This window comes from Vicugna pacos, chromosome 17 (genome assembly GCF_048564905.1).
Source record: "Vicugna pacos chromosome 17, VicPac4, whole genome shotgun sequence".
NCBI classification, from domain to species: Eukaryota; Metazoa; Chordata; class Mammalia; order Artiodactyla; family Camelidae; genus Vicugna; species Vicugna pacos.
In genome coordinates, this window is record NC_133003.1 from 1,819,773 (window position 1) to 1,891,621 (window position 71,849).

Here is a 71,849-nt window from a genome sequence, read left to right on the forward strand (position 1 = left end):
TAATCGCAGAGACACAGAGAGATTGCAAAAAGCCTCTCCCAGGGAGGTAGCTGATGAAACACAGAACTGACATAATGGTTCACTGGTACCCTCCCTCTCAGCCCCGGACACACTTCCCCCCTATCCCAGCACTCCCACTGAGCTGGGTGACAGCTGAGTGTGAGAAAGAAACAGAAGGCGGAAGGAGAAGTGACACTGGTGTGTTCACTCTCAAAGAACCTGTTACACAACTAGTGTGTGTGTGTGTGTGTGTGTGTGTGTGTGTGTGTGTGTGTAGGAGTTAGAATAAAGCCAAACGGAGAGTTAAAAAAATAAAAATAAGCAAGAGGACTCGTTTCAGTCCCCACAAATCCCTTCAGTGTCTGTATCTGTGATTTCAACAACTCATGCACAGTTGGATAGATTTCTTAATCATTCTTCTAGTAAATTTATATGCAGAACCATCTCAGTAGACAAAAATAAATAAGTCTATGTGCATGTAGAATTGGTGGTAAGCTTCCATGTGTACATTCAAAACACAAAAAAGTATGTATGTATTTTTTTTAACATTTTCACTTAGCAAATTTTGTTCTGAATTTATTTCAAACTAAAATAGACCCTAGCAAAATACTGCGTAATGTTTTTTTCATAACCTAAACAACAGTTTAGTTATTTAAACTCTCTCTTATAAACATTATTTCCTGACACGTTATACATGTCACTAAGTCTCCAAGCCCGGAATTAGAACAGCCCTCTGACGTGCCACGCTGACATGGCACCATGAGCCTTTCCTTGACAGCGACTTAGCAGAACCAGTTTTCGACAGATGTTTTCATTTTTTAATTCCAGTTAAAGATGGTAAGTTACCCGTGTTGACCTTCTCTCCTAAGATCCAGCTAACACTATAGTTAAGACAAAAGATCCAAATTCACGAGAGCAAAGAATAAAAGCGGAGATATCAGCACGTGAGAAACATTTAATAGTGTTTCGGGAGATGGAAAGCAGGTGGGTTAGGAGTGACTGACTGAGAAGGCAGAGGTGGGTGAAGGAGACTGATTGACTTCCAAGGACCGCAATGGGTCCTTCAAGGCAGGGGCCTGAAAGCAGGAGGCCCGGCTGACCCCAGTATACTCGAAATCAAATTGCACTGGTCCCCAAGTCCCATACATATGCAGAGATTCCATTCTTCCATAAGGAGGTACAGCACTTAGAGGAAGTCTCCAATAGGAAAAAGACCAAAATAAGCAAATAAGAGAAATAAAACTAGAGGGCACAGAGTTAATGCAAGGAATAGACAAAGACCTAAGATTACTAACAGCAGCAGTATGACTCCAAAAGATGAGAAGGAAGAGATGATTAACATTTACTATGTGCTCAATATTCTAAGTGTTAATTCATATTTAATATATATTATAATAAACACATATAATACACCCCTACTAGTTTTATGTATAATTATATTATACATGAAATCTCATAGTTACAGAACTCTCTTTAATTCTTCCACAATAGGGAAGAGAAGGGAATAAGACAGGTTTTACAAGGCCATCCATCAAATAATCAAAAAAAGAACAAGCCATATCTCAAATGCAGGGAATCTGGGAATGAAGAATGCCATGGTAACAAAATCCATCTGATAATAAAACAGCACTCTTGAGAATTTTTTAATAGCTGAATTCAATTTTCCCGAAGAAAATCCTCAGAAAATTAGAAGAAAAAAAAAGATAAAGAGACAAATTGCAAATGCAAACAGGAAGTAAATACAGAAACAACCCCTATGGCTCCATACCCTATTCTAAAGGTAAAGAAGAACAACAGCAACAAAGTGTAGTCAGGATATTATCAAAGAAATACTTGTTCAAGATCAAAAGGACCTGAATCCAGTTGGTGCCCAGAAGTGCAGAATGCAGAGTCACCTACACCAAGACACATCCACGTGGAAATTTAAACTTCTCAGAATAACAACAAAAATAAAAGAAAAACAAAAGGGTAAGAGCTTTGAGAAGCCAAAGGGAAAATATCAACATGTGGAAAATGAAATAAAACAATGTCATTAGACTTCTTGAAAGCAAGACTGTGCTAAAACACAACTGAGCCATGCTTTCAAAATTCTAAAGGAAAAGACTGCTATATTCAACAAAAATACCAATAAAGTGTGAAATTAAAAAATGTTCAGACATTGTCTCAAATGTTTTCTTTTCATGAACCCAGCTGTTTAGGACTTTAATGGAGGATGTGCTGTAGCAAAATAAAGGAGTAATGTAAGAAAGAGAGAGATGTGGGAAAAGAAGGAACCCGATCCAAAAGACGGGGAAAACAAAGCCATGGGTCGGGGTTGCAGCTAGCCAGAACAGGAGCGCCCAGAACGCACAAGCTCTATGAAATGAAAGGGAATCTGATCTGAGGCATAAGCTAAAAACATCTAGACATGCAAATAAACAAAGCAGCGGGAAACAATAGAACCATACCTGAAAGGAAATGTAACCTTTATGTAGCATAACAGAAGGTCGGAGCATAAGATCTACAGTTGCTGAATCAATCAATCACAGCATAAGCATATTATTTAGAAATATGGGGCTAAAAGAAAATCAAAGATATAAAAAAAGAAAACAGTATTTGCAGCGGGACAATGGGACGAAGGACAGAGAGGTGATGCTGTTGTGGATTTTTCAAATATATACCAGTATCATTTTGATACATTTAATCTTATTTTGAAATTCTAACCAGCTGGAGGATTTCCAAAGCCACAATATCTTACATTCATAGCTAAGACCTTACAATACATACATACACCCACAGGCACACACATGTGTATGCGTACATGCACATGGATTGACTCCTATGCATTTGATAATTATGCCTAAATAAGTTTTCTATTTTTGGTAAATTTTTCCTATAATACTAAAGTCATTTTTAGGAAAAAAAAATATATATTACATCTTTATGTGCTGTATTTTTTTCAGATCTACTTAAGCAAACACCGCATACACACACAATACCTTACATGAACTAAAAACTCTTCTTAAAACCTCTAGGACAGGAGAGAAAATCCCACTGAGTATATAATAATGTTTAATTGACATTAATCTTTTCCTGACACACCATCTCTTAGACTATAAGCTTCATCAGGGCAGGGAACGCAGCTCCCTTCTGCATGACTGGATCCCTGTAGTAAGAAATAATTAAGAAGATAATCCTTTTAAGTCTCTTCTTCACACGTGGCTTACCCTAATACTAGAAGAAGATTGCTACATCTAGAAGGAAAAAGCTTCATCAGTGTCCTACAAACCTGAACCAGCAGTATCTTTGCATCATGAAAATCCTGGGAGGATTTCCCTGCATGAAACTGTGTGCCTGTCCTCTAGGTTACAGTTACGGATTCCAACTCAGTTTTTAAAAATCCAAAGATAATCACATTCAGATGCCAATCCTTTTATATCCTGGATTTTAATTTGTTACTTCATTTGGGATCTTTCTTTTATTTCATTTGTTTTTAATGAAACTCTAGGTAAAAACACTTTGTCAAAAATGCCTCCCTCCTAAAAAGATGATGGCTTTAGGAATGATGCCCTGATAGGGGTAAAATGTAGGGTTAACTTCTGGTGGGTAAACATTTTAAACGCTGTAAGGGTAGAAGAAAAGTTTGTGACCAGTCAGGAAAAGTTGCTAACATGTTTTGAAATTACCAGAAAAAAATCTAGTGTACAATAAACTACTGCTGGTAACAACGATTATCTCTGAGGAATGAGACCAGGGACAACAGGTTTTGGAACAGGCAAGGGATGATTATGATGATAAAAGAAAATAAAAGCAATGATAGCAATGGAAGTTAAAAAAGCAGATGCTCTCTTAACCAATGTTCTGAAATAGCAGTTTTCAAATGAGGGTATGTGAACCCTTAGACATACACAAAGGCTTTCCATGGGGTACACCCATATACAGCTTTACGGGAGTCAATTTCTAGACTACTCTCCAAATATTTTTTAGCCTAAAAATACACGATGTGCCTATGGTAAAGGCTCTCCAGACACACCTCAACTTCTCTTAACTTAATAAAGAAAGTAGAAGTTTTGGGCAACCCATTTCTCACTACAGTATCAGGAGTAAACCTTTCTGGATGAACACCCAACAAAAGGAGAGTCTGCAGTTTGGTGTTGTCCAACGTTCATTTCATTAAGCAACAAAATGCCAATAAAATTTTACTAACGAGGAGGAACTTTAGTTGCCAACCTAAAATATGCAGGAAAGTTCCAAGATGTTTTAAGTGTGAAGGTCACGACACTACTCAATGACTTTCTAGAATATTCTGATGGCTTGCCAGGGCACACTGAATGCTCATACACAGGGTGAGCAAAAGCTGAGTTGCACACTTATCAAAATTTAGTGTGTATTACCAAACACATTTACACCATTTGTAGTGCAACTGGAATTATGTGACCTAATTGAATATTCTGTAAAATGAAAGAGTTGTTACCTCTCCAAAAAGTCAGCCAAATGCTTGGAAACCCAGGCTCGAAGGCAAGCTGGGAAAATGCAACCAAATGAGATACGGGCAAGTCAAATTTAAGAGAGAGGAACACAGATATTTTTTTTTATTTTGTAACTGCATCCTCTGTACTCTCAAGCAACAACATGAGAAAGTAAGTAAAGACAATGTGAGTAAGTAGAGTATCAGTAAAGGTTAAACACACAACCCGAATCCTACCTTTTACTCCCTAATAGCACATACATGGGAAGCAGCAGATCAAAGATGAATTCATCAACAAGTGGTATAAGCTCAACCAGATAGCCACTTGGAAACAAATCAATCAAATTAATATATATAATGCTATAAACACCAATATACACTCCAGGTGGGTGAAAAATTTGAACAGAAAATAGTAAAACATAAATGCACTATGAGAAAACATGAGAGATTTGTTTGTTTTTTTAATGTTGTAGTAAGGATATTCTTTCTATTCAAAACACAATCTCGGAGGCCTAAGGGAGAAAAATCATATACTTGACTGTGTAAAAAGGAAATTATGTGGCAAACCCCCAAAAAACAGAGTGAAACCCAGGAGGGGGCTCCGCTTGTGAAAATGGCAAAAGCAAGCCACTCCCACCATAACAAACAAAAACCCAACCTACAGAAGCATAACTTCTCTGATCCTACCAGAGAGTCATAAAGAACTTGGGTGAACTGAATTCCAAAGGATGGCCCATGCCTCTGAAGATGTGAATTGTTTGCCTTCTGTCAAAAGGGGAGAAAAAAAGGTGGCTGTCATCAAAACAGATACTGGGAAAACAAATGAAACTGTACCCATTTCTTAAAGGCCAATGTAAGCAGGGAGCCCCACGCACAAGGGAAATTTACACTCTCCTTCAAGGTCCTGCACTGGGAGCTCAGGACAAAGGCTGGGACAGAGAGAAACTCCCCAGGCGGTACAGGTGTGAGACTGGGGGTCATCTGTCACTGGGGAACACTCATGACTCACTGGGTTAGAACCTTCTCACATATTATGCGTAAGTCAGAGCAGGGAGTGGAGAAAGCAGGCAACTGCCCCCTCCCACATCACTTTCCCCTCCAGATACGAGAGAAAGTTCAGCCACCACTAAGGAGCAAGAGATCTGAGAGAGCCCAACCCTTGAAGCTCAGGCACACAGGGCCGGCCTACGACTGATGCTGGAGTAGAAGAGACCAGAAACTCTGCTCCTCACAAGATGTACCATGAATAATGACAACATCAGTCTACCAGTGGAGAGGGGACAAGGGCAGGGAGGGAGGTCCCCTCATGTCATGGTGTATGGGACCTGCTGCGAGGAAGCAGGGACAATGGAGAAAAGATGCTCTGGTAACACAGGCCCCACACTATGCACAAGGGGGCATGAATCCACTGCTGAAGGGACGGGAAGGCTAAGAGACACTGAGGGTAGTGAGACCAACAGCAAAGAACCAATCCGGCTCAACTTACAAATGAGACAGAGCCGACCCCTGGCCTAAGCGAAGAAGGGAGGGCCTATTTCCAGTCATAGGTAACGTTTATCTCAGTCTCCTGCTCTGCACACACTGTCTCACATTCAGTGAAACAAAACTGAGAGATTCACACAAGAAATGAAGGAAAAAGGACCCAGACAACAGAGCACCATCCTTAAAGTACCAAGAGGAAAAGTGTCTACCCGGAATTTCATGTTCCAAATTGAAGGCAAAACACAACAGAAAAATTAAAATAGAATTCTTAAAAAAAATCATTCAGAAATGGCAGGAAGGAGGAAAGGGAGGGACAGAGAAAGAGAAGTCCCAAGCAGAAAACCAAAATAATCAAACTGGTAGACTCAAACCCAAACATTAATCAATCTATAACCCATTATAGAATTCAGTTAAGAAGCAGAGATCGTCAGAATGAACAAAACAAAAACAAACCCCAAACGTACACTGTCTACAAGAGACACATGCCAAGAAACAGGTGGAAAGTAACTGAATTTTTAAAAAGATACCCCATGCAAAAAGTAAGAATAAAAAAATTGAAATCACTCTATTAATAGTAGATAGAATATATTTCTAAACAATATGCATTGCCATGAATAAAGAGGGATATTTTATTATAATAAAAATGTAAATTTAACAGAAGATACAGAAATCATTCAAATGTATACTATACAATACAGCTTAAAAAATACATGAAGCAAAATTATGGAATAAAAGGAAAAATAGATAATTCTGCATTCATAGTGGAAAGTTTCACCTCCTTCTCTCGACAACTATTAAAGCAGCAAGAAGAAATCAAGAAAGACACAGAAAATCAGCACAGCACCATCAAGCAACTCAACTTAATATTTAAAGAACACTCTTGCCAACAACAGGAAATACATTATTTTGGACACATTTGGTAAGTTTATCAGAAGAGACCATATTGTGTGCCATATAATAAGACTCTTAATTTAGAACTATTAAAATCATAAAAGTGTGATAAGTGAACATGACATAATTAAAATGGAAAACCAGTAATACTAAGATAACCAAGAAAACTGTTTGGATATTAAGCAGCAAAGTTCTAAATAATCATTGGGTCAAGAAAAAATCATGAAAGAAATTGGAAGATACTCTGACCTGAATGATAATTAAAAGAGAAGGCAGAATAAAACCTTCCTTAGACAAACAAAAGCCAAGAGAAGTTAGTGCCAGCAGATCAACAAAAGAGACTAATAAAAGAATTTTTTCAGGGAGACGAAATTTCTTCAGGGAGAAGGAATTTAACCCCAGATAGAAATTTGGAACCATACAGATAAATAAAGTATGTTGGAAATGGTAGTAATGTAAGTAAATATGAAGGATATTTTTCTTACTTTTAATCTCTAAAAACTATAACTGACCATCTAAAGCAAAAATGGTCATGTATTAAAAGGGTTTAAATCGTAACGGATGGATGAAATGAAATCACTCTACTGTAAGGTTCTTACACTGTACATGCAGTGGTATCTTATGTGAAGTTAGACTGTAAGAAGTTAAAGTTATGTATGTTAAACTCCAGAGCATTACCATCCAAGACAATCGTTGATGATGGAAATGTTCCATATCTCCCTTATCCAATACAATAGCCACTAGCCACATGTGAATACTGCACACTTGAAATGTGGTCAGTTCACCTAACGATATGAAATTTTGGGTGTATTTAACTTTAATTAAAAAAAATTAAATTTAACTGGTCATATATGAGTAGTGCCTACCATTTTGGACAGTGCAGGCCAGGTCAAGAATAATCACCAAAAAATTGTGTTTAAAGAAAAGTATAAATAATTAACAATAATGGTGGGAAAATATACAATCAGGAAAAACACTCAATTCAAAAAAGGCAGGTAAACAGAAAAAAGAAAGTAAAGATATATGAAAGAAGTAGAAAGCAATTAGTAATGTAATGGATTTAAACCCAAACATGTCTGTGCATCTGCTCTGTTTTGTAGGTGAGCTCATCAGTGTCCTCTTTTTTCTTTTTAATGTTAGCCACTATATATAAAAATAGATAAAAAACAAATTTCTTCTGTATAGCACAGGGAACTGCACTATCTTATAGTAACCTTTAATGAGAAAGACTATGAAAACAAATATACGTATGTATATGCATGACTGCGACATGGTGCTCTGCACCAGAAATTGACACACTGTAACTGACTATATTTCAATTAAAAAGAAAAACCCAACCATGTATATAAGTATGTTAAACATATATCATTAAATACACAATGAAAAGGAAGAGATTGTTAGAATGTATAAATAACAAAACCTAGCTATATGCTATCTACTTTAAATATAAAGATATAGTTTGCTTTAAAAGAAAAGGATGGAAAAAATATACCAACCAAATACACCAGACATACCAAAGGATGCAAAAATATGCAAACACTAATGAAAGGAAAGTGGGAGTAGCCGTATCATTACCTATGTAAATTTCAGAAAAAGCGGTATTACTAGAAGTAAAAATTGGAACTTCATGATCATAAAACAGTCAATGTATGTCAAGAGGACATAATAATCCTAAATATGTATACACCCAATACCAAGGTTTCAAAATATACAAAGCAAACACCCATGCAACTAAGAGAAGAAATAGAAAAATTCACAATTAAAAGTAGAAGCTTCAAAACTCTACTCTTCGTAATGAATAAATCAGTAAACAAATAATTAGCAACTACCTGACATTTATGGAGCAACTCTAGCAACATCAGAATACACATATTTTTAGTACACATGGCATATTCTCCAAGATAAATTATATTCTACGCCATAACAAGAAATCTCTAAAAATTTAAAAGGACAGAAAACATGCAAAGTATGTTCTCTTAGTGCAAATGAATTGAACTAGAAATAAGTAACAGAAAAATATTTGGAAAAATCTCAACTATTGAAATTAAACTACGATTTTTTAAATTGGTCAAATAAGAAATCACAAGAGTAATTCAAAAACTTTGAATTGAACGAAAATGAAAATACAACATGTCAAAAAGGTTGCCAAGGGGGTGGGGGTAGGAAAGAGATACACTGGGATTTCAAAATTGTAGAATAGATAAACAAGATTATACTGTATAGCACAGGGAAATACACACAAGATCTTATGGTAGCTCACAGAGAAAAACATGTGACAATGAATATATATGTATGTTTATGTATAACTGAAAAATTGTGCTCTTCACTGGAATTTGACACAACATTGTAAAATGGTTATAAATCAATAAAAAATGTTTAAACATTAAAATAAAATAAAATGGAACTCAAAAAAAAGAGAAGTTGCCAGAAGCAAAAAAAAAGAGATACGCAAATATTATGAACAACTATATGCCAATAAATTTGATAACTTATTAGAAAAATTCCCTGAAAAAATACAAACTTACCAAAGCTCATTCAAAAAGATACAGACAACCTGAGTATCCTTATTCCTAATTATGAGATTCAAGTTTTATTTTAAAACCTTCCCAGAAAGAAAGCCAGATGCTAGATTACTTTACTGCTCAATTTATAGAAACAACTAAGGAAGAATTAATACCCATTCTATGTAAACCCTTCCAGGAAACAGAAGAGGAGGGAACACTTACTTCCTCATTTTTTGTGGCCAGCATTATCCCAATTCCAAAACCAAATAAAAACATTCCAGTCAAAGAAAATTATGGACCAGTATCTCTCATAAACATAGATGTAAATGTGCATTTAAAATTAAGCAAATTTATAAGAGCCAAAACTGTAAAACTTTTATAAGAAAACACAAGGGCTGGATTGTGACCTTGGATTTAGCAATGGCTTATTCAATATGTATACAACACCAAAACAATAAGCCAGAAAACAAAAAAATACATAAAATGGACTTCATAATAATTAATAACTTTTGCTCATCAAAAGACATTTAAACATTAAATTATAGGACACACTGGGGAAAATAACTTGAAAACTGTAATAAAGGGCTCTTATCCAGAATATGTGAAGAATTCTTACAACTCAGTAAGATTTTTATCATGGAAAAATAGGGACAATATTTGAACAGACACTTCAACAAAGAACATTTCTGAGTGGACAATAAACATATGGAAGTGTGCACAACACCCATGCTTATCAGAGGAATGCAATTTAAAACTGTGGTAAGATACCACTAGGTATCTGCTAGAATGGCTAAAATTATAAGTGACAAAACCAACTGCTGGCGAGAATGAGGACCAGCCAGGATTCTCATTCATCATTGGTGGGAATGCAGCATAACTTATTTCAAAGTTAACAATACAACTACCATACAACCCAGGAATCCATGTCCCAGGTACTTCCCCAAGAGAAATGCAAACATACTTCTATACAAAGACTTATATATGAATGGCTACAGCAGCTTTTTTCCCTAATAGTCAAAACATGTCAAGATCCCGAATGCCCATCACCTGGTGAACAGACAAGCAAGTTGTGGTACATGCATACAATGAAATACTATTACTGAACAATAAAAATGAATGAATTAATGACACACATCACAACACGGATAAATCTTAAATGCATTATTACATGAGTGAAAGGAGCCACACTCAGAAGTCTACATACTGTATGATTCTGTCTGTATGTTAATCTAGAAATAGCAATATTACAAGGACAGAAATCAGAGCTGAGTGTTGGGGGAAAGGGTAGATTGCCTGAGTGCTCGGGGAAACTTCTGAGGTTGATGGAAATTCTCTGTATCTTAATTATGATGATTCTACCTCCCGTATATATGTATCAAAACTCATCAAATTGTATGTTCAAAAGGGGTAACTGTGTACATATAAATCATGCCTTAATAAAGCTGACTATATAACTACAGGTTGAGAGGCAGAGGCTGACCCTCAGGTACAATAATTGCATCCTCAGTAACAAACCAAAACAAAGGCAGACAGATTCAGAATCAGAGAGACAAATACAGACAAAGGAGCTCCACCCAGCTTGGGAACTTCAGCTACATGAGCAAAGACCAAACAGGGCAAGGCCCATTTAACCCCTCCCAGGAGTAACCTTAGAAAAGCAAGAAAAGGACCCTTGTAAGCACTGAGGAGTTTCCTTCTTAAAGAAAATGGAAAGAGGGAGGTGATACAAAACATGTTGGTGGATCTGCTGCAGACTTCCTTGTCTAGTTCTTTTTAACACTCCAAGGTGGCTCTAGAAATTGAAGATAAAATAAGCTTTGAGAAACAATTATCACACATGCTCACGCATACCAGAAATAGAAGAAAAGAACTTACAACAAAATAACAAAAGTGGTTCTCACGAAATAACAGAATTATGGGGACTATCATTTTCTTCTTTTTGCTTTTCAGATTTTCCCAACTTCCATCTTAAAATGACCATGTTTCCTCTTGCAATAAAAATTGGTTTTTTAAATGAAAAAAGGTGAAGACATACATGATAAATTGGGGGAAATATGTGTGACAAGACAGAGACATGTTCTTCAATACATAGAGTTTTTAAAATCAGTAAGATTATGGAGAATCCACAGCAACATGAAGAACAGAGAACTGGAAATGAAATACAAACTGCTTATAACAATATGAAAAGATGTTCAATGTCATTAATTAAAGAAATGCAAATTAAAATAACTCAGATTGGCAATAAAAAAAGCTTTATGACTTAAGGTATTAGATTGGTCATAGGGAAAGGCATAATCTTTTGTGTAAATTGTTATACTGTGTAAATACTGTAACGAAGTATTAGAACACCTTTAGAAATCTGCATTAAAATTTTTCATGCATCTACCTGATAACTCAGCAATTCTACTCCTAGGAATCTCTCTATTTATCTAGGATCAGGCATATTTGTTATGTACATGCCAAGGTCATGTGCAAGGCTCTTCAGAGCAGTCCTCTTTCATAGTTCCAAAAAACTGGAAGCAATGTAAATGTCCATCAATAGGGGATGAGTTAAATAAATTATGCCAAGTCCCACAAGGTAGGAGAGAGAGCTGCAGGACCTGCTATCACATAAGTTCAATTTCCTCCTACACAATTTACTAAATAAAGCAATTTGCAGACACTATGGAGAATATTATCTTCCCGTGTTAAAAAAAAAAAACAAACGACAAGTTTGAACATGCATAGAAAACTACTGGAAGAAACACAAGAAAATGGTTAACTACGGTTACCTCCAGCTAGGGAAACTTTTGGATATCCTTTGTACTGTTTCAAATTTTATCATTGATATGTCTTAGATTTTATAACCGTTTTACCTTGACTAATAATGGACTATCCCTTGGTTTCCTACTCTGTATAAGTAGTAATACTTGTCCAGCTCACCTCAGAAGATAATCGTGAATACTAAATGAGAAAATGCAGATATACAGAAAGTGATTTGGAGGTTTTATATAGTGGTGCATAAACTGCATAAAAATTAGATGTTATTGCTAATCATAATTTTTTTAGCTATAGGAAATCATTTTATGACCCAGGATTTACAACAGATAGACATGAGGATAATTTAATTTAGGTGGAAAGATAAATGAGAAAAAAACGGCTAAGAACACTGCTATAAAATACATTCGTGGAAAAAGCCTTTTGTCTTGTTTGCCTTTAAGGCCAGCGTAGAAAAAAATCAAAAGGGTCAAAAAATATATATACAAACGCTCATTGAATCCTTTTTAAAATAGTCTCTGCTACATAAAAACTTAATCCTATATAACATTTTTGAGGTCCTTAAAAATGAAGATAAAAACCTTATGGGGAGTTCCACAGGGGCCTTATAATTAAAGGAAAGTCAGTTGAGGCCAAGGTGATCCAAAGAGAACTATGTTCCCTCCATGCTGAGTGAATTTTAAAGAGGCATTTGCAGGTGTCAATAAAGCTAATGTTAAGGAGAAGCAGAAAAACAATGAGACCTCAGAGAACTCGATGGGGACCGAAATTGCAAAAAACTAACCCCCTACACGCTCTATTAAAAGCTCATTAACTGCCAGCTGTTCATCCATTAGGCTGAGAAGAAAAAAAAACGCATGCCATCCCTGTCACATATTTATACCAGAGGTTTTCATCTCATAAAAGGGGGAGAGAGGAAAGATGAGGAGAAGATAACAATCACGATTATATCACCAGGCTGCGGAGAAAGCTGTGCTAAGTTTAATAAACATCTCGGGCAATAAAACCAGATGAATGTCCAAATTCTGCCACATGAGGAGGAAGGAAGTGCGGAGTGGACGCCCAGTGGCATCACGGGACTTGTCCTTGAGATATTTACAAACCAAAGCCCCGTGACCCATCTCACCAGGTCACATCCGAACTACACTACAAGCTGCCACACCTGTCCAAGAAAACATTTTTCACTAAGTTATTCACTGTGGCACATAATCCCCAACTACAACATTTAATTAAACAAAAGAGGGCAGAGGAGTACAAATTAGATTTAAAACAGCCTGTGCACTTACTGTTGTTTCTCTTAAAGAGTGATGGATGCCTGTTGTATGAGAAAGCTTCCAGGCCAGCGCACATACAACGGCGACTTGTAGCCCAGTTCTGACCCACTGATGGTGTGTCTGGCTTAGAGCTCCAAAAACATTCTAATTTTTAAATTGTCAACGTTCAAAACTCAAGACAAGTAACTTCATGGTCTGTGTCCAGCTTGTCTGGCAAAATCGGGAGATTGCAACGTTAGACCTACACTTGCATAAAAGACAAGCCTAGTCTTAGGTATTTGAGTTTGTTGACCCCTGGTAACAGCCCCAGAAGAGTGAAATATTAACAATCAAATACAGCTGTCCCTATGTAAATCTCAGGCTGTGGTGTAACAGATGGCCAGCCTTTCCTACCTCTTTTTCACAGCAGCAGCTTTATAGTCCCAGCTTCCCCTACTCGGCCGTATTTCTGCATGCCTCACCATGCTTCCCTCTCGCTACATGGGCCACGCTGGCCTCCTGGCTGCTCCTCACACATGCCAGTCACCCTCTGCCTCAGGACATCTGCACTTACTGTTCCTTTAGCTGGAACATCCTTTCCCCAGGTATTATCCAGTTCCTTCACCTAACTCAAATCTTTATTCCCACATTCCCTTCTCAGCGAGGTCATCTTTGACCACCAGATTTAAAAGTCCATCTCTGACTCTTGCTTTATTTCCCCCCATAGAACTCATGACATCTGATTCACTTGCTTTATTTGCTTATCTGTTGTCTGTCTCCTTCTAGACATGATGCAAACCTCAAGAGAGCAAAGATTTTTTTCTGTTATGTTCACTGTTCTATCATCAATTACCTGATGAATATCATCAGTGCTGGGCACACAGGAGCACTGGAAAAAAAATTGGATAAATTAACTTCGTTTCTCATCGGGAAACAAAAGAAAAGCACAGACTCAACACATATTCACACACTTCAGTGAAACCACGGCAACCTCACACCTCTAAAAGGAGAGTACAATTAATCAGCAATAGATCTGCCCTAAGAAAAGGTAAAGGCCATTCTTCAGGATGAAGGAAAATCTTAGAAGAAAATTTGGAACCCCATCAAATAAGGAAGAGCAACAGGTAAATGGTTAATACCTAGGTATATATAGTCTATTTTTTTCCTCTTCCACTTTTAAAAATATGGTTGACTGTTGAAATCAAAAATTATAACATTATCTGCTAGGGTTTTCAATGTATGTAGATGTAATATATTACACATGTAGTACATAAAGGCAGGAGAGGAGGATAAATGGACCTATATGCTTTTAAGGCTTCTACATTTTGCTCAAAATAGTAACTCTAAACTGACTGTGAAAGATTAGTATGCACCTTTTAAGCCACAGAGCAACTCCTAAAAAAACACAGAGGTACAGCCAAAAAACCAATAGACAAATTAAAATGGAATATTAAGAACTATTCAAATGACCCAAAAGAGGGCAAGAGAGGGGATCAAAGAAACAAAAAAAACCCAAACATGACAAACAGAAAACAAAGAATAAAATGGTAGGCCTAAGTCCAAACAGAGCAATAATTACATTAAATGTAAATGGTCTAAACACACTAATTAAAAGACAAAGGTTATCAGATTGCTTAAAATGAAAATACTCACAATTTATCAAAAGAAGAACCCTTTATCTGTTGAAGAAAAGGACAATGCTGAGTATACTCAGGTGACTTGTATTACACAGTAAGTCCTCAGTTGGAAAGTCAGCATCACATTCATATAGAGACAGAAATCCCCTGAATTAATTCTGCAAATTATCTCAAATTAGACTTAAGTGGACAGGCATCACAACCAGGAAACAAACTGTTACAATGGCACAGTAATAAAGTAAACTGGCTGAACCATTAGGTTTGGAAACTTGGGTCAAAATGGGGGAGGATGAAGCAGAATCAGCAAAAACTTGAAAAGGATTTCCTGCCTTTTGTACCACCTCAGCACTAAGGAAGGAAGGAAGCAAGACTCAGGAATCCTACTGTGGTATTTTGGGCTCTCTGGCATCCATGCCCACTCCCTAACAGCATACTGATTTCCTTTTGAAATATCTATGGTAACCCTCAAATATGTGCAGTGGCTTACTGGGAGGATACAGCAGATAAGTACAAATGGAGGCGCTTACAGAGATGTGTGATTGAAACAGGAAGGAACACCATAAAGAACTAAAACAAGGTCATTGGGCTGAAGTCATCTTCTTCCTATGAACTGATATCAAGCCACATGGTCCACAAAAGGGCTTGACTCTAACCACCTGTCTACCTGTGTTCCAGGAGCCACTGGTCATGCTGGTCCTGCTCTCTGCTCAATCCAAGTGACGGGTGTTGAATTATGTCCCCAAAAAGATCCTCTGAAGTCCTAAACCCAGCAGCTATAAATGTGACCTTGCTTGCAAATAAGGTTTTTGCAGATGTAATCAAGCTAAGATGAGGTCTAATCTAACATGACTGATGTCCTTTTAAATAAGAGGAAGAATACATCATGTGAAGGAAGAGACACACAGAATGTGATGATGGAGGCAGAGATGGAAATGCTGCAGCATCCAGCCAAGGAAAACCTTTCTGGGACTACCCAGAAAGTAGAGCAAGGAAGACCCTCTCCTAAGAGCCTTCAAGGGGAGCACAGCCCCGTCAGCTCCTCAATTTCGGGCATTTAGCCTCCAGAAATGATAGAGTAAATTTCTGTTGTTTAAAGTCACCTAGTTTGTGGTACTTTGTTATGGCAGCCTTGGGTAATTAATACAGCAAAGAATGGTATTTCTCTTTGGAACATACCATCATTTGAAAGGGGTGAGAGAGAAGAAAAGATAGTGCTCTGTTCCCATCAGAAGAACCAGACACCCAAGAAAAAAAACTATACCCTGCTTCAGGTGAAGCAGCAATCTTAAGCTTCAAAGGCCATAAAGTAAATGAGAGAAGCAGCTATATGACCTAACCAGGTGCAGAAACAAATGGGAGCATCTCTTGCCTAGGCGTAGTTTTTTGTAGAAGTCCTTACGTTCCTTTGGTTTATGTTTTCAAAGACCCAGCACGTAGTTTCATGGACCTTCTCTATTGCCTTTTTATTCTGTTTATTTCCACTCTGATCTCTGTTATTTCCTTTCTTCGACTAACTTTGGCATTCACTTGTTCTTCTTTGTCTAGTTCCTGTTGTTTATTTGAGATTTTCCTTGTTTTTTGATGTAGGCATTTATTGCTATGATCTCCCCTCTTAGAACTGCTTTTGCTGCATCCCATAAGTTTGGTATGTTGCGTTTCCATTTTCCCTAGTCTCAAGGTATTTTTTTATTACTCTTTTGATTTCTTCTTTGAGCCATTCAGTAGCAAATTGTTTAGTCTCTACATAAGTTTGAATTTTCCAGTTTTCCTCTTGAAACCAATTTCTAGTTTATACCACTGTGGTTTGATACGATTTCAAATTTAAATTTATTACAACTTTGGTGACCTAACATTTGAGCTACCCTGGAGAAGGTTCCATGTGCCCTTGAAAAGAATATGTATTCTGTTGATCTGGGATAGAATGTTCTGTATATATCTGTCAAATCCGCTTAATCTAGCAAGATATGCTAACACTTTGTTAGAAACTAGAAAGTAGGATTTAGACATGATATTCCCACACTGAAATACTGTGCAGCACATACTTGGGCCAAACACGTCCTACAAGCCTGCAGCTTATAATCTCTCCTGTCAATCACACCCCTGCAGCCTAAGGCAGAGATTCACATTCTAACAAAATCCTGAGACTAGCAGAAAAGTCAAAGTACTTTTGAAATTCAACAACCTACCAATGAATTTCATTAGTTGTCTAGGGTTTCTAAAGTATTAAGCCATCTTAATTGTTCTTAAAATACTTTCAACATCCATCCTTGCAAGATAATTCACTTAATCATAAAATGAAATGCTGGATACCACATCATTAAATAGTGCTTATCAAGGATAGAGATTGATGGACAAAAAAAAAAACCCTTATCTTCATCAGCGGAGGGAAAAATATCAAGTATAATCCTATTTCTATTTTCTGGTTGAGAACATTCGCTACAATTACTTATGTGGACTCACCTATTGACAATCATTTTCTTCCCTAATAAGTCAAGGAAAATTTTTGGAAGAAACAATTAAAATTTCAAGTTCAATGGCACATAATCCTGATCTTATGGTCTGGGACATGGGGTGGGCATCAGGAATTTTAAAAGTTTCCCTGATGCTCCTAGCATGCAACAAAGTTTGCAAACCTCTACAACAGACAATAGAATGAAGGGCTTTTTCTAACACTGAGATAATATTGTCTATTTAAAATTCAAAATATGATGCACTCATACCCCAAAGATAATCCCTTCAAAGCTTTCAAAGTTTCAGGAAAAAAAAAGCAGATTGATTTCTGCTGTCTCTTGCCCTGATTTTGGTTGATGAAAATCTTCTGGGTTCCTAAATTGCTCTAAAGTTGCCCGTGTTATTTTATAATCATTGTTCTTCATGCAGCAATAATTTTCATCTAAAATGTTCTCAGATTGACTAGATTAAAAGAAATGCCACTTTATCACAAACAAAATATGTTCGGAAGACAGATATAACTTTGCTTCCATTCCTAATGAAACTCAGACTTTTCATCTTAAATTCAAGCAGAATCTCAAACACTAAAATGAAATGAGTTTGATACTCTCATATTTCTATTAAATTGATGGCCATCTACACGCAGGTAAAAAGCCTCCTCATTCTCTTCATTATCCCTGTGCAGCTGAGCTACTGCTTCTGTGGGATCAAAGGGTTATATTGTCTCTTAATAGTGGGATTATATTTTTCCAATATTTCTGCTTTTATTATTCTTGACTTCGCAAAGCATCTCAACTGTGGCAGGCAAATACGAGGAATTGGTCGCTCTCTGATTTCAGGGAAGTAGAAGCTGACTTACCCAAATCCCACCCTGGGAGACAGGTCTTCAAATTAGATCATCTGATTCAATTCAGAAAGTTAAGCTGGTCCACGGGCATGACCCCAAAGTTTACTAAATAAGAAAGGAGACTGGACTATTGTTTTTAAATTCCACTGAACAGATTGCATAATTAAGAAAATATAGGGCAAATAACAACATTGTAAATCAACTATACTTCAATTTAAAAAATCAAATTCTTAAAAAGAGAGACTACAGGGCCAATAACTGCACGCAGATGATTGCTGCTCTACTGAAAAGCGCCTTCTGTTTTAATTGCTTGCTTGTAATTTGTTTTAGGGTTTGGTTTTGCAGCAAACTGTTTCAGATAGGCAGCGCTGTTTGGTGGTTCAGAACTAGGCAGCCCGACTCAGAAATCCAACTGCCACTTAAGCGGTGATGAGTCATAACGCTAAATGGCAAAAATGGCATTTTAATTTTGAGCTTACATTTGAGCAAGAGAACATTAAAAACATTTAGCATGAATCAGTGCTCTCCTGTAACAGTTAGCTGAACTTCACAGAGAGTAACAATTATGATCGCTCGCAAAAGTAACCAGGGAGACTTTGAGCCAGGTTTGTTTTTTGGTTTTTTTTTTTCCCTTAAAGGGAGCTGCCATTTTTATTACTGTGCTTGAGTTATGGATTTTAAAACCTGCATCTCGTATGCAAGTTTAATTCACTCTGTAACAGTGAATCACATGTAGGCACATAAAGAGGGATTCCAAATCAGATAAAGTGAAACTCAGAAAATGCCATCTCTTTACCTGCTGATCTGTATAATAACTCAAGATGTAGCCTTACTGTGTTTAATGGTGTAATGAAAAAGAAAAAAGGTGAAAACACTGGAATTACGAAGCTGCTCCACTTACACTATGTCTCTGATGACTCATTTAAAAGTGAGCAGGTGTCAGAATCAATGGGACATAAACACCTTTTATTCCCCGAGGAGCTACTAGGATCCTGACTTTTGCAACCCCCCCCCCACTATTTTTCAAACACCTCTCTTTGGAATAAAAGGCAGTCTTGAAAATTCTAGGATCTTTTACCAAAACTTGGTGGGCATATGAGGAATTATTTTGCCACTGATGAGAACATAGATTTCATGATATAAGGAGTCACTGTCCATGAATACTAGCCTTGGAGAGACGGCACCAGTTAATTTGTGTCATTCTCCCCCCTACTTACCCCCTCCTGGAGCACTAATCACTAACACCGGGGTAGGGGGTGTATTTTCTACCCTGGCTGTTTTCCTTTCTTCCCTTGTACTTTGAAAAGCTATAGGGTAAATAAAGATGGTTGTATTTGACTCATGTTAAGTATCAGCTACATTATTGCAAAGTAACCCCAGGTTACTTTAAAGACGCACATTCTCATTAAATAAATATAACAGGGTCCAGACTGACATTCATGTGACTTTTTCTTCTTCCCCTCAATTGATCATTGTTCTCCTCTCCCACCTCCTTACACTTCCATATCGCTTCTTCCCACTTTCCATGCCTCCCTCCCCTTCCTTTACATTTCTTTCAAAAGTCCACCTTTCTTTCCAACTTCACTGAGGTTTCTTGATTACTTGTCTACCTACAGTTACCAGGGTTAACTGAGAGCCAAGGTGATGCTTTTGCTGATCACCTGGAATCAGGGGGTGGGGGTGTAAACAAACTCCACACCTCAGAAAGCAGGCTGCAATCCCATTACTGAACGTGGCCCAATGGATCTGATTCTTTTTATCATCTTTAACAATCATCAACTTAACACCACTAAGGCAAAGAGTAATAGGAACTGACTCCATGATTAAGACAAAGAGAACTCACAGACATAGAATACAAATTTGTGGTTGCCAAGGGGGAAGGGGGTGGGAAGGGACAGACTGGGAGTTCAAAATTTGTAGATACCGACAGGCATCTGTAGAACAGATAAACAAGATTATACCATATAGCACAGGGAAATACATACAAGATCTTGTGGTAGCTCACGGTGAAAAAGAATGCGACAGTGAGTATATGTATATTCATGTATAACTGAAAAATTGTGCTCTACACTGGAATTTGACACAACACTGTAAAATGACTATTACTCAATAAAAAAAGTTTAAAAAAGTTAAGAAGACAGAGAAAAACCAAAGCACCGCTACTACAGAACCAAGTACAGACAGAGATGAAAAAACACAGTCCACCAAGAGTTACAAAGTGTAAACTAAGCCTGAGCCTTTGAATCATGTTTATGTTTCAATAGGGAAATCGCCATTCATTTTGAAAACTTAAATCCACAGTGCTGTAACTGCTTTACTAGCACTTAAAAACACACTTAGATTTTTATGATGATTTGGACAAGAAAGGCAGGTAAGTAACAGGAAGAATAATCATGAAACATACTTTGCTCGCAGAAGTGTTTCTCCAGATGTGGAATTTGCAAAAGCAATTGGAGTCTGTACCTGAAGGAAGGGGATTTCGAGTGGAAGCTGGTTTGCTGATCGATTTTGCATCTCTTGTTTAGACAGGAAACTCAGAGATGTGGGTCCATGATTTGATCGTTTTTATTAGATCCTTTTCATGGCAGAGTAGTATTCCACTGTATAAAAATACCACGACTTCTTTACCCAGTCGTCTGTTGTTTCATTTAGGTTGCTTCCATGTCTTGGCTATTTTACAGAGTGGCGCTTTGAATACTGAGGTGCAGGTATCTTTTTGCATTGGAGTTCCCTACAGATAAATACCCAGAAGTGGGATTACTGTATCATAGGGTAAGTCTGTTTTTTTTAGTTTTTCGAGGAATTTCCATACTGTTTTCCATAATAGCTACACCAAACTACATTCCCACCAGCAGTGTAAGAGGGTTCCCTTTTCTCCACACTCTCCAGCATTAACTTCATGAGCTTCTGAGTGATGGCTATTCTGACTGGTGTGAGGTGATACCTCATTGTAGTTTTGATTTGTGTTTCTCTGATATTTAGTGATATTGAGCAATTTTACATGTGCCTATTGGCCATTTGCAGTGTTCATTGGAGAAATGCTTGTTTAGGTCTTCTGCCCATTTTTGGATTGGGTGTTTTGTCTTTTGTTATTAAGTTTTATGAGCTGTTTATATATTCTGGAAATGAAGCCTTTGTGAGTCCAGTCATTTACAAATACTTTCTCCCATTCTGTAGGTTGTCGAGGGTGGGGCTCCGGCGAAAGGATGAGGGGCGGGTTCCCCTCCCGATCTCAGGAAATCTCCCAAAACGGCAGCAGCATGGCCAGCCTGTCACTGCCTCAGGCAGCCCAGGAACCATTCAAAGTGCCCGCGCCAACAGGTACCCGGCGCTCGCGATTGGCTGGGCCGGACCAGCGCCCCTGGGCGGGGCCGGCCCCCAGGCAGCGGCCGCTGGTCACGCCCCGCTGGTGCGCATGCGCGCTGTTACCACAGGAAAGAGTCTGCGCACACCCTCGCCCGGCCTCCTCTTCGCGCTGCGGCTCCCTCCCCTGTCCGCGGAGGCTTGTAGGCTGGGTGAGACAGCAAGAGCTGCGGCCGGCAGGGGGCTGTGCGGACCCAAGGCGGCTGCGGTGGGTCGGCCTGTGGAAAATGCCAGCAGGGGGCGCTTGGGTTCGTTGCTCCCCGCCCCCGCACCCTTGAAGCCCCTGCAACCGTCCGGGAGCAGCCCGCCCACGCGGGGAGTACCGCAGCGAGAAGCTTCGGCGGGAACGAGGCCGACGGCCGGCTGTGCCGGTTGCGCCCCTGAGGTGAGTACGGCGGCGGCGGCGGGGCTTATGGCGCGGGGCGCAGGAAGGAGGGGGATGCGGTGGCTGCCGCCCGGGGTCCCCACGGGGGGAGGGAGGTCGCGCGGGCCACTGCGGGGCGGGGAGGGCGGTCGCCGGCGGTCTGGGAGCCGGGGGTCCACAGCTGTGGGCATGGGGAGCACACCGGAGACTTTGTGGCTCCCCCCCCGGAGCACCTTGGAGCCCTTGTTGCTCCCTATCCCTCCCGTGGCCCCAAATCTGTGCCCCCTCCGCTTGGGCGCTCTGGTGATGGTCGCGGAAGCCTCCGAGGACTGGAGCCACCGCAAGGCCACCCCGTGCCCGTACTCTCGAGTCGCCCGCGCCCTGCTTGCCTTGAGGGGGCTGGTGCCCTTGGCTCACGCAGCCCCCCAACTGATCTGACTCGTTTACAATTTGGAAAATCTTCCATTCTCACAAGGTAGGTTCTTTTTTCATTATAGGAAATTATAACTCTCCTTTGCCAATTTTGTTTTCTGGTAGTTTCTTTCACGTGACAAAGGGATGATTTTATTCTTTGGAAAGTCTAAGCCAACCAAATGCATAGTGACATTGAGGTCCAAGGCCAAAAACATCAGTTTCTTCCTAGCACCGATTATGCTCTGGACATGAAAAGCATAAAAGTAGCAAAGAGAGGCACCCTTCATTACAGATCTTTAGGGTGCTTACTGGCTCGTTTGGCTAGCATTGGAGTTATAGAGAAATAGGAAAGACATTGCCTAATGTGTTCTGCAAGGTGGCTTTTTGAAGAACTGTATACTCTGCCCTTCAAATTCTTTCAGGTTGCTTTTATAGAATATAAAATTGAGTGTGTTAATATATATATTTATGTATAATATATATTTTGTTGCATATAAATATGTATATGTTGAATGGAACATATCTATATTCCATTCAATATATCATCATAATAAATGACCAGGAGAGAATTAGGTTTCTCAAATAAAGATAGCTTATGAGTAGCTTCCTTTCTGGAATAAATGAAATAAGCTTTTCATCCTCAGTATCTTTCCTTTGAAAATGGGCGTGACTTCCGCTCGTTCCCAGCTCCGGTGTTCCTTCTCCCCCTGTGTGTCTCTCAGCGCCTGTCTTGTGTCTCTCTCTCTCTCTCTCTGTTTCTCTCTCCCTCTGCCTGTCTGTGTTTCAGTCTCTCTGTCTCTTTTCCTGGATGCATGTGCGTGTCCATTTACCTGCGTATCTGTGTATTTATGTGTTTGTATCGTTAGGGCCCAGGGCAGGTCACTTGTGAAAATGCCTTGATGACATAGTGATTCTTTTCATGGTGCTGAAGTACAAACCTCTATGCAAGTTGTGCGAGCACTTTGGTGGGGTCAGCTCTAAGGATCGTCACTGCCGGGAAAGGGCTGCTGCGCCTGTGGCCCTTTGATGCGTCCTGCTCACTGTTTCCCTGAAGAGGAGTGTGTGTTGTCTCGTCCCTCCGGGGGATCTGCTGGGGCCTCTGCCTCCTCACGTTGTCACCAGGGCTGGCTGTCACCAGGCTAAAGACCTGCCAGCGTCATGGTGACCAGTGCTGTCTCCACAGTGTGTCCGTCTGCCTGTGTCCTCCCCCGAGAGGTCGAGCACGTCTAACGCACACTGGCCCCCTGCTGTGCCTCTCGTTGGAACTGCCCGTGTGTGTTGTGTTTGTTTAGAGCACTGGGTTTCGAGGGGTTTTTGGACCCCGGGGATGTGTAGCCTTTCTCCAACCTTGGGACCTTGCGGGTCGTGGAGTGTCTTTCCGGGTATATTTCTGGGCTTTTGCTGGTTTCTTGATTTGCGTGCTTTTGTTTCTGCCCCAGGAAGAGCTAAGCATCTCCCTTGTGTCTTGTGTCTGTGGTGTCACAGGGGGAAGAGCAGTGCCTCCCCCGAGGTTATGCACAGAGTTACCGAAAGGGCTTCGTTATGCACATGACCTCTTTAGCCCACCTGGATTTCCCTTTCAAATAATCAAAATGCAATTTCAAGTGGAAACAAAGGAAAACATCACCAGCCCCTGCTTAAGCCACGTGGGCAGGCACGCAAAGCCAGCTTTCCTGTGGCTTCATTGACAGGGAACACCCAGGAGAGGTAAAGACACCCAGAGGGGAAGAGGACTCGGGGCTGTCAGGGGCTGGGGCGTGAGGGGGTGGGGGGCAGTGCGTGCTGTGGATCCAAGTTTTTACTTTGAAGAAAGGAATGGTGTGAGCCTGCATGGTAGTGATGGTCGCACGGCATCGTGAAGGCACCCAGTGCTCCTGAATTGCACAATTTCAGAGGGACCAAGTCTATATTTTATTCAAAGAAACTTTCAAAGGCAAAATAAAGGATGCCATAACCGATATGAAAGAAACAGAGGAAAGTGAAGAAAAAGCAAGCACAAATCACTTCAGGGGAATGGAAGTCAAGGTCGGGTGCGGGAGGGGATTCATGGTGGGATTGTGAAGAAGAAGGTGCGGGTGGGCACAGAGGGGTAGGGTGCTCAGCCCCAGGGGCTGGTGACGCCTGAACTGGCTGTCCGTGGCCCAGCGTTCCAGCTGCAGGTGCAGCATCTTCAGGACCTTTGGAAGCAGCAGGAGCTGCGGGAGCTTCAGGAGCAGCAGGAGCTGCGGGATCGTCAGGAGCAGCAGGAGCGGCAGGATCTTCAGGAGCAGCGTTAGCTGCTGGAGCTGCAGAAGCTGCAGGAGCAGCAGGAGGGAGCTCGGGGTCTCCCGCTGGATCCTGATGGTCCTGGTTTTGGTCTCTGGCATCTTCCCCTGCCCCCGCCTGCTCTGGATCTGTGACTGTTGGAAGTGGAGAGAGCTTTCAGTCTCGTGGAGGTGCTCGCTCGTGCTGTGAGAGAGGAAATCTTGAGGCTCGTGCCTCCCTTTCCGTGGGCCTCTTCAAGGCCAGACGTCTTCCCAGAGCTTTCCGGACAGCTCCCAACAGCAAGTGCCCACAGGATGTGTTTTGTGACTGAACTCGTGTAGACAGGTGGTCTGAGACCAATGTTGGCTCTGGTGCCAGCAGCAGCCTCTGGGGACGCCTCCCTGTGTGGCCCAGCCCTCGGCCCTCCCTCGCCTCCGCACGTTCACCGGCCCCGCCCTTCTCACCTTGGGGCTGTGCCTCGGTGGGCTCCTGGTCCTCCACCTGACTCCCAGGGAGCTGCTCCAGGTCAGAGCCGGGTCTGCTGAGCTGCCTGTCAGCCGCGGGCAGGACCCTGGCGTGACGCCTGGGCGGTTTCTGGGGAGGAGGCCGTCGCGGTGGCGGGGACCCCTCCGTGTGCAGACTCACCCGGAGCTGGTGCTGGCCCTGAGAAGCGTGCAGCGGCCCCTCGCTCGGGGAGGAGGCGTGGGTGTCCTGATCCAGCGGCTCCTGCACTGTCCGGCTCTGCAATGACAGTGAGTGGCAGCGGGCCGGGCCCGGAGGTCTCAGAGCCCTGCCCGGCCAGGACCACTCCCGCTTCTGCCCGCTCGACCCTCTGCTGCCAGATCAGACTGGGACCTCGGTCAGCTGAGATGGCCACCCGGGAGGGAAGAGACACAGCCAGAGGGCACGGGCTTCGACTCGGGCGGCAGGGCCCTGCCCGGCTGGCCACAGCCCAGCCCGCCAGCTGGGACCCGGGGTGCGGACGTGACAGGCCCCCCCCAGGCCTCTGACCTGCTCGTGCTTGAGGCAGGACCCCCACCCCAGCCCAACATGACTGCCCACCTCCACCAACAAAGGGAAGGGGATGTGGGGCTATACCCGGGTGGGGTCTGAGTGGTGGCCCGGCCTGGGCGGGCCTGCCCCGGGCCTCCCTGGGTTACCTTTGGGTCCCTGTGGCCAAAAGGCCAGAGGCGCCTGGGGTGAGAGCTGAGCCAGCGCCGGCACCGCTGGCCCAGGCCCTCGCTGCGGGCCTTCCGGGGGCCGCGGCCTCGGGGTGTTGGGACGCAGCAGAACATGTGTGACTGAGTTGAAGTGAGTTGACCAACCGGGTGAGCTGAGTAGGGGCTTCTCGACAGAGTGGGTGCCCGGTGACCTGGGTTCTAAGTTGTGTTGGGTTCGGTTGCCAGGGAAGTGAGGTCACTTCCTGGGGTCCCCTTCCCCAAGCTTCCTCGTTCCGCAGAGCTCCCCAAGGGCCTCTCTGGGCTGCTGACTGCTCAGCTCCCAGCCCATGCCGTGTCCGCACACAGTGACACCAACTCGGCCCCCCTGCCCAGGACCCTGCGGAGGCCTGGATGCAGCCAGGGCGCCAGCTCTGAGGAGGCAGCTGGGTTCAGACCCGGCCCGCCGTCGCCCGCAGTGCTGTCACCCTGGACGAGCCGCCTGCCTCTCAGGGTCTCCCCAGTCCCCCATCGGCACAGTGGGGATCATCCTGGCCCCTCCGTCCCGGGGAAGCCATCGTGTCTCCAGAGGCACAAACACCTACCGCACCTGTCAGCCCCGCGGGCTGGCATCCCAGGGAGCTCGTGCGCAGACTCAGCAGAGGGAGGGCCCCACAGAGGGCTGGCGGAGCGCAGAGCACACCCCACACAGGCTGGGTGGGATCTGCCCTGGGGTCCGGAGAAAGTCACTCCCCTTGCCACCTGCTTCCCAGCTCCCGGTCGGGGTGGGGGGGAGGGGAGAAACTGAACATAACTGTGATTTCGTTCTTGCTGACATACCACCTCCTGGGTCACTGTGTCATGTTTAGATTCAGGCCCAGTGTGTCATCTCTGCTCCTGGGGTTGGCTGCCCCACAATGCTCTCAGCTTTTATGCCTTCTGGTCACGTGTCCTCGTGTGAGCCCCCACCACACCCTCCCCCGCAGGGTGGATGGACATTGGGACCTGGTTGTGACATGCAGAGTGACGTGTGAAAATGGGCGTGACTTCCGCTCGTTCCCAGCTCCGGTGTTCCTTCTCCCCCTGTGTGTCTCTCAGCGCCTGTCTTGTCTCTCTCTCTCTCTCTCTCTGTTTCTCTCTCCCTCTGCCTGTCTGTGTTTCAGTCTCTCTGTCTCTTTTCCTGGATGCATGTGCGTGTCCATTTACCTGCGTATCTGTGTATTTATGTGTTTGTATCATTAGGGCTCAGGGCAGGTCACTTGTGAAAATGCCTTGATGACATAGTGATTCTTTTCATGGTGCTGAAGTACAAACCTCTATGCAAGTTGTGCGAGCACTTTGGTGGGGTCAGCTCTAAGGACCGGCACTGCCGGGGAAGGGCTGCTGCGCCTGTGGCCCTTTGATGCGTCCTGCTCACTGTTTCCCTGAAGAGGAGTGTGTGTTGTCTCACCCCTCCGGGGGATCTGCTGGGGCCTCTGCCTCCTCACGTTGTCACCAGGGCTGGCTGTCACCAGGCTAAAGACCTGCCAGCGTCATGGTGACCAGTGCTGTCTCCACAGTGTGTCCGTCTGCCTGTGTCCTCCCCCGAGAGGTCGAGCACGTCTAACGCACACTGGCCCCCTGCTGTGCCTCTCGTTGGAACTGCCCGTGTGTGTTGTGTTTGTTTAGAGCACTGGGTTTCGAGGGGTTTTTGGACCCCGGGGATGTGTAGCCTTTCTCCAACCTTGGGACCTTGCGGGTCGTGGAGTGTCTTTCCGGGTATATTTCTGGGCTTTTGCTGGTTTCTTGATTTGCGTGCTTTTGTTTCTGCCCCAGGAAGAGCTAAGCATCTCCCTTGTGTCTTGTGTCTGTGGTGTCACAGGGGGAAGAGCAGTGCCTCCCCCGAGGTTATGCACAGAGTTACCGAAAGGGCTTCGTTATGCACATGACCTCTTTAGCCCACCTGGATTTCCCTTTCAAATAATCAAAATGCAATTTCAAGTGGAAACAAAGGAAAACATCACCAGCCCCCGCTTAAGCCACGTGGGCAGGCACGCAAAGCCAGCTTTCCTGTGGCTTCATTGACAGGGAACACCCAGGAGAGGTAAAGACACCCAGAGGGGAAGAGGACTCGGGGCTGTCAGGGGCTGGGGCGTGAGGGGGTGGGGGGCAGTGCGTGCTGTGGATCCAAGTTTTTACTTTGAAGAAAGGAATGGTGTGAGCCTGCATGGTAGTGATGGTCGCACGGCATCGTGAAGGCACCCAGTGCTCCTGAATTGCACAATTTCAGAGGGACCAAGTCTATATTTTATTCAAAGAAACTTTCAAAGGCAAAATAAAGGAGACCATAACCGATATGAAAGAAAGAGTTGGAAGTCAAGAAAAATAATCACGAAGGACTTCAGGGGAATGGAAGTCAATTTCGGGTGCTGGAGGGGATTCATGGAGGTATTTTCAAGAAGAAAGTGCATTTGGGCACAGAGGGAGCTCAGCCCCACGGGCTGATGACAGCTGCACATGCTCTCTGTGGCTCAGTATTCCAGCTGCAGTTGCAGCATCTTCAGGATGTTCGGAAACAGTGGGAGCTGTGGTTGCTTTTGTAGCAGCAGGAACTTCGGAACCGTCAGGAGAAGCAGGAACTACTGTAGTGGCAGGAGCCGCAGGATCTTCATGAGCAACGTTAGCTCAGGCCAGAAATTGAGGAGGGAATATTGTGCCGTGTTTGTCTGCTCATTGTGACCACGTGGCCCCTTACAGTGGACGTAGCAGTCGAGGTGTTCAGGAATATTCAAAGCATGAGGTTGCTGTGTAAATCTGAGGGGCCACAGCCAGTCTAAGGTTAGGACGCTGCTGCCATCAGCTAGTGAGTAAGCGATCGGCACTCCCACAACCCACTCCCACGGGCGCTGAATTCGCGTCTAACTGAGTGAGATCATGACTGAGCCTGTGGGCGAGAGCCTAGCCTGGCCGTGTCGGGACATCAGATCCTCAGAGCCATGGGACACACTACGAGTATTGGCTAAGCCATGGAACGTGTGGCCAGCTGTTACCGCGGCCGTGGGAAGCCTTTGGGTCTTTGGTTCTGCTTAGACAGAGAGGTTCCCCTTTGTGAGCAGCACCTCCTCCATCATAAACAGTTCCAAACCCTACCTGCTTCCTGCGGGCACATGGGCCCCGTTGATCCATAACGTTCTTTGGGGTTTGTTCAACAACTTTCTTTTTATTTGTGATTACACTTTATGATCCTGCCTTAGTTATTTTTAACCTTGTACAATTCTCGTGTACAAATGTTAGCGCCTTCAAAGTGGGAGTACCTCTAAATTATTTAAGATGCTCTTTAAATAGTGCACCGCTTCCATTTGCTGCCTGTTTCCTTCTGACCAAAATGAAGACAGGCACAACCGCCTGTGTGGACAGCCCGCCGTAGCCGGTGTGTGAGGTTCCCAAGGCATCACACCCTGCTTGGCGTGGCTCCTGTCCTTTGAACTGACCCATTCCGTGTGTTCCCTCTAGACCCTTGCATGCCTCCTGTGCTTCAGCCTCAGTAGAGTAGAGGACAGCCTCAAACTTCCAAATACTTCCATGGACCCTGACCCTGGGCCGGTCCACTCCGGGGTCTGTGTCTTCAGGGTGGACCCCCAAACCCAGCCACCCTGAGCCTGCCATGTTTATCTGACTCCAAAACCACCAGGGCTTCCAATATCTTCTGTCACTTGAAGCAATAACTAATTCTAAACTGTACAGACAGGTCTGGTCCAAAGCAGATTGGTGATTCAGAGACAAGCCACGTGTATGCGTTTTCCCAGATTGCAGGGCACCATGGGGACTGACACCCCCAAACCCTGGCTGATGGGTGGGCTCTGGGCTCAGGCAGGATCCAGCCAGCCTTCAGAGACACGATGCTCTGTCTGCAGCTGATAGAAATCCTGCACCATCGTCCCAGGAGTGAGCTGGATAGAGTGCTTGAATCCCTGGTTTCACCTCTCTCTCGAGAAGGAAAGTCTGGGTTGGCCTGTCACCATGTCCAGGTTGACCAGGAGGTGAACCATCTAGGTTCCAGGGTGCGCCCACCCTTCTGCGTGGTGTGTTCTGTGATCGCCTGAGTTGGGATCCTGCTGGTCTACCCGTGTGGCCAGCCCTGCCCCTGCCCCGCACGCATGACTCGTAAGGCAACCACTGCCTCTGTGTGTGTCGCCCACGCAGGAAATGCAAGGTCACACTGTGCCCTGCATTGAGTAGCGCTCTTGGGAGGGGTCACAGATCTGCTGGTACACTTGTCATTCTCAGTATGCAGCCCCATTAGTTATGTGTAACTAACTCCCCAGAAACTGACTTATCCTTGGTTTTGTAATGGCTTCAATGAACAAAAGAGCAACAAAGCAAAAACCAAAAATCCAAACTCCGTAGAGACCATGAGTTTCAAAATATTTTGGTTTGGTGAAATAAATGAGGGGTGAGCTGTGGCCAGCTGACAGTTGGCGGCCTCGGCAGTGTCCCTGGGCCTGAACATCCCGCCTCCCCAGCTGCGGTTTGCTTTGAAAGTCGAATTTGCACTAGCAGCCTCTCATTTTCATGTAATACTCCAGGTACTGCAGTGGATGACGAAAGACGTGACGTTTCTCCATACGGCGCGTTGGGTTTCATCTGGCTTCAGAAGTCCTTAGGCTGTGAGGCTGTGGGTGGGTCTAAATCAGGAGGTTCAAGGTCTGCTGGGAGCTGTGTCGCCAGGCCCAGAGGTCAGCAGGCAGGACGGGAACCCCCACCTGGGTGTCAGGAGGCCGGTCATGATGGGTCAGGCCTCCAAGTTGACTTTGGGGTACGGCAAAGAGATTTGAAGGGCTCCGATTCCACAGTACGCATCGTCCAGCGACATATGTGGCAAGAAAAGTCCAGGCCAGTTGCCCAGTGGTTGGCAAAGTGGGCGGTGGGGGGAATAGTGTTGTGACTTTTCCCGGGATGGACTCAGGAGCTCGAGGGCGTCCCGTCCAAGGCAGGGGTAGCTGGCCCCAGGGAGCGCTGACAGACAGTTGTCCACCACCGCCCAGTCCCTCAGTGGTGGGAGGGCACCCTTGATTCTGTGTGACCTGATGGGCAAGAGCCACAGCCAGGCCCCATGCCTGGGAGGGAGGCAGTGTGGGTGGAGCAGCTGAACATAGGAATGTAGGAGCGTGGGGTGCAGGGGGCACTCGAGTGGCTGGGACTGGGGTTGGCGTGGCCAGCAGGGCGGCCAGTGAGACCAGCATGGACCATGGGCCCAGCCCCAGCAACTGGAATCTGACCTAGATTTTCCCTCTCGGGGTCAGGGGCCGGCACCCCAGACGGGGAGCACCTGGTGAACTTTGACTTCTGGGATGCCACAGGATGCTTTGGAAAGGATTCAGGGAGTTTCCCTTATGTCTCGTGTGCGCGCACACGTCGTGGAGGCAGGTCCTGTGATGGTGCAGCGGAATTTGTCTCCTCCATCATCTGTTTCATAACAAACTGAATTTCAAGGTTCCCACCTTGGGGCTAGACTTCTTTACACGACTTTACTTTGTGGTAACGACTCAGACATTTGTATTCCTTAATTACTCTGAAAACAAAATCTGTTCCATATCAACTCTGTTCTCTAAGATATAAAGAAATTATTCTGCCAGAGGTCATGCTTAATGCAAGTGTGTGTGGTGTGTGTGTGTGTGTGAATGGCATGGCGTAAGCAAAATTAAAATCAGTTATTTGTTCCTGGGATTAAGATGGATTCATATAAAGAACAAATTGTCTTGGAATACGGACAGACGACTGCCTCCCCCTGGGAATTCCCTGACGGCCATGACTTGATTTCCCCTAGAAATCCTGACCCCGGGAGGAGAGGGGGCAGCAGCTCTGGGACACAGAGTTGGCCTTTACTCCCACCAAAGTCCCAGTGGTGCCTGGGCGTGTGTCTCCAACATCTGCTAGAGAGGGAGAAAGTCTCTTTTCTTTCTTCCTTTACTGAAGTCCCGCAGCCTCAAGGCACTGAATTGGTCCCATTCTCCGTAGTTTGTCCTTTGTTTCGTTTTGTTGTGTTTAGATTTTGGGTATACGTGGAGGCCTGAGGGGAGAGACACAGGTGGGTGTTGGTGCAGGGATTCTGGAGGGAAGAGCTGGCAGCCCCCCACCCACCTCCCTCCCAGTTACCCAGGGAGCCACTCAAGGTCAGCACCTCTCAGGTAACAGTGACACCAGCAAAGTTGTGCTGGTGTTGTTGGAGCCCTTAGCTCAAGCGTGCACGGTGGTGGCGGTGCCTGGCCGGCTGGATCGGAACAGCCAGGCGGGTCCCCAGGCATCGGGTTTGCCCCACCGCCCATCCCCGGATGTGCCCAGGCACAGAGTCACCCTCACTTAGGCCTCATGCTGTGAGATTGGAACAGCACATGGACTGTCAGCTGAGCCCTGCCTCTGCTTTAACAACGGATCTCTAGCAAAGTCATACAGCATTGGCCTGAAAACTCCCTGCCTTATCTTAGCATACATTCTATCCTAAAAGTGTATCCGGCAGCGCCACCTGCCAGCGCATCTTAGAAAACACAGATTCTTCCCTCAGTGAGGACAGTTGTCCAGTCTCTTTCCGTAAGGCCTCTTTGAGACCAACCAGGGGGAGACCGCGGGCCCCCAGGTGCCCTCATACTCCACACGCTTCTCCACTTATGTGGAGCCAACCCAGCCCCCAATGCCTGATCAGAGGCCTCCCGTGTCCCCGTCATTCTGTGGAGCGGTGTAGGTGGTCACTGGACGTTCCTGGGGATGACAGGACATACAAGAGCAGATTTCACTGAAAATGTGCAGGAGGCGAGATGGGGATCGTGATGGATGGTGAGCAGTTGGCAGCCGCTGCAGCACGGGTGTACTGGGCTCCCCCAGGCACTGACTTCTGTGGTTCCAGGCAGATCAGACTTTGGATGGGTTGGATTCCAAAACAGCTGGCAATCGTTGACTAAGAATTGGTGTTTAGACAGCGAGGAAGTCCCAGACCAACCCCCAAGAGATCTGTCCACCACTTGGGCTTTGTAAAGATGCGCAGGGCCGCCTGCAGGCACAGCCACGCAGCATCCCGTCTGCGGGCTCTCACTCCCCGGGGCACGTGCATTGGGCAGTGGGCCCACCAGCAGCCAGAACTTGTTTCTTGCCTCTCACCAGCAACTCCCATGCCCCCTGAGGTCGGGCACGAAGCACACGTCTCAGGGGACCACTCCCACGTCCTGGGACTCCTGACGAAGACACCACGGCCTCTCCTGCCGGCCTGGAGTGCTGGCTCTCCCCACCCAGGCATCAGTCCCAGAGAGGCCTGCAGTTCTGCCTTTGCCCCTGGCGAAACCGTGGCTGCACAAGCCCTTTGCACTCAGCATCACATGCCGTGAAGTTCTTATTTGTGTGTCACTTACTTTGGATTCCAAGACACGCAGCATGCGCAAAGGGACATGCCCCGGTCACCAGGCGTCGTCTCACGGCTGGCCGCAAAGTGTCCCACCCTGGCGGGTCCTAGCACATGCACCTTAGCGGCTCCCGCACCCCTCCTGAAGCGCCCCCACTTCGCCCGGGCACCCTCCCCATCTCTCGTGCACACCGACGGCACACCACCTTGCACACGCGGAGGTGATGTAAGGTGATCATGGCCACCTCTTAGCAGCAGATTCCACTCTCATTTAAGGTAAACCCAAAGCCCACTCTTGGGTTCCCTTTACTCACTGAGAAGGGTTGTGGGAACCCTTCAGCCCTTCCGTGTCCCTTCCTGGGCACAGAGTGGCCCGGGTGACACATCCTCCCACCAGTAGAGCTCCCTGAGAACACTTCTCTAGACGTGGAAACGAGATGTCTGTGTCAGAAGGACAAGAACTCAATATCACTGGGTAACTTCTCATCATAGATTTGTATAATCAATACGGGTCTATTTTTACGTCCACTGGACACTAGAGCAGCTTCCAGTCTTTTCCAAGATTGTTAAATTGAGACAAGTCATTGAATAATTTGTCCTATTTTTATTTAAAAACAAAGTGAATGGACTGAAATGTTAAATGTCAATGTACATTTCTTAATTGCAACTTTTCTACTGAGTGTTTGCACTATATTTTCTGGAATCGTATTTAACAAAAATAAAGGGAAAAAATTGCTTGACTAAACTCCGTGGCCAATATAATTGAAAAACAGACAACTGTGTAGATGTTTTCAAGACACTCCTGTGTGTTTCACGTACCCTGTCATTTTGTACAATGCAGTCACCCTGTCCTCCTTCGGGGCCCTGGCATTGGGGTCTGCTCTCCTTCTGATGAGCAGCCCCATCTCGTGACAGGTGGGAGCAGTGGATGGGCATACTTCGGTGCTCAATTTTTGCACCTAAATGTGAGATTCCAGGGAAGAAGATTTGAATTATTTGTAATTCCTCATGACTAGTCTCTCTAACCAGTGTCTTCCCGCTATTTTAATCTTTTATAAAACAATAGGAAAAACTCTTGCCTGCCTGAAATGAAATATGGAAGTTAGGGTCCAGCCTCACTGTTGGTCTGTGCCCCATGCAGACCTAGGGAGTCCTGGGCCCTTTGGGCAGATGGGGACAGCCACCTCCAGGCAGAGGCCTCGATGAAACAGCGCAATCCAGGGCTGTTGGGAAAAGCATTTAGAAGACTGAGTGATGGCTTCATGGTGACTTAGAGAAAAAAATCCATCCCAGCCCAGAGTGGAGTGTGGGCCCTAATTGTGGCAGATGCTAATTCTCCTGCATCCTCAGAGAATGTCAGTGGGTGCCTCTGGCCCCCTTGAGAGCAGGTTAAGTTTTATCAGTGCCCTGGACCTTCCAAAGCTTCCTGCCCGATGAGCCTGTGGGTGGTGCGAAGCATGGCCAGGAGAGGAGCGCGGTCACCATGGAGACCTGAGAACTGCCAGTGGGGAGCCTGGACCACTGGGAAGCCGTGGGCAGAGGGAGGCGCAGGAGGAGACCCCAGGAGATCGCGCTGGAGGAGAGGTGGGGTGCGCGGGTTCCACGCTCTGGAAGCGCTCAGATTTTCTCAGGTTCTGTGTCATGCGGGCGTGTGGGGGGAACCTAGTAACTGAGGGTGTAAGCCTGGGTGTGCTTGAGCTGTGACCGCCACGCGGCAGGCTCCACGGTGCTGCTGGTGAGGAGAAAGTATTCACCGGACACTTGTTAACAATGGTAGGAAAGAGTTTATTCAAGGCTAGTGCCAAAAGGGAGAGAGATCGCACTCCACTCCAGATACAGCAAAGACAGCTGAGGGTTCTTGGCCACTGGGCAGAGTATGCGGCTCCTCTGTGGATGGAGAGGTACCAAGAGGAGCTTGGTCAGGTATCCAGCACCAGGATTCTTGCTTCAGGGCAGCCAAGGACTTGGACATCAGGGGTGGGGGATGAGGAATTTCTAAGAAGAGCCAAGATAAAGTGGAAGAAGAACAAGAAGTGGACATTGCCCTCCCAGGTGTTAAGGCTTCTTATAAACTTATGGACAGTCATCTGACGGGGTAAAATTGGAGGCCGAGAAACAAACCCAAACAGGTCAATGTGTAGGGCCTTAGCACCTAGAAAGAAGGCCTTGCACATTGGGAGGAGAGGCATGGAAACCTGTCCACCTGGAGAACACTGGCTCACAGAACAAGGGAATCCCCCTGGTGTCCCTGGGACGGTGCACTGGGTCTGGTGTCCCAGCCAGCGGGGCCTCTGAGCACAGGTCGCTGGCGGGGAAGAAAAGTGGCCAGGGGGATCCAGATGAGGGGAGCTGTGTAGCAACTTGGGGCAACGATGCAGATGCCAAAGCTGGGCCTGTCCGACAGCGAGCTCAGGAGGGATTCAGCTGCTGCTTTGGGAGGTGTCAGGAGGTGGGGGGGGGATACCCCGACCCTGGCTCCTGAAGCACCCCTCCCCTCCCTTCCTACTTCGCTCCCACACAGCGCCCCTCACTCCAACCTGCCTTGGCCTACCTGTGCCCCACATAGACCTCGATGCTTCCCTCCACATTGCCCGACCTCCAGCCTCCCTGCCTGCCTTCGACCATCCCCAGCATCCCCATCCTGCCTTGACCTACCTGCACCTGGGGCTCCGTCCTGCTTCCCTGATGAGGCCTGGCCTTCTTGGATATGTGCATCTCCCGGCAACCTCTGGAGCCCTGAAGTACCTGAAAGAACCGTAATTTAAGAAAAAGAATACAGTCCAATTATAAAATTTCTATAATTTTATTCATTGAATAATGTTTTTTACGTTTAGATATAAAATATGCATATCTGTGTGCATATGCATGAATATATATTGGGTATTTATGTAACAAAATTACATAGTAACATTTTCTTTCTTTAAAAAATTTAAGCATTCTGGGAAAATGTTAGCATTTAAAAATCTTTCTTTTAAGAAATCAAATAATATACAAACGCTCGAAGTTTCTTTTTCACCTTTCATTTATCCCATTCCCTTCCTTCCATCCGAAGAGGTAACCCTTACCTGAAGTCAGTGTTGTTTTAGTTTCCCAGCTGTTTTTTTTTTTTTTTCGCCAGTCCCGCGGCCTGGCGAGGGTGGGGCTCCGGTGAAAGGATGAGGGGCGGGTTCCCCTCCCGATCTCAGCAAAGCTCCCAAAACGACAGCGGCGGGGCCAGCCTGCCGCTGCCTCAGGCGGCCCACGAACCATTCAAAGCGCCCGCGCCGAGGTACCCGGCGCTCGCGATTGGCTGAGCCGGACCAGCGCCCCTCGGCGTGGCCGGCCCCCCACGCAGCGGCCGCGGGTCCCGCCCCGCCGGTGCGCATGCGCGCAGTCCCCACAGGAAAGAGTCTGCGCACACCCCCGCGCGGCCTCAGTCTCGCGCCGCGGCTCCGTCCCCTGTCCGCGGAGGCTTGTTTGCTCGGCGACACAGCAAGCGCTGCGGCCGGCAGGGGGCTGTGCGGACCCAAGGCGGCTGCGGTGGGCCGGCCTGTGGAAAATGCCTCAATCAAAACTTTTAAAATATCGGAGAATAATGGCTAAGCAGGCAATCTACTTTCGAGCCATCTTCCAAAAGCTATTATTTCAGGGTTTCAGTGTTCCCTGCTTTTTCATTCACTGTCCTTCAGAAGTATATTTTCAAATAGATTTCTACCATTATAAACACACAGTCAAAGCAAAAGCCTGGAATAAATTCTGAAATGCAGAGAACTAAAGGTCACCGCTGTTTCAGGCATTGCCCTCTCAACGCCACGACTCAGGGGAAAGCAACCTAAGTGATGAAGTAGAAAACAGTAGAAAAAAGTTCACAAATCACAGGGTGATTTTTTATTTTAAAACTATTTATTCAAAAGAAAATTCATTATTCTTGTAACTGAAGCCTGTGACAATCACAAATGTGGCAAATCTATAAGAACAGCCGTAGCTTCTCTGGATTGAGAAAATGGAAACCTTCTATGCTCTCAAACACAATGCGGATGACCGCCTTCGCCTTTTTTATCCCCTGAGAGCTGAGACATTGGAGCGATGAGGCACTTACTAATGAGGACCTGTATAATATTTGAAAGTTAGATCATTTCAATTCTGATGCTATATTCAATCCATGCCTTTGCAAATGTTGCTGGTGATAATTGAAGCAAACTAAAATGTAACTTGGATTCTAGTGATTTTTTTTGTCTCTGTCTGCAAATAATCTCCCCAAAGGAAAAAGCAGATGAAATAGCATTGATTTTTAAACCTCAATTTTATGTGTCTCCTTAAACATTCAAGCAGTTCTCAGTAGATTTATTTATCAAAATCCAAATGGCTATTTATTGGGTCAAGATGGCAACGAATAGGGCAAGAAAGTTTGTTAGCTCAGCTTATTTGACTGTTAATTAAAGATCTAAAACCTAGTATCTATCACCAGAAGCTCTTAATGGTGCTAGGTCACTAGGTCATTCCATTAGAGTTCATGGAAATCTTTTTCTATTTGATAGAATAACAATGGATACACATGCTATAATTCAGGTGCTGCATTTTGTGTCCACGTACTGCATGGGGAATCGTGTGAATGAGAGTGGTACTTGCATCAGCACCCAATATAAGCATAACTGTTTATGGAAACCAGTTCTAAACTTTCTGATTCACTGGGCCTCATTTTTACTGATAGTATTAAAGTCGTTCTGGTCACATTTAATCTTCACATTCTGAATGTTGTTTCACATTTAAATAATTACTTCATAATTAAATTGTAAAGTTCCTACACCAAAATGCATAAGGGTTTGGTGAAGGTAACTTTTATCAGTTTCATGCAAATAACTTTGCAATTTGGGGCTACAAGGTCCCTAAGAGTGAAGGGCAATACGCTATCTGTAAAAGGTTCCATAGGGACAGTTCATTGATGCTAGCTTATCTATTGCAGTTTGACACCTAGGTCTTAGAACATAGGCTTAAAAATCTGATTTTCATCAGCACAACAAATTTAATAGTAACAATAACACAAGAAGAAACACAGCAACAACTAATAGACTGTGTTACCATCAGCCACTATTATTACCCCCACTTACAGATGAGAAATATAAACATAAAGTGGCTATGCCACTGTCCCTTCCCCAACCCCCAGCTGACTCCATTGACTAAACCATAAAAGAACCTCAGAATATTCTGTCTTCTGTCCCCATCTTCCCTCTCTCTCCGTGATAGTGAGCTGGCTGGAAAGACGATGGTCTCCTGTTTCTAATCTAATAAGCATCAGAGACTCCTTTAAAGACGCATGCTTTTAGATCACAGTTTTCAGTCTCATTTACCCTAGCTGTACTCATTTTCTCCTTTCACTGGAGAGAGATGCCACCTTTTGAAGGGTAAAATGGGAGCACCTCTAATTGCTTCCCATTTCACGGTAAAGGCTGAAGTACTTGCAATGGCCTCCAGAGGGCGCCCGCCTCGCTAACCTGAGATCTTCCCTGATCCTCCTCTCTTGCTCGCTCAGGTCCAAGCACATGATCCGCAGCCCCACCGGCTCCTGGACGCACCACACGCTGACCTGCCTCGGGATCTGTGCTTCCTGTATCTGAAAGTCTCTTCCTTTTGAGATCTATTTCCTCACTTCTTCGCCTCCTTCTGGTCTCTCCTTAATGTCACCCTAGCGGAGATGCCCGCCCAGAGATCGCTGTATCAGATAGCACCCTGCCCAGTCCCTCTTATCCTGCTTTATGTTCTCACAAGCATCTTCTATCCCTATGCATTTGTTGTTCTGCTTCCTGTTGTCTCCTCCAGCAGCGCGAAACTCACACCAGGAGCCGTGACTGGGTTTATCTCCTGTTACACTTCCTGAGCAGAGAACACTGTCTCGTATGCAATGAACCCTTGAAAATACCTGAATGAAGAATGAGCTAAATATGGGAAAAATAGATTCCTCTTCAATACCTCACCCTGCATTTTAATCTAATCACCACTTTGTCAAATATATGATGCACAGGAAAAAAACAGGAAGATTAGAATACATTCCATATCCTTTTGTTTGCTCCCTGACTTTCTCTAGAATCACTCCATATTACTTTTGTCCACAGTCTATATATCAATATTCTTTATAACTAGCTATCTGATCAGTAATATTTTGCTAGAGTAGAAAGAAGACATGTTTAAATGAAATCATCATAAAAATATAACAAAATCATTTTCATGTTTTAGAAGTATATTCGTTGGAGAAATCTTAATCATGTTTATTTTGGGAAAAATTTACATGATTCTAGGTTGTTTACATTTTCTCCTTATGATGTGCTCTTAAAACGAAAAAGAAAAAGACAACTCAGATTGTTTTTTTTCCCCGGCTGGTTAGGCAGCTCGATTTTAACACTCCCTGGAGAGCTCTTAGACATTTGTGTGATTTAATGGCCCACTATTATTATGCCAGAGATATTTTATTTTGTGTTGTGATTGCCATATCATTGCATTAGCGTTTGAATAATAGGCAATGTCATTGAGAATGTATCGATGTATCTTTCAGTGAATTAATCTATACCCCTTCCTTATAACTGGCTTATTGATGCATGATAAATGCTGTAATAACAAAAGCAAGTCATCAATCATCCTGGCAGGGTTGCAGGGGGTGGGGTTACGGGTGCATGGAAATGGAGCTTGTTGAGAGACAGTTCAACATAGGAGAAATGACAGGGGCCATATAATCTCACGGTGACATGACAGAGGACATGGGATGGCATGGTGTCACTCACGTGCAAGTTTGGCACGCTTGGAGTTGTGTTTCTGGTTAGCCTATCAAACAATAAAAATGAGTCATTAAAACAGTCAAACCCTATAGGTCATGTATCATCTGGAATACAAGAGGGAGAAAGAATGTGAAAAACGTAGAAACCATATTCCCCTGTAAATCACACCTCCCAGCAGTCTGTAAGGGTCCGAAACATAGGTACCTAGGGCAGAAAAAAGCCTGATATACAGAAAGAAATATCAGAACCCCCCCTTACAGGCAAATGTATCTCACTATAAGGAATATATGGAAATGCAACCTAAATGGTTTAATATTCAGATTGATGTAAGCGTGTACTTTTTATATCTCCTTATATTGATTTTGGTTTCTCTGTAACAGACCTTGCTCTGTTTTCCTTCTCTCCTTGAAGATGTGTTTGCAGGGTAACTGTTTTATGGGTATGTTTCCCATGCTAGATTATAGTCTTGAAAGACACGACAGTGAATGTGTCTTAATGCTATTTTTATTCCTAGGGTTAAGAATATATCAGTCCACGAAAAAAATTTACTGACTCCATGAGTATTTTGCACCAGAATCATTGCAACCACTTAACCCTACTGAAAATGGTGCAGAGGTCATGACGGCTGTCTGCAGACTTACCTTCCACTCCAGGCCAGGCCGTGCTGTTCAGCTCGCAGAAGGCTTTGGGGAGACTGTGCCGACAGCAGCCACCAACCCCTGTCACCAAATAGGATTTTCTTTAACACATTTCCTCCCTTTCCCCCTTATTCTCTCATTCCTGGTTCTGTGTCTACTGAGAGGACAGGTTTCCTTCAAAGTCATTACAGTTCTCTTCTGCCACTGAGCATTTTAAGTCACCGTACCCTTTGTGGTTTGCTGCTGTACTGGGGTGTGGCTGCTGGCCAGGCTGGGTGCGTCTCTGCTTTGTAGGGCGGATTCATGTGAAGGAAGAGTTGCTGACTTTAAAAGAAAGTCAAAGCAAGTACATCCTGCAGTTTTATAATTGGCAGTGTGTTTTATTTTATCATACCTTTATTCACTATTGTTTTTATGATTTAAAGAACAGACTTTTATCCTGGGTTTTGTGTTGGGGACTAAAAGGGGGATGTGAGAGCTCTTGGACCAATGGGGCCAGTGGGAGGTGTGCTGCACATACAGGGCTAAGCATAAGGTAATGTGATAAGGCCACAGTAGAAGTAGGAGGAGGGGAGAAGAAAGTGGGGGTACAGGAAAATGTTTCACAGAGGACTTCAGTTTGAATGGGTTTATTTACTTATTTACTGAAATATAGTCAGTTTGCAATGTGTCAGTTTGTGGCGCACAGCATAATGTTTCAGTCATACGTATACATGCACACTTGTTTTCATTTTGTTTTTCATTATAGGTTACTACAAGATATCAAATATACTTCCTGTGCTCTACAGGAGAAATTATTGTTTACCTACTTTATATATGGTAGTTAACATTTGCAAATCTCAGACTCCCAGCTTATCCCTTCCTACCCCCTTCCCCCCTGGTAACCATAAGTTTTGTTTTGTTTTGTTTTGTTTTTACTATGTCTTTGAGTCTGAATGGGGTTTTGAAGGTAAAGGAGAAGTTGGAAAGCTTTAACAAAAGCATTCGTGCAGAGGGAATAGTATATTCAAAAACACAAGAGCTGTGAAAGGCATAGCTTATTAGGAAAGCAACTGAGTGTGGTTATATCAGATACAAGAACTGCTCATCCAGAGAACAGGCATCAGAGAGTGCTGCGTTAGTGCTGGGCGGCCCTTTCCACGTCGGGAAAGGGTCCTGATTCGTACGTAAATGCCCAGGAGTGGGATTGCTGGAACACATGGAACATAAGTCTATTTTCAGTTCTTAAAGGAACCTCCATAACGTCCTCCATCTACACTCAATGCACCAATCTACACTCACACCAACACTGTGGGAGGGTTACTTTTTCTACACACCCGCTTCAGGATCTTTCAATTGCAGACTTGTCAATGATGGCTATTCTGGCTGTTGTGAGGTGATACCTCATTGTAGTTTTGCTCTTCATTTCTCTTACAGTCAGTGATACTGAGCATTTTTTTCATGTGCCTATTGGCCATTTGTATGTCTTCATTGGAGAATTGCTTGTTTAGGTCTTTTGCCCATTTTTGGATGGGGTTGCTTGTTTCCTTGATATAAGGTGTATGAGCTGTTTGTATGTTTTGGAAATTAGTCCCTTGTCAGTAACATCATTTGCAAATATTTTCTCCCATTCTGTAGGTTGTTTTTTCATGTTGTTGATGGTTTCCTTAGCTGTGGAAAAGATTTTAAGTTTAATTAGATCCCACTTGTTTATTTTTGCTTTTATTTTCAGTACTCAAAGAGCTGGTTCAAAAAATATTTGGTGTTATGTATGTCCACGAGTGTTCTGCTTGTGTTTTCCCCTAGGATTTTTATAGTATCTGGTCTTATATTTAGGTCTTTCATCCATTTTGAGTTTATTTTTGTACATGGTATTGTAGAATGTTCTAATTTCAGTCTTTTACAGGTAGTTGTCCAGTTTTCACAGCACCGCTTACTGAAGAGAGTGCCTTTTCTCCATTGTATATTCTTGTCTTCTTTGTTGTAGATTGACCATATATGTGTGGGTTAATTTCTGGATTTTCTATCCTGTTCCACTGACCTATGTGTCTGTTTTTGTGCCAGTACTGTTCTGCTTTGATTACTGTAGCTTTGTAGTATAGTCTGAAATCAGGGAGCACGATTTCTCCAGCTCTGTTCTTCTTTTTCAAGATTGTTTTGGTTATTTGGGGTCTTTTGTGAGGAAACCTTTCTCAAACAGAAATATATGAAGAATGGAAAATTCTTTGTATATCATTTTAGGTTATAAGTACTGGGCATTTATTTAGTTTTTTAAATTCCAGAGCATTCATTATTTTATTGTCATTTGTCTGAAAATCCTTACATTGTGAAGAAATCTCCTTCCTTATGACTCCTCTTTACAAGTCATTGAGTTTCAGTACCTTCTTAATATATGGCGTTTAGTTGCAGGAAAATAATAACCTGACCCCTAAGACAATCGCCTTTTTTTTTTTTCACTTTACACACAGAAAAGTTGACACTCCACAGTGTGCACAGCCTGCCCCCGGTCACTCACGGGGGCTAAAACTCTGATCTCCAGACTCCTGGCCCAGCCCCACTACCAGCTCATCCTAATGACCTTGTCCAGGCCCTGCCCAGGTGAAGGAAAAGGACAGCTTGACCAGCACCGTCTAAACAGATGCTCCCTGAGAAAATGCCATCCATTTCAACCCTCACTTTGGATCTTGAGGTCACTCACACAGAGTCTGTATTCTGCCCATGAATATATGAGATTATAGCAGGCGTATCATTATTGCCACATAATGAACTTAATAGCCATTATTTAGAAATAATTTGCATAGAAACAATCACAAAACTTACTATAAATGGTATCTTGTTATGAAAGTAACTTCTCAGAGAGGGCCTGACCCCAAATGATGGGCTGTTTGCAGCTTTACACCAGGCCGTCAGCTCCCACCTAAGTCCTCATAACTGGTCAGTCAGGAGGAGTGGAGACAAGTGGAGGTCAACTCCTCAGGCTTCTGAGAGGACTGTGGTTAACAGTCGCCATCACAGAATCCTGATTTCTCATCCCAGGGGAAAGGCTAGTTTTAAAAACAGCCACAAACAACCTGGAGGCCAGGTTGCAGATGACACCGAGGGCCATGTGGTGACCGCCCCCTCCTCTGTTCCAGCTGGATGATGTCAGCGGATGCCATCAGAGGGTGACGAGCCAAGGAGTTCAAACTTCCAGCTGCAAGCCCAGAGCATCACTTCCCAACTGCCCATTTCCGAGGTGAACAGGCCCTTGAACTACAAGCGTGGCTCTGAGCATTGAGAACTGCACTGGAGAGGGTGGTAACAGGGTCCCAATGACCCCAAGGGGCTTTTAATGGGCTCCTTGGAGAAAACAGCAAATCTAAATATTCTTGAGGATTAAGCCACCAGAGTCGGTGACAGCCTGACCCACGGCTGCCAGGTGATAAGGCTGCACTGCTTTTAAATTTGGCCTCTGAATGTGATTTGTTCTACCAACCAAAATGTGCTCCAAACTTGCTGGTGTCTAGAAATAGAGGAATGTGCACCCAGAGAAAACATGAAATAAACAAACTGGTGGATGTCAGGGGAACTTCATTTACTCCTGGAATTTCTACTGCTTTGGGGTGCAGAGAATGAGGGTCTTTGTTAGTGTGGAGTTTGAGCCCAAGCTGGGTTCAGGTCCTGGGTGACACATGAGAGACATGAAGCCACACCTAGGAAAGTGCCCTGCAGCTCCTTCATGGTAAAATCCACTGGTGAAGTACTGGCCTGATCACAGGTGCCAGATCCTAAAGTCCATGCTTTCGTCTAGCCTATGAACCATTCTGTGCTGTCCTGAGTTATGGTCAGAGAGGGAGAAGAGGGCCTGCCCTGCGAAATGTGCACTCTCATCTACTCAGTATATCCAGACGGTGACTACGTTTTACATCTGACCTCTCAAGTTCTGTGGGTGAGGTGGTGTTGATTGTCAGTTGAGATTTAAGTACCAATCAGGACTCTTTCCCAACCTGGAAAGGGCCGCCCAGCACTAACGCAGCACTCTCTGATGCCTGTTCTCTGGATGAGCAGTTCTTGTATCTGATATAACCACACTCAGTTGCTTTCCTAATAAGCTATGCCTTTCACAGCTCTTGTGTTTTTGAATATACTATTCCCTCTGCACGAATGCTTTTGTTAAAGCTTTCCAACTTCTCCTTTACCTTCAAAACCCCATTCAGACTCAAAGACATAGTAAAAAAAAAAAAAAAAAAACAAAAAACTTATGGTTACCAGGGGGAAAGGGGGTAGGAAGGGATAAGCTGGGAGTCTGAGATTTGCAAATGTTAACTACCATATATAAAGTAGGTAAACAATAATTTCTCCTGTAGAGCACAGGAAGTATATTTGATATCTTGTAGTAACCTATAATGAAAAACAAAATGAAAACAAGTGTGCATGTATACGTATGACTGAAACATTATGCTGTGCGCCACAAACTGACACATTGCAAACTGACTATATTTCAGTAAATAAGTAAATAAACCCATTCAAACTGAAGTCCTCTGTGAAACATTTTCCTGTACCCCCACTTTCTTCTCCCCTCCTCCTACTTCTACTGTGGCCTTATCACATTACCTTATGCTTAGCCCTGTATGTGCAGCACACCTCCCACTGGCCCCATTTGTCCAAGAGCTCTCACATCCCCCTTTTAGTCCCCAACACAAAACCCAGGATAAAAGTCTGTTCTTTAAATCATAAAAACAATAGTGAATAAAGGTATGATAAAATAAAACACACTGCCAATTATAAAACTGCAGGATGTACTTGCTTTGACTTTCTTTTAAAGTCAGCAACTCTTCCTTCACATGAATCCGCCCTACAAAGCAGAGACGCACCCAGCCTGGCCAGCAGCCACACCCCAGTACAGCAGCAAACCACAAAGGGTACGGTGACTTAAAATGCTCAGTGGCAGAAGAGAACTGTAATGACTTTGAAGGAAACCTGTCCTCTCAGTAGACACAGAACCAGGAATGAGAGAATAAGGGGGAAAGGGAGGAAATGTGTTAAAGAAAATCCTATTTGGTGACAGGGGTTGGTGGCTGCTGTCGGCACAGTCTCCCCAAAGCCTTCTGCGAGCTGAACAGCACGGCCTGGCCTGGAGTGGAAGGTAAGTCTGCAGACAGCCGTCATGACCTCTGCACCATTTTCAGTAGGGTTAAGGGGTTGCAATGATTCTGGTGCAAAATACTCATGAAGTCAGTAAATTTTTTTCATGGACTGATATATTCTTAACCCTAGGAATAAAAATAGCATTAAGACACATTCACTGTCGTGTCTTTCAAGACTATAATCTAGCATGGGAAACATACCCATAAAACAGTTACCCTGCAAACACATCTTCAAGGAGAGAAGGAAAACAGAGCAAGGTCTGTTACAGAGAAACCAAAATCAATATAAGGAGATATAAAAAGTACACGCTTACATCAATCTGAATATTAAACCATTTAGGTTGCATTTCCATATATTCCTTATAGTGAGATACATTTGCCTGTAAGGGGGGGTTCTGATATTTCTTTCTGTATATCAGGCTTTTTTCTGCCCTAGGTACCTACGTTTCGGACCCTTACAGACTGCTGGGAGGTGTGATTTACAGGGGAATATGGTTTCTACGTTTTTCACATTCTTTCTCCCTCTTGTATTCCAGATGATACATGACCTATAGGGTTTGACTGTTTTAATGACTCATTTTTATTGTTTGATAGGCTAACCAGAAACACAACTCCAAGTGTACCAAACTTGCACGTTAGTGACACCATGCCATCCCATGTCCTCTGTCATGTCACCGTGAGATTATATGGCCCCTGTCATTTCTCCTATGTTGAACTGTCTCTCAACAAGCTCCATTTCCATGCACCCGTAACCCCACCCCCTGCAACCCTGCCAGGATGATTGATGACTTGCTTTTGTTATTACAGCATTTATCATGCATCAATAAGCCAGTTATAAGAAAGGGGTATAGATTAATTCACTGAAAGATACATCGGTACATTCTCAATGACATTGCCTATTATTCAAACGCTAATGCAATGATATGGCAATCACAACACAAAATAAAATATCTCTGGCATAATAATAGTGGGCCATTAAATCACACAAATGTCTAAGAGCTCTCCAGGGAGTGTTAAAATCGAGCTGCCTAACCAGCCGGGGAAAAAAAACAATCTGAGTTGTCTTTTTCTTTTTCGTTTTAAGAGCACATCATAAGGAGAAAATGTAAACAACCTAGAATCATGTAAATTTTTCCCAAAATAAACATGATTAAGATTTCTCCAACGAATATACTTCTAAAACATGAAAATGATTTTGTTATATTTTTATGATGATTTCATTTAAACATGTCTTCTTTCTACTCTAGCAAAATATTACTGATCAGATAGCTAGTTATAAAGAATATTGATATATAGACTGTGGACAAAAGTAATATGGAGTGATTCTAGAGAAAGTCAGGGAGCAAACAAAAGGATATGGAATGTATTCTAATCTTCCTGTTTTTTTCCTGTGCGTCATATATTTGACAAAGTGGTGATTAGATTAAAATGCAGGGTGAGGTATTGAAGAGGAATCTATTTTTCCCATATTTAGCTCATTCTTCATTCAGGTATTTTCAAGGGTTCATTGCATACGAGACAGTGTTCTCTGCTCAGGAAGTGTAACAGGAGATAAACCCAGTCACGGCTCCTGGTGTGAGTTTCGCGCTGCTGGAGGAGACAACAGGAAGCAGAACAACAAATGCATAGGGATAGAAGATGCTTGTGAGAACATAAAGCAGGATAAGAGGGACTGGGCAGGGTGCTATCTGATACAGCGATCTCTGGGCGGGCATCTCCGCTAGGGTGACATTAAGGAGAGACCAGAAGGAGGCGAAGAAGTGAGGAAATAGATCTCAAAAGGAAGAGACTTTCAGATACAGGAAGCACAGATCCCGAGGCAGGTCAGCGTGTGGTGCGTCCAGGAGCCGGTGGGGCTGCGGATCATGTGCTTGGACCTGAGCGAGCAAGAGAGGAGGATCAGGGAAGATCTCAGGTTAGCGAGGCGGGCGCCCTCTGGAGGCCATTGCAAGTACTTCAGCCTTTACCGTGAAATGGGAAGCAATTAGAGGTGCTCCCATTTTACCCTTCAAAAGGTGGCATCTCTCTCCAGTGAAAGGAGAAAATGAGTACAGCTAGGGTAAATGAGACTGAAAACTGTGATCTAAAAGCATGCGTCTTTAAAGGAGTCTCTGATGCTTATTAGATTAGAAACAGGAGACCATCGTCTTTCCAGCCAGCTCACTATCACGGAGAGAGAGGGAAGATGGGGACAGAAGACAGAATATTCTGAGGTTCTTTCATGGTTTAGTCAATGGAGTCAGCTGGGGGTTGGGGAAGGGACAGTGGCATAGCCACTTTATGTTTATATTTCTCATCTGTAAGTGGGGGTAATAATAGTGGCTGATGGTAACACAGTCTATTAGTTGTTGCTGTGTTTCTTCTTGTGTTATTGTTACTATTAAATTTGTTGTGCTGATGAAAATCAGATTTTTAAGCCTATGTTCTAAGACCTAGGTGTCAAACTGCAATAGATAAGCTAGCATCAATGAACTGTCCCTATGGAACCTTTTACAGATAGCGTATTGCCCTTCACTCTTAGGGACCTTGTAGCCCCAAATTGCAAAGTTATTTGCATGAAACTGATAAAAGTTACCTTCACCAAACCCTTATGCATTTTGGTGTAGGAACTTTACAATTTAATTATGAAGTAATTATTTAAATGTGAAACAACATTCAGAATGTGAAGATTAAATGTGACCAGAACGACTTTAATACTATCAGTAAAAATGAGGCCCAGTGAATCAGAAAGTTTAGAACTGGTTTCCATAAACAGTTATGCTTATATTGGGTGCTGATGCAAGTACCACTCTCATTCACACGATTCCCCATGCAGTACGTGGACACAAAATGCAGCACCTGAATTATAGCATGTGTATCCATTGTTATTCTATCAAATAGAAAAAGATTTCCATGAACTCTAATGGAATGACCTAGTGACCTAGCACCATTAAGAGCTTCTGGTGATAGATACTAGGTTTTAGATCTTTAATTAACAGTCAAATAAGCTGAGCTAACAAACTTTCTTGCCCTATTCGTTGCCATCTTGACCCAATAAATAGCCATTTGGATTTTGATAAATAAATCTACTGAGAACTGCTTGAATGTTTAAGGAGACACATAAAATTGAGGTTTAAAAATCAATGCTATTTCATCTGCTTTTTCCTTTGGGGAGATTATTTGCAGACAGAGACAAAAAAAATCACTAGAATCCAAGTTACATTTTAGTTTGCTTCAATTATCACCAGCAACATTTGCAAAGGCATGGATTGAATATAGCATCAGAATTGAAATGATCTAACTTTCAAATATTATACAGGTCCTCATTAGTAAGTGCCTCATCGCTCCAATGTCTCAGCTCTCAGGGGATAAAAAAGGCGAAGGCGGTCATCCGCATTGTGTTTGAGAGCATAGAAGGTTTCCATTTTCTCAATCCAGAGAAGCTACGGCTGTTCTTATAGATTTGCCACATTTGTGATTGTCACAGGCTTCAGTTACAAGAATAATGAATTTTCTTTTGAATAAATAGTTTTAAAATAAAAAATCACCCTGTGATTTGTGAACTTTTTTCTACTGTTTTCTACTTCATCACTTAGGTTGCTTTCCCCTGAGTCGTGGCGTTGAGAGGGCAATGCCTGAAACAGCGGTGACCTTTAGTTCTCTGCATTTCAGAATTTATTCCAGGCTTTTGCTTTGACTGTGTGTTTATAATGGTAGAAATCTATTTGAAAATATACTTCTGAAGGACAGTGAATGAAAAAGCAGGGAACACTGAAACCCTGAAATAATAGCTTTTGGAAGATGGCTCGAAAGTAGATTGCCTGCTTAGCCATTATTCTCCGATATTTTAAAAGTTTTGATTGAGGCATTTTCCACAGGCCGGCCCACCGCAGCCGCCTTGGGTCCGCTCAGCCCCCTGCCGGCAGCAGCGCTTGCTGTGTCGCCGAGCAAACAAGCCTCCGCGGACAGGGGACGGAGCCGCGGCGCGAGACTGAGGCCGGGCGGGGGTGTGCGCAGACTCTTTCCTGTGGGGACTGCGCGCATGCGCACCGGCGGGGCGGGACCCGCGGCCGCTGCGTGGGGGGCCGGCCACGCCGAGGGGCGCTGGTCCGGCTCAGCCAATCGCGAGCGCCGGGTACCTCGGCGCGGGCGCTTTGAATGGTTCGTGGGCCGCCTGAGGCAGCGGCAGGCTGGCCCCGCCGCTGTCGTTTTGGGAGCTTTGCTGAGATCGGGAGGGGAACCCGCCCCTCATCCTTTCACCGGAGCCCCACCCTCGCCAGGCCGCGGGACTGGCGAAAAAAAAAAAAACAGCTGGGAAAGTAAAACAACACTGACTTCAGGTAAGGGTTACCTCTTCGGATGGAAGGAACGGAATGGGATAAAGGAAAGGTGAAAAAGAAACTTCGAGCGTTTGTATATTATTTGATTTCTTAAAAGAAAGATTTTTAAATGCTAACATTTTCCCAGAATGCTTAAATTTTTTAGAGAAAGAAAATGTTAATATGCAATTTTGTTACATAAATACCCAATATATATTCATGCATATGCACACAGATATGCATATTTTATATCTAAACGTAAAAAACATTATTCAATGAATAAAATTATAGAAATTTTATAATTGGACTTTATTCTTTTTCTTAAATTACGGTTCTTTCAGGTACTTCAGGGCTCCAGAGGTTGCCGGGAGATGCACATATCCAAGAAGGCCAGGCCTCATCAGGGAAGCAGGACGGAGCCCCAGGTGCAGGTAGGTCAAGGCAGGATGGGGATGCTGGGGATGGTCGAAGGCAGGCAGGGAGGCTGGAGGTCGGGCAATGTGGAGGGAAGCATCGAGGTCTATGTGGGGCACAGGTAGGCCAAGGCAGGTTGGAGTGAGGGGCGCTGTGTGGGAGCGAAGTAGGAAGGGAGGGGAGGGGTGCTTCAGGAGCCAGGGTCGGGGTATCCCCCCCCACCTCCTGACACCTCCCAAAGCAGCAGCTGAATCCCTCCTGAGCTCGCTGTCGGACAGGCCCAGCTTTGGCATCTGCATCGTTGCCCCAAGTTGCTACACAGCTCCCCTCATCTGGATCCCCCTGGCCACTTTTCTTCCCCGCCAGCGACCTGTGCTCAGAGGCCCCGCTGGCTGGGACACCAGACCCAGTGCACCGTCCCAGGGACACCAGGGGGATTCCCTTGTTCTGTGAGCCAGTGTTCTCCAGGTGGACAGGTTTCCATGCCTCTCCTCCCAATGTGCAAGGCCTTCTTTCTAGGTGCTAAGGCCCTACACATTGACCTGTTTGGGTTTGTTTCTCGGCCTCCAATTTTACCCCGTCAGATGACTGTCCATAAGTTTATAAGAAGCCTTAACACCTGGGAGGGCAATGTCCACTTCTTGTTCTTCTTCCACTTTATCTTGGCTCTTCTTAGAAATTCCTCATCCCCCACCCCTGATGTCCAAGTCCTTGGCTGCCCTGAAGCAAGAATCCTGGTGCTGGATACCTGACCAAGCTCCTCTTGGTACCCCTCCATCCACAGAGGAGCCGCATACTCTGCCCAGTGGCCAAGAACCCTCAGCTGTCTTTGCTGTATCTGGAGTGGAGTGCGATCTCTCTCCCTTTTGGCACTAGCCTTGAATAAACTCTTTCCTACCATTGTTAACAAGTGTCCGGTGAATACTTTCTCCTCACCAGCAGCACCGTGGAGCCTGCCGCGTGGCGGTCACAGCTCAAGCACACCCAGGCTTACACCCTCAGTTACTAGGTTCCCCCCACACGCCCGCACGACACAGAACCTGAGAAAAGTCTGAGCGCTTCCAGAGCGTGGAACCCGCGCACCCCACCTCTCCTCCAGCGCGATCTCCTGGGGTCTCCTCCTGCGCCTCCCTCTGCCCACGGCTTCCCAGTGGTCCAGGCTCCCCACTGGCAGTTCTCAGGTCTCCATGGTGACCGCGCTCCTCTCCTGGCCATGCTTCGCACCACCCCACGGGCTCATCGGGCAGGAAGCTTTGGAAGGTCCAGGGCAGGGATACAACTTAACCTGCTCTCAAGGGGGACAGAGGCACCCACTGACATTCTCTGAGGATGCAGAAGAATTAGCATCTGCCACAATTAGGGCCCACACTCCACTCTGGGCTGGGATGGATTTTTTTCCCTAAATCACCATGACAGCCATCACTCACTCTACTAAATGCTGTTCCCAGCAGCCCTGGATTGCCCTGTTTCACCGAGGCCTCTGCCTGGAGGTGGCCGAGCCCATCTGCCCAAAGGGCCCAGGACTCCCTAGGTCTGCATGGGGCACAGACCAACAGTGAGGCTGGACCCTAACTTCCGTATTTCATTTCAGGCAGGCAAGATTTCTTTCTATTGTTTTATAAAAGATTAAAATAGCGGGAAGACACTGGTTAGAGAGACTAGTCATGAGGAATTACAAATAATTCAAATTTTCTTCCATGGAATCTCACATTTAGGTGCAAAAATTGAGCACCGAAGTATGCCCATCCACTGCTCCCACCTGTCACGAGATGGGGCTGCTCATCAGAAGGGGAGCAGACCCCACGCCAGGGCCCTGAAGGAGGACAGGGTGACTGCATTGTACAAAATGACAGGGTACGTGAAACACACAGGAGTGTCTTGAAAACATCCACACAGTCGTCTGTTTTTCAATTAAATTGGCCACGGAGTTTAGTCAAGCATTTTTTTTCACTTTATTTTTGTTAAATAAGATTCCAGAAAGTGTAGTGCAAACACTCAGTAGAAAAGTTGCAATTAAGAAATGTACATTGACATTTAACATTTCAGTCCATTCACTTTGTTTTTAAATAAAAATAGGACAAATTATTCAATGACTTGTCTCAATTTAACAATCTTGGAAAAGACTGGAAGCTGCTCTAGTGTCCAGTGGACGTAAAAATAGACCCGTATTGATTATACAAATCTATGATGAGAAGTTACCCAGTGATATTGAGTTCTTGTCCTTCTGACACAGACATCTCGTTTCCACGTCTAGAGAAGTGTTCTCAGGGAGCTCTACTGGTGGGAGGATGTGTCACCCGGGCCACTCTGTGCCCAGGAAGGGACACGGAAGGGCTGAAGGGTTCCCACAACCCTTCTCAGTGAGTAAAGGGAACCCAAGAGTGGGCTTTGGGTTTACCTTAAATGAGAGTGGAATCTGCTGCTAAGAGGTGGCCATGATCACCTTACATCATCTCCGCGTGTGCAGGGTGGTGTGCCGTTAGTGTGCACGAGAGATGGGGAGGGTGCCGGGGTGAAGTGGGGGCACTGAAGGAGGAGTGTGGGAGCCGCTGAGGTGCGGGGGCCAGGACCCGCCAGGGCGGGACGCTCTGCGGCCAGCCGGCAGACGACCCGTAGTGACCGGGGCATGTCCCTTTGCGCATGCTGCGTGTCTTGGAATCCAAAGTAAGTGACACACAATTAGGAACTTCACTGCATGCGATGCTGAGTGCAAAGGGCTTGTGCAGCCACGGTTTTGCCAGGGGCAAAGGCAGAACTGCAGGCCTCTCTGGGACTGATGCCTGGGCGGGGAGAGCCGGCACTCCAGGCCGGCAGGAGAGGACCTGGTGTCTTCATCAGGAGTCCCAGGACGTGGGAGTGGTCCCCTGAGACGTGTGCTTCGTGCCCTACCTCAGGGGGCATGGGATTTGCTGGTGAGAGGCAAGAAACAAGTTCTGGCTGCTGGTGGGCCCACTGCCCAATGCACGTGCCCCGGGGAGTGAGAGCCCGCGGACGGGACGCTGCGTGGCTGTGCCTGCAGGCGGCCCTGCGCATCTTTACAAAGCCCAAGTGGTGGACAGATCTCTTGGGGGTTGGTCTGGGACTTCCTCGCTGTCTAAACACCAATTCTTAGTCAACGATTGCCAGCTGTTTTGGAATCCAACCCATCCAAAGTCTGATCTGCCTGGAACCACAGAAGTCAGTGCCTGGGGGAGCCCAGGACACCCGTGCTCCAGCGGCTGCCAACTGCTCACCATCCATCACGATCGCCATCTCGCCTCCTGCACATTTTCAGTGAAATCTGCTCTTGTATGTCCTGTCATCCCCAGGAACGTCCAGTGACCACCTACACCGCTCCACAGAATGACGGGGACACGGGAGGGCTTTGATCAGGCACTGGGGGCTGGGTTGGCTCCACATAAGTGGAGAAGCGTGTGGAGTATGAGGGCACCTGGGGGCCCGCGGTCTCCCCCTGGTTGGTGTCAAAGAGGCCTTAAGGAAAGAGACAGGACAACTGTCCTCACTGAGGGAAGAATCTGTGTTTTCTAAGATGCGCTGGCAGGTGGCGATGCCAGATACAGTTTTAGGATAGAACGTATGCTAAGATAAGGCAGGGAGTTTTCAGGCCAATGCTGTATGACTTTGCTAGACATCCGTTGTTAAAGCAGAGGCAGGGCTCAGCTGACAGTCCATGTGCTGTTCCAATCTCACAGCATGAGGCCTAAGTGAGGGTGACTCTGTGCCTGGGCACATCTGGGGATGGGCTGTGGGGCAAACCCGATGCCTGGGGACCCGGCTGGCTTTCCGATCCAGCCGGCCAGGCACTGCCACCACCGTGCGCGCTTGAGCTAAGGGCTCCAACAACACCAGCACAACTTTGCTGGTGTCACTGTTAGCTGAGAGGTGCTGACCTTGAGTGGCTCCCTGGGTAACTGGGAGGGAGGTGGGTGGGGGGCTGCTGGCTCTTCCCTCCAGAATCCCTGCACCAACACCCACCTGTGTCTCTCCCCTCAGGCCTCCACGTATACCCAAAACCTAAACACAACAAAATGAAACAAAGGACAAACTACGGAGAATGGGACCAATTCAGTGCCTTGAGGCTGCGGGACTTCAGTAAAGGAAGAAAGAAAAGAGACTTTCTTCCTCTCTAGCAGATGTTGGAGACAGACGCCCAGGCACCACTGGGAATTTGGTGGGAGTAAAGGCCAACTCTGTGTCCCAGAGCTGCTGCCCCCTCTCCTCCCGGGGTTAGGATTTCTAGGGGAAATCAAGTCATGGCCGTCAGGGAATTCCCTGGGGGAGGCAGTCGTCTGTCCGTATTCCAAGACAATTTGTTCTTTATATGAATCCATCTTAATCCCAGGAACAAATAACTGATTTTAATTTTGCTTACGCGATGCCATTCACACACACACACACACCACACACACTTGCATTAAGCATGACCTCTGGCAGAATAATTTCTTTATATCTTAGAGAACAGAGTTGATATGGAACAGATTATATTTTCAGAGTAATTAAGGAATACAAATGTCTGAGTCGTTACCACAAAGTAAAGTCGTGTAAGGAAGTCTAGCCCCAATGTGGGAACCTTGAAATTCAGTTTGTTATGAAACAGATGATGGAGGAGACAAATTCCGCTGCACCATCACAGGACCTGCCTCCACGACGTGTGCGCGCACACGAGACATAAGGGAAACTCCCCGAATCCTTTCCAAAGCATCCTGTGGCTTCCCAGAAGTGAAAGTTCACCAGGCGCTCCCCGTCTGGGGTGCCGGCCCCTGACCCCGAGAGGGAAAATCTAGGTCAGATTCCAGTTGCTGGGGCTGGGCCCATGGTCCATGCTGGTCTCACTGGCCGCCCTGCTGGCCACGCCAACCCCAGTCCCAGCCACTCGAGTGCCCCCTGCACCCCACGCTCCTACATTCCTATGTTCAGCTGCTCCGCCCACACTGCCTCCCTCCCAGGCATGGGGCCTGCCTGTGGCTCTTGCCCATCAGGTCACACAGAATCAAGGGTGCCCTCCCACCACTGAGGGACTGGGCGGTGGTGGACAACTGTCTGTCAGCGCTCCCTGGGGCCAGCTACCCCTGCCTTGGACGGGACGCCCTCGAGCTCCTGAGTCCATCCCGGGAAAAGTCACAACACTATTCCCCCCACCGCCCACTTTGCCAACCACTGGGCACCTGGCCTGGACTTTTCTTGCCACATATGTCGCTGGACGATGCGTACTGTGGAATCGGAGCCCTTCAAATCTCTTTGCCGTACCCCAAAGTCAACTTGGAGGCCTGACCCATCATGACCGGCCTCCTGACACCCAGGTGGGGGTCCCCGTCCTGCCTGCTGACCTCTGGGCCTGGCGACACATCTCCCAGCAGACCTTGAACCTCCTGATTTAGACCCACCCACAGCCTCACAGCCTAAGGACTTGTGAAGCCAGATGAAACCCAACGCGCCGTATGGAGAAACATCACGTCTTTCGTCATCCACTGCAGTACCTGGAGTATTACATGAAAATGAGAGGCTGCTAGTGCAAATTTGACTTTCAAAGCAAACTGCAGCTGGGGAGGCAGGATGGTCAGGCCCAGGGACACTGACGAGGCCGCCAACTGTCAGCTGGCCACAGCTCACCCCTCATTTATTTCAGCAAACCAAAATATTTTGAAACTCATGGTCTCTACGGAGTTTGGATTTTTGGTTTTTGCTTTGTTGCTCTTTTGTTCATTGAAGCCATTACAAAACCAAGGATAAGTCAGTTTCTGGGGAGTTAGTTACACATAACTAATGGGGCTGCATACTGAGAATGACAAGTGTACCAGCAGATCTGTGACCCCTCCCAAGAGCGCTACTCAATGCAGGGCACAGTGTGACCTTGCATTTCCTGCGTGGGCGACACACACAGAGGCAGCGGTTGCCCTACGAGTCATGCGTGCGGGGCAGGGGCAGGGCTGGCCACACACGTAGACCAGCAGGATCCCAACTCAGGTGATCACAGAACACACCACGCAGAAGGGTGGGCCCACCCTGGAACCTAGATGGTTCACCCCCTGGTGAACCTGGACATGGTGACAGGCCAACCCAGACTTTCCTTCTCGAGAGAGAGGTGAAAGCAGGTATTCATGCACTCTATCCATCTCACTCCTGGGACGATGGTGCAGGATTTCTATCAGCTGCAGACAGAGCATCGTGTGTCTGAAGGCTGGCCGGATCCTGCCTGAGCCCAGAGCCCACCCATCAGCCAGGGTTTGGGGGTGTCAGTCCCCACGGTGCCCTGCAATCTGGGAAAACGCATACACGTGGCTTGTCTCTGAATCACCAATCTGCTTTGGACCAGACCTGTCTGTACAGTTTAGAATTAGTTATTGCTTCAAGTGACAGAAGATATTGGAAGCCCTGGTGGCTTTGGAGTCAGATAAACATGGCAGGCTCAGGGTGGCTGGGGCTGGGGGTCCACCCTGCAGGACACAAACCCCGGAGTGGACCGGCCCAGGGTCAGGGTCCATGGAACCATTTGGAAGTTCAAGGCTGTCCTCTACTCTACTGAGGCTGAAGCACAGGAGGCATGCAAGGGTCTAGAGGGAACACACGGAATGGGTCACTTCAAAGGACAGGAGCCTCACCAAGCAGGGTGTGATGCATTGGGAACCTCACACACCGGCTACGGCGGGCTGTCCACACAGGCGGTCGTGCCTGTCTTCATTTTGGTCAGAAGGAAACAGGCAGCAAATTGAAGTGGTGCACTATTTACAGAGCATCTTAAATAATTTAGAGGTACTCCCACTTAGAAGGCACTAACATTTGTACATGAGAATTGTACAAGGTTAAAAATAACTAAGGTAGGATCATACAGTGTAATCACAAATAAAAAGGAAGTTGTTGAACAAACCCCAAGGAAAGTTATGGCTAAACGGGGCCCATGTGCCCGCAGGAAGCAGGTAGGGTTTGGACTGCTTATGATGGAGGAGGTGCTGCTCACAAAGGGGAACCTCCCTGTCTCAGCACAGCCCAGGCCCCAATGGCTTCCACGGCCATGGTGACAGCTGGCCACAGGTTCCATGGCTTTGCCAATACTCGTAGAGTGTCCCATGGCTCTGTGGATCTGACGTCCTGACACGGCCAGGCTGGGCTCTCGCCCAGAGGCTCAGGGACGATCTCACGCGGGTAGACGCTAATTCAGCGTCCGTGGGAGTGGGTTGTGGGAGTGCCGATCGCTTACTCACTAGCTGATGGCAGGGGAGTCCTAACCTTAGACTGGCTGTGGCCCCTCAGCTTTAAACAGCAACCTCATGGTTTGAATATTCCTGAACACCCTGCCTGTCACATCCACTTCTAAGGGGCCACGTGGTCACAATGAGCTGACAAACACGGTACAGGATCCCCTCCCCAACTTCTGGCCTGAGCTAACGTTGCTCATGAAGATCCTGCAGCTCCTGCCACTCCAGTAGCGTCTGCTTCTCCTGACGGTCCCAAAGCTCCCACTGCTTCCGAACGTCCTGAAGATGCTGCAACTGCAGCTGGAATACTGGGCCAAAGAGAGCATGTACAGGTGTCATCAGCCCCTGGGGCTGAGCTTCCACTGTGCCCACATGCACCTTCTTCCTCAAAATACCACAATGAATCCCATCCCGCACCCGAAATTGACTTCCATTCCCCTGAAGTTCTTCGTGATTGCTTTTTCTTCACTTCCATCTCTTTGTTTCATATCGGTTATGGCATCCTTTCCTTTGCCTTTTTAAGTTTCTTTTAATAAAATATAGACTTTGTCCCTCTGAAATTGTGCACTTCAGGTGCACTAGGTGCCTTCATTGAACCGTGTGACCATCACTACCACGCAGGCTCACAATATTCCTTTCTTCAAAGTAAAACCCTGGATCCAGAGCACGACCTCCCCCCTCCCCCACCCCACCCCGGAATCCCTGACAGCCCCGAGTCCTCTTCCCCTCTGAGAGTCTTTACCTCTCCTGGGTGTTCCCTGTCAATGAAGCCACAGGAAAGGTGGCTTTGCGTGCCTGCCCGCGTGGCTTAAGCGGGGGCTGGTGATGTTTTGTTTTGTTTTGTTTTCACTTGAAATAACATTTTGATTCTTTGAAAGGGAAATCCTGGTGGGCTAAATATGTCATGTGCAAAATGAAGCCCTTTCGGGAACTCTGTGCATAACCTCGGGGGAGGCACTGCTCTTCCCCCTGTGACACCACAGCCACAAGACAGAAGGGAGATGCTTAGCTCTTCCTGGGGCAAAAACAAAACCAAGCAAATCAAGAAACCAGCAAAAGCCCACAAATATAGCCGGAAAGACACTCCACGGCCCGCAAGAAGCGTTCCTCTGAACCCAAAGTTGGAGAAAGGCTACACATCCTCGGGGTCCAAAAACCTCTCAAAACCCAGTGCTCTAAACAAACACAACACACACAGGCAGTGCCAAGGAGAGGCACAGCAGGTGGCCAGTGTCTGTTAGACCTGCTCGACCTGTCGGGGGAGGACACAGGCAGGCGGACGGACGCACTGTGGAGACAGCACTGGTCACCTTGACGCTGGCAGGTCTTTAGCCTGGTGACAGCCAGCCCTGGTGACAACGTGAGGAGGCAGAGGCCCCAGCAGATCCCCCGGAGGGAAGAGAGAACAGACATTCCTCTCCAGGGAAACAGTGTGCAGGACGCATCAAAGGGCCACAGGCGCAGCAGCCCTTCCCCGGCAGTGCCGATCCTTACAGCTGACCCCACCAAAGTGCTAGCACAACTTGCAAAGAACTTTTTACTTAAGCAACATGAAAAGAATCAGTATGTCATCAAGGCATTTTCAGAAGTGGCCTGCCCTGGGCCCTAACAATACAAACACTTAAATACACAGATACGCACGTAAATGTACACGCACATGCATCCAGGAAAAGAGACAGAGAAACTGAAACACACAGAGGCAGAGGGAGAGAGAAACAGAGAGAGAGAGAGACAAGACAGGCGCTGAGAGACAGAGAGGGGGCGAAGGAACACCAGAATTGGGAACGAGCGGAAGTCACACCCATTTTCAAAGGAAAGATACTGAGGATGAAAAGCTTATTTCATTTATTCCAGAAAGAAAGCTACTCATAAGCTATCTTTATTTGAGAAACCTATTTCTCACCTGGTCATTTATTATGATGATATATTGAATGGAATATAGACATGTTCCATTCAACATATACATATTTATATGCAAAAAAATATATATTATACATAAATATATATTAATACACTCAATTTTATATTCTATAAAAGCAATCTGAAAGAAACTAAAGGGCAGTGTATACAGTTCTTCAAAAAGCCACCTTGCAGAACACATTAGGCAATGTCTTTCCTATTTCTCTATAACTCCAATGCTAGCCAAACGAGCCAGTAAGCACCCTAAAGATCTGTAATGAAGGGTGCCTCTCTTTGCTACTTTTATGCTTTTCATCTCCACAGCATAATCGGTGCTAGGAAGAAACTGATTTTTTTGGCCTTGGACCTCAATGTCACTATGCATTTGGTTGGCTTAGACTTTCCAAAGAATAAAATCATCCCTTTGTCACGTCAAAGAAACTACCAGAAAACAAAACTGGCAAAGGAGAGTTATAATTTCCTATAATGAAAAAAGAACCTACCTTGTGAGAATGGAAGTTTTTCCAAATTGTAAACGAGTCAGATCAGTTGGGGGGCTGCGGGAGCCAAGGGCACCAGCCCCCTCAAGGCAAGCAGGGCGCGGGCGACTCGAGAGTACGGGCACGGGGTGGCCTTGCGGTGGCTCCAGTCCTCGGAGGCTTCCGCGACCATCACCAGAGCGCCCAAGCGGAGGGGGCACAGATTTGGGGCCACGGGAGGGATAGGGAGCAACAAGGGCTCCACGGTGCTCCCCATGCTCACAGCTGTGGACCCCCTGCCCCAGACCGCCGGCGACCGCCGTCCCCGCCCCGCAGTGGCCCGCGCGACCTCCCTCCCCCCGTGGGGACCCAGGGCGGCAGCCGCCGCATCCTCCCTCCTTATGGCGCCCAACTCCCCGCGCCCCGTGGCCGCCGCCGCCGCCGTACTCACCTCAGGGGCGCAACCGGCACAGCCGGCCGTCGGCCTCGTTCCCGCCGAAGCGTCTCAGTGCGGTACTCCGTGCGTGGGCGGGTTGTTCCCCGGCCGTCGCAGGGGGTTCCGGGGTGGGGGGGCGGGAAGCACCAACCGAAGCGCCGCCTGCTGGCATTTTCCACAGGCCGGCCCACCGCAGCCGCCTTGGGTCCGCACAGCCCCCTGCCGGCCGCAGCTCTTGCTGTCTCGCCGAGCCGACAAGCCTCCGCGGACAGGGGAGGGAGCCGCGAGGCGAGACGGAGGCCGGGCGAGGGTGTGCGCAGACTCTTTCCTGTGGGGACAGCGCGCATGCGCACCAGCGGGGCGTGACCAGCGGCCGCTGCCTGGGGGCCGGCCCCGCCCAGGGGCGCTGGTCCGGCTCAGCCAATCGCGAGCGCCAGGTACCTCTCAGGGCACTTTGAATGGTTCCTGGGCTGCCTGAGGCAATGGCAGTCTGGCCAAGCTGCTGCCGTTTTGGGAGATTTCCTGAGATCGGGAGGGGAACCCGCCCCTCATCCTTTCGCCGGAGCCCCACCCTCGACAACCTACAGAATGGGAGAAAGTATTTGTAAATGACTCGACTCACAAAGGCTTAATTTCCAGAATATATAAACAGCTCATAAAACTTAATAACAAAAGACAAAAAACCCAATCCAAAAATGGGCAGAAGACCTAAACAAGCATTTCTCCAATGAACACACTGCAAATGGCCAATAGGCACATGTAAAATTGCTCAGTATCACTAAATACCAGAGAAACACAAATCAAAACTACAATGAGGTATCACCTCACACCAGTCAGAATGGCCATCACTCAGAAGCTCATGAAGTTAAATGCTGGAGAGTGTGGAGAAAAGGGAACCCTCTTACACTGCTGGTGGGAATGTAGTTTGGTGTAGCTATTATGGAAAACAGTATGGAAATTCCTCGAAAAACTAAAAAAAACAGACTTACCCTATGATCCAGTAATCCCACTTCTGGGTATTTATCTGTAGGGAACTCCAATGCAAAAAGATACCTGCACCTCAATATTCAAAGCAGCACTCTGTAAAATAGCCAAGACATGGAAGCAACCTAAATGAAACAACAGATGACTGGGTAAAGAAGTTGTGGTATTTTTATACAGTGGAATAATACTCTGCCATGAAAAGGATCAAATAAAAAGGATCAAATCATGGACCCACATCTCTGACTTTCCTGTCTAAACAAGAGATGCAAAATCGATCAGGAAACCAGCTTCCACTCGAAATCCACTTCTTTCAGCTCCAGGCTCTAATTGCTTTTGGAAATTCCACATCTGGAGAAACACTTCTGCCAGAAAAGTATGTTTCATGATTATTCTCCCTGTTACCTACCTGCCGTTCTTGTCCAAATCATGATAAAAATCTAAGTGTGTTTTTAAGTGCTAGTAAAGCAGTTACAACACTGTGGATTTAAGTTTTCAAAAAGAATGGCGATTTCCCTATTGAAACATAAACATGATTCAAAAGCTCAGGCTTAGTTTACATTTTTTAAACTTTGTTGGACTGTGTTTTTTCATCTCTGCCTGTACTTGGTTCTGTAGTAGCGGTGCTTTGGTTTTTCTCTGTCTTTTTAACTTTTTTAAACTTTTTTTATTGAGTAATAGTCATTTTACAGTGTTGTGTCAAATTCCAGTGTAGAGCACAATTTTTCAGTTATACATGAATATACATATACTCACTGTCGCATTCTTTTTCACCGTGAGCTACCACAAGATCTTGTATGTATTTCCCTGTGCTATATGGTATAATCTTGTTTATCTGTTCTACAGATGCCTGTCAGTATCTACAAATTTTGAACTCCCAGTCTGTCCCTTCCCACCCCCTTCCCCCTTGGCTACCACAAATTTGTATTCTATGTCTGTGAGTTCTCTTTGTCTTAATCATGGAGTCAGATCCTATTACTCTTTGCCTTAGTGGTGTTAAGTTGATGATTATTAAAGATGATAAAAAGAATCAGATCCATTGGGCCATGTTCAGTAATGGGATTGCAGCCTGCTTTCTGAGGTGTGGAGTGTGTTTACACCCCCACCCCCTGATCGCAGGTGATTAGCAAAAGCATCACCTTGGCTCTCAGTTAACCCTGGTAACTGTAGGTAGACAAGTAATCAAGAAATCTCAGTGAAGTTGGAAAGAAAGGTGGACTTTTGAAAGAAATGTAAAGGAAGGGGAGGGAGGCATGGAAAGTGGGAAGAAGAGATATGGAAGTGTAAGGAGGTGAGAGAGGAAAACAATGATCAATTGAGGGGAAGAAGAAAAAGTCACGTGAATGTCAGACTGGACCCTGTTATTTTTATTTAATGAGAATATGTGTCTTTAAAGTAACCTGGGGTTACTTTGCAATAATGTAGCTGATACTTAAAACATGAGTCAAATACAACCATCTTTATTTACCCTATAGCTTTTCAAAGTACAAGGGAAGAAAGGAAAACAGCCAGGGTAGAAAATACACCCCTTACCCCGGTGTTAGTGATTAGTGCTCCAGGAGGGGGTAAGTAGTGGGGGGAATGACACAAATTAACTGGTGCCGTCTCTCCAAGGCTAGTATTCATGGACAGTGACTCCTTATATCATGAAATCTATGTTCTCATCAGTGGCAAAATAAATCTTCATATGCCCACCAAGTTTTGGTAAAAGATCCTAGAATTTTCAAGACTGCCTTTTATTCCCAAGAGAGGTGTTTGAAAAATAGTGGGGGGGGGGGGGGGGTTGCACAAGTCAGGATCCTAGTAGCTCCTCGGGGAATAAAAGGTGTTTATGTCCCATTGATTCTGACACCTGCCCACTTTTAAATGAGTCATCAGAGACAGAGTGTAAGTGGAGCAGCTTCGTAATTCCAGTGTCTTCACCTTTTTTTTTTCATTACACCATTAAACACAGTAAGGCTACATCTTGAATTATTATACAGATCAGCAGGTGAAGAGATGGCATTTTCTGAGTTTCACTTTATATGATTTGGAATCACTCTTTATGTGCCTACATGTGATTCACTGTTACAGAGTGAATTAAACTTGCATATGAGATGCAGGTTTTAAAATCCATAACTCAAGCACAGTAATAAAAATGGCAGCTCCCTTTAAGGGAAAAAAAAAAAACCAAAAAGCAAACCTGGCTCAAAGTCTCCCTGGTTCCTTTTGCGAGCGATCGTAATTGTTACTCTCTGTGAAGTTCAGCTAACTGTTACAGGAGAGCACTGATTCATGCTAAATGTTTTTAATGTTCTCTTGTTCAAATGTAAGCTCAAAATTAAAATGCCATTTTTGCCATTTAGCGTTATGACTCATCACCGCTTAAGTGGCAGTTGGATTTCTGAGTCGGGCTGCCTAGCTCCGAACCACCAAACAGCGCTGCCTATCTGAAACAGTTTGCTGCAAAACCAAACCCTAAAACAAATTACAAGCAAGCAATTAAAACAGAAGGCGCTTTTCAGTAGAGCAGCAATCATCTGCGTGCAGTTATTGGCCCTGTAGTCTCTCTTTTTAAGAATTTGATTTTTTAAATTGAAGTATAGTTGACTTACAATGTTGTTATTTGCCCTGTATTTTCTTAATTACGCAATCTGTTCAGTGGAATTTAAAAACAATAGTCCAGTCTCCTTTCTTATTTAGTAAACTTTGGGGTCATGCCCGTGGACCGGCTTATCTTTCTGAATTGAATCAGATGATCTAATTTGAAGACCTGTCTCCCAGGGTGGGATTTGGGTAAGTCAGCTTCTACTTCCCTGAAATCAGAGAGCGACTAACTCCTCGTATTTGCCTGCCACAGTTGAGACGCTTTGCGAAGTCAAGAATAATAAAAGCAGAAATGTTGGAAAAATATAATCCCACTATTAAGAGACAATATAACCCTTTGATCCCACAGAAGCAGTAGCTCAGCTGCACAGGGATAATGAAGAGAATGAGGAGGCTTTTTACCTGCGTGTAGATGGCCATCAATTTAATAGAAATATGAGAGTATCAAACTCATTTCATTTTAGTGTTTGAGATTCTGCTTGAATTTAAGATGAAAAGTCTGAGTTTCATTAGGAATGGAAGCAAAGTTATATCTGTCTTCTGAACATATTTTGTTCGTAATAAGTGGCATTTCTTTTAATCTAGTCAATCTGAGAACATTTTAGATGAAAATTATTGCTGCATGAAGAACAATGATTATAAAATGACATGGGCAACTTTAGAGCAATTTAGGAACCCAGAAGATTTTCATCAACCAAAATCAGGGCAAGAGACAGCATAAATCAATCTGCTTTTTTTTTTCTGAAACTTTGAAAGCTTTGAAGGGATTATCTTTGGGGTATGAGTGCATCATATTTTGAATTTTAAATAGACAATGTTATCTCAGTGTTAGAAAAAGCCCTTCATTCTATTGTCTGTTGTAGAGGTTTGCAAACTTTGTTGCATGCTAGGAGCATCAGGGAAACTTTTAAAATTCCTGATGCCCACCCCATATCCCAGACCATAAGATCTGGACTATGTGCCATTGAACTTGAAATTTTAATTGTTTCTTCCAAAAATTTTCCTTGACTTATTAGGGAAGAAAATGATTGTCAATAGGTGAGTCCACATAACTAATTGTAGCGAATGTTCTCAACCAGAAAATAGAAATAGGATTATACTTGATATTTTTCCCTCCGCTGATGAAGATAAGGGTTTTTTTTTTTGTCCATCAATCTCTATCCTTGATAAGCACTATTTAATGATGTGGTATCCAGCATTTCATTTTATGATTAAGTGAATTATCTTGCAAGGATGGATGTTGAAAGTATTTTAAGAACAATTAAGATGGCTTAATACTTTAGAAACCCTAGACAACTAATGAAATTCATTGGTAGGTTGTTGAATTTCGAAAGTACTTTGACTTTTTTGCTAGTCTCAGGATTTTGTTAGAATGTGAATCTCTGCCTTAGGCTGCAGGGGTGTGATTGACAGGAGAGATTATAAGCTGCAGGCTTGTAGGACGTGTTTGGCCCAAGTATGTGCTGCACAGTGTTTCAGTGTGGGAATATCATGTCTAAATCCTACTTTCTAGTTTCTAACAAAGTGTTAGCATATCTTGCTAGATTAAGCAGATTTGACAGATATATACAGAACATTCTATCCCAGATCAACAGAATACATATTCTTTTCAAGGGCACATGGAACCTTCTCCAGGGTAGCTCAAATGTTAGGTCACCAAAGTTGTAATAAATTTAAATTTGAAATTGTATCAAACCACAGTGGTATAAACTAGAAATTGGTTTCAAGAGGAAAACTGGAAAATTCAAACTTATGTAGAGACTAAACAACTTGTTACTGAATGGCTCAAAGAAGAAATCAAAAGAGTAATAAAAAACTACCTTGAGACAAGTGAAAATGGAAACGCAACATACCAAACTTATGGGATGCAGCAAAAGCAGTTCTAAGAGGGGAGATCATAGCAATAAATGCCTACATCAAAAAACAAGGAAAATCTCAAATAAACAACAGGAACTAGACAAAGAAGAACAAATGAATGCCAAAGTTAGTTGAAGAAAGGAAATAACAGAGATCAGAGTGGAAATAAATAGAATAAAAAGACAATAGAGAAGGTCCATGAAACTAAGTGCTGGGTCTTTGAAAAGATAAACCAAAGGAACGCAAGAGACTTCTACAAACAACTACGCCTAGACAAGAGATGCTCCCATTTGTTTCTGCACCTGGTTAGGTCATATAGCTGCTTCTCTCATTTACTTTATGGCCTTTGAAGCTTAAGATTGCTGCTTCACCTGAAGCAGGGTATAGTTTTTTTTCTTGGGTGTCTGGTTCTTCTGATGGAAACAGAGCACTATCTTTTCTTCTCTCTCACCCCTTTCAAATGATGGTATGTTCCAAAGAGAAATACCATTCTTTTCTGTATTAATTACCCAAGGTTGCCATAACGAAGTACCACAAACTAGGTGACTTTAAACAACAGAAATTTACTCTATCATTTCTGGAGGCTAAATGCCCAAAATTGAGGAGCTGACGGGGCTGTGCTCCCCTTGAAGGCTCTTAGGAGAGGGTCTTCCTTACTCTACTTTCTGGGTAGTCCCAGAAAGGTTGTCCTTGGCTGGATGCTGCAGCATTTCCATCTCTGCCTCCATCATCACATTCTGTGTGTCTCTTCCTTCACATGATGTATTCTTCCTCTTATTTAAAAGGACATCAGTCATGTTAGATTAGACCTCATCTTAGCTTGATTACATCTGCAAAAACCTTATTTGCAAGCAAGGTCACATTTATAGCTGCTGGGGGTTAGGACTTCAGAGGATCTTTTTGGGGACATAATTCAACACCTGTCACTTGGATTGAGCAGAGAGCAGGACCAGCATGACCAGTGGCTCCTGGAACACAGGTAGTCAGGTGGTTAGAGTCGAGCCCTTTTGTGGACCATGTGGCTTGATATCAGTTCATAGGAAGAAGATGACTTCAGCCCAATGACCTTGTTTTAGTTCTTTATGGTGTTCCTTCCTGTTTCAATCACACATCTCTGTAAGCGCCTCCATTTGTACTTATCTGCTGTATCCTCCCAGTAAGCCACTGCACATATTTGAGGGTTACCATAGATATTTCAAAAGGAAATCAGTATGCTGTTAGGGAGTGGGCATGGATGCCAGAGAGCCCAAAATACCACAGTAGGATTCCTGAGTCTTGCTTCCTTCCTTCCTTAGTGCTGAGGTGGTACAAAAGGCAGGAAATCCTTTTCAAGTTTTTGCTGATTCTGCTTCATCCTCCCCCATTTTGACCCAAGTTTCCAAACCTAATGGTTCAGCCAGTTTACTTTATTACTGTGCCATTGTAACAGTTTGTTTCCTGGTTGTGATGCCTGTCCACTTAAGTCTAATTTGAGATAATTTGCAGAATTAATTCAGGGGTTTTCCGTCTCTATATGAATGTGATGCTGACTTTCCAACTGAGGACTTACTGTGTAATACAAGTCACCTGAGTATACTCAGCATTGTCCTTTTCTTCAACAGATAAAGGGTTCTTCTTTTGATAAATTGTGAGTATTTTCATTTTAAGCAATCTGATAACCTTTGTCTTTTAATTAGTGTGTTTAGACCATTTACATTTAATGTAATTATTGCTCTGTTTGGACTTAGGCCTACCATTTTATTCTTTGTTTTCTGTTTGTCATGTTTGGGTTTTTTTTGTTTCTTTGTTCCCCTCTCTTGCCCTCTTTTGGGTCATTTGAATAGTTCTTAATATTCCATTTTAATTTGTCTATTGGTTTTTTGGCTGTACCTCTGTGTATTTTTAGGAGTTGCTCTGTGGCTTAAAAGGTGCATACTAATCTTTCACAGTCAGTTTAGAGTTACTATTTTGAGCAAAATGTAGAAGCCTTAAAAGCATATAGGTCCATTTATCCCCCTCTCCTGCCTTTATGTACTACATGTGTAATATATTACATCTACATACATTGAAAACCCTAGCAGATAATGTTATAATTTTTGATTTCAACAGTCATCCATAGTTTTAAAAGTGGAAGAGGAAAAAAATAGACTATATTTACCTAGGTATTAACCATTTACCTGTTGCTCTTCCTTATTTGATGGGGTTCCAAATTTCCTTCTAAGATTTTCCTTCATCCTGAAGAATGGCCTTTAGCTTTTCTTAGGGCAGATCTATTGCTGATTAATTGTACTCTCCTTTTAGAGGTGTGAGGTCGCCGTGGTTTCACTGAAGTGTGTGAATATGTGTTGAGTCTGTGCTTTTCTTTTCTTTCCTGATGAGAAACGAAGTTAATTTATCCAATTTTTTTTCCAGTGCTCTTGTGTGCCCAGCACTGATGATATTCATCAGGTAATTGATGATAGAACAGTGAACATAACAGAAAAAAATCTTTGCTCTCTTGAGGTTTGCATCATGTCTAGAAGGAGACAGACAACAGATAAGCAAATAAAGCAAGTGAATCAGATGTCATGAGTTCTATGGGGGGAAATAAAGCAAGAGTCAGAGATGGACTTTTAAATCTGGTGGTCAAAGATGACCTCGCTGAGAAGGGAATGTGGGAATAAAGATTTGAGTTAGGTGAAGGAACTGGATAATACCTGGGGAAAGGAAGTTCCAGCTAAAGGAACAGTAAGTGCAGATGTCCTGAGGCAGAGGGTGACTGGCATGTGTGAGGAGCAGCCAGGAGGCCAGCGTGGCCCATGTAGTGAGAGGGAAGCATGGTGAGGCATGCAGAAATACGGCCAAGTAGGGGAAGCTGGGACTATAAAGCTGCTGCTGTGAAAAAGAGGTAGGAAAGGCTGGCCATCTGTTACACCACAGCCTGAGATTTACATAGGGACAGCTGTATTTGATTGTTAATATTTCACTCTTCTGGGGCTGTTACCAGGGTTCAACAAACTCAAATACCTAAGACTAGGCTTGTCTTTTATGCAAGTGTAGGTCTAACGTTGCAATCTCCCGATTTTGCCAGACAAGCTGGACACAGACCATGAAGTTACTTGTCTTGAGTTTTGAACGTTGACAATTTAAAAATTAGAATGTTTTTGGAGCTCTAAGCCAGACACACCATCAGTGGGTCAGAACTGGGCTACAAGTCGCCGTTGTATGTGCGCTGGCCTGGAAGCTTTCTCATACAACAGGCATCCATCACTCTTTAAGAGAAACAACAGTAAGTGCACAGGCTGTTTTAAATCTAATTTGTACTCCTCTGCCCTCTTTTGTTTAATTAAATGTTGTAGTTGAGGATTATGTGCCACAGTGAATAACTTAGTGAAAAATGTTTTCTTGGACAGGTTTGGCAGCTTGTAGTGTAGTTTGGATGTGACCTGGTGAGATGGGTCACGGGGCTTTGGTTTGTAAATATCTCAAGGACAAGTCCTGTGATGCCACTGGGCGTCCACTCTGCAGTTCCTTCCTCCTCATGTGGCAGAATTTGGACATTCATCTGGTTTTATTGCCCGAGATGTTTATTAAACTTAGCACAGCTTTCTCCGCAGCCTGGTGATATAATCGTGATTGTTATCTTCTCCTCATCTTTCCTCTCTCCCCCTTTTATGAGATGAAAACCTCTGGTATAAATATGTGACAGGGATGGCATGCGTTTTTTTTTCTTCTCAGCCTAATGGATGAACAGCTGGCAGTTAATGAGCTTTTAATAGAGAGTGTAGGGGGTTAGTTTTTTGCAATTTCGGTCCCCATCGAGTTCTCTGAGGTCTCATTGTTTTTCTGCTTCTCCTTAACATTAGCTTTATTGACACCTGCAAATGCCTCTTTAAAATTCACTCAGCATGGAGGGAACATAGTTCTCTTTGGATCACCTTGGCCTCAACTGACTTTCCTTTAATTATAAGGCCCCTGTGGAACTCCCCATAAGGTTTTTATCTTCATTTTTAAGGACCTCAAAAATGTTATATAGGATTAAGTTTTTATGTAGCAGAGACTATTTTAAAAAGGATTCAATGAGCGTTTGTATATATATTTTTTGACCCTTTCGATTTTTTTCTACACTGGCCTTAAAGGCAAACAAGACAAAAGGCTTTTTCCAGGAATGTATTTTATAGCAGTGTTCTTAGCCGTTTTTTTCTCATTTATCTTTCCACCTAAATTAAATTATCCTCATGTCTATCTGTTGTAAATCCTGGGTCATAAAATGATTTCCTATAGCTAAAAAAATTATGATTAGCAATAACATCTAATTTTTATGCAGTTTATGCACCACTATATAAAACCTCCAAATCACTTTCTGTATATCTGCATTTTCTCATTTAGTATTCACGATTATCTTCTGAGGTGAGCTGGACAAGTATTACTACTTATACAGAGTAGGAAACCAAAGGACAGTCCATTATTAGTCAAGGTTAAACGGTTATAAAATCTAAGACATGTCAATGGTAAAATTTGAAACAGTACAAAGGATATCCAAAAGTTTCCCTAGCTGGAGGTAACCGTAGTTAACCATTTTCTTGTGTTTCTTCCAGTAGTTTTCTATGCATGTTCAAACTTGTCGTTTTTTTTTTTTTTAACACGGGAAGATAATATTCTCCATAGTGTCTGCAAATTGCTTTATTTAGTAAATTGTGTAGGAGGAAATTGAACTTATGTGATAGCAGGTCCTGCAGCTCTCTCTCCTATCTTGTGGGACTTGGCATAGTTTATTTAACTCGTCCCCTATTGATGGACATTTACGTTGATTCCAGCTTTTTGGAACTATGAAAGAGGACTGCTCTGAAGAGCCTTGCACATGACCTTGGCATGTACATAACAAATATGCCTGATCCTAGATAAATAGAGAGATTCCTAGGAGTAGAATTGCTGAGTTATCAGGTAGATGCATGAAAAATTTTAATGCATATTTCTAAAGGTGTTCTAATACTTCGTTACAGTATTTACACATTATAACAATTTACACAAATGATTATGCCTTTCCCTATGACCAATCTAATACCTTAAGTCATAAAGCTTTTTTTATTGCCAATCTGAGTTATTTTAATTTGCATTTCTTTAATTAATGACATTGAACATCTTTTCATATGGTTATAAGCAGTTTGTATTTCATTTCCAGTTCTCTGTTCTTCATGTTGCTGTGGATTCTCCATAATCTTACTGATTTTAAAAACTCTATGTATTGAAGAACATGTCTCTGTCTTGTCACACATATTTCCCCCAATTTATCATGTATGTCTTCACCTTTTTTCATTTAAAAAACCAATTTTTATTGCAAGAGTAAACATGGTCATTTTAAGATGGAAGTTGGGAAAATCTGAAAAGCAAAAAGAAGAAAATGATAGTCCCCATAATTCTGTTATTTCATGAGAACCACTTTTGTTATTTTGTTGTAAGTTCTTTTCTTCTATTTCTGGTATGCGTGAGCGTGTGTGATAATTGTTTCTCAAAGCTTATTTTATCTTCCATTTCTAGAGCCACCTTGGAGTGTTAAAAAGAACTAGACAAGGAACTCTGCAGCAGATCCACCAACATGTTTTGTATCACCTCCCTCTTTCCATTTTCTTTAAGAAGGAAACTCCTCAGTGCTTAGAAGAGTCCTTTTCTTGCTTTTCTAAGGTTACTCCTGGGAGGGGTTAAATGGGCCTTGCCCTGTTTGGTCTTTGCTCATGTAGCTGAAGTTCCCAAGCTGGGTGGAGCTCCTTTGTCTGTATTTGTCTCTCTGATTCTGAATCTGTCTGCCTTTGTTTTGGTTTGTTACTGAGGATGCAATTATTGTACCTGAGGGTCAGCCTCTGCCTCTCAACCTGTAGTTATATAGTCAGCTTTATTAAGGCATGATTTATATGTACACAGTTACCCCTTTTGAACATACAGTTTGATGAGTTTTGATACATATATATGGGAGGTAGAATCATCATAATTTAGATACAGAGAATTTCCATCAACCTCAGAAGTTTCCCCGAGCACTCAGGCAATCTACCCTTTCCCCCAACACTCAGCTCTGATTTCTGTC

The 71,849-nt window shown here is 44.6% G+C and overlaps 1 protein-coding gene and 3 long non-coding RNA genes across 6 annotated transcripts in view; 2 read left to right on the forward strand and 2 right to left on the reverse strand.

The window, feature by feature from the left end:
• Window positions 1-2,162, forward strand: part of LOC140686539 (uncharacterized) — a 2,965-nt gene extending 803 nt beyond the window's left edge. The window contains exon 2 of the long non-coding RNA XR_012060360.1: window positions 1,492-2,162. This is a non-coding gene — a long non-coding RNA (uncharacterized lncRNA). The remainder of the gene's footprint in view (window positions 1-1,491) is intronic.
• Window positions 2,163-22,042: 19,880 nt separating this feature from the next.
• Window positions 22,043-26,224, reverse strand: LOC140686624 (uncharacterized). Its single transcript, XM_072940830.1, has 4 exons — window positions 25,815-26,224; window positions 25,119-25,395; window positions 24,514-24,809; window positions 22,043-22,177 (listed from the first exon to the last, which is right to left on the reverse strand). The coding sequence occupies exons 1-4, from the start codon at window positions 25,947-25,949 to the stop codon at window positions 22,043-22,045; spliced, it is 843 nt and encodes a 280-aa protein (XP_072796931.1). The 5' UTR covers window positions 25,950-26,224.
• Window positions 26,225-34,949: 8,725 nt separating this feature from the next.
• On the reverse strand, window positions 34,950-40,752 carry LOC140686540 (uncharacterized). Of its 2 annotated transcripts, none has more exons than XR_012060362.1 (3): window positions 40,568-40,752; window positions 35,836-35,925; window positions 34,950-35,175 (listed from the first exon to the last, which is right to left on the reverse strand). It is a non-coding gene; the product is annotated as an uncharacterized lncRNA (long non-coding RNA). The 2 variants fall into 2 exon arrangements; XR_012060361.1 differs by lacking the exon at window positions 40,568-40,752 and adding an exon at window positions 36,246-36,420.
• Window positions 40,753-45,499: 4,747 nt separating this feature from the next.
• Window positions 45,500-51,283, forward strand: LOC140686541 (uncharacterized). 2 transcript variants are annotated; one of them, XR_012060364.1, is made up of 3 exons: window positions 45,500-45,668; window positions 50,309-50,398; window positions 51,058-51,283. It is a non-coding gene; the product is annotated as an uncharacterized lncRNA (long non-coding RNA). The 2 variants fall into 2 exon arrangements; XR_012060363.1 differs by lacking the exon at window positions 45,500-45,668 and adding an exon at window positions 49,794-49,988.
• The last annotated feature ends 20,566 nt before the right edge of the window (window positions 51,284-71,849 follow it).

Coding starts and splice junctions, on each gene's coding strand:
- LOC140686624 (XM_072940830.1), bottom strand. CDS start 25,949: ATGTTCTGCTGCGTCCCAACACCCCGAGGCCGCGGCCCCCGGAAGGCC. Junction 25,396..25,814: donor TTGGCCACAGGGACCCAAAG/GTAACCCAGGGA, acceptor CTGTCATTGCAG/AGCCGGACAGTGCAGGAGCC. Junction 24,810..25,118: donor CACCGAGGCACAGCCCCAAG/GTGAGAAGGGCG, acceptor CACTTCCAACAG/TCACAGATCCAGAGCAGGCG.